Below are 72,089 nucleotides of genomic sequence, written 5' to 3'. Positions count from 1 at the left end.
AAAAAACTCCAAAATGTCCCTTTACATCTATTGTGACGTCAAGCATTACCAGCTGTCATTTGCACAATGACGAAGAGAAGTGGCCGTCAACATCTGAGTTTGGTAATCAAAACGTAGTGCTCTAATGATTAAGGCAAAATATGAAGAGTTTGTTCGCAAAAACCGATAAGTCCATTTTTGATGATTTTGAAGTAGGGTCTCTGTCATAAAGTACAAAATAATGCCTTTTAAATGATATATTGGTCACTACATTTTTATAAAGGTACATTTTTGAAGTTATGGTCAAAAGAAGCAAAAATTTTCTTATTATTCTCTTTATTTTTCTTGACCTTTAATCGCAAATGTCTCCATTTGGCAAATATGGACTTATCGGTTTTTGCGAACAAACTCTTCATATGCATTAAGCCTAAGCTATTTTCTTATCGAGCAAATAAAATTGTAAGTAACAAAAAACAAAAAACAAAAACAAAAACAAGTAATCGAATGGTAAGGAATAATGGAATAGGAAAACAACAAATGAAAATGTATGGACAAGCTGGATCGAGTAGGACTACCGCTACAACTGCATACTGACCCCCGCAGCCCCCCCCCCCCAAAAAAAAAAGAATCAGTCAGAGTTTGTGTGGTCATGAGCACGCCTTTATTTATTCGAAACTGACTGACTCTGACAGGGCGAAGGGACTGGGGAAAGAGTCTACGAGAGGCATCGGAATTGAAAAGAAGAAATTTATCGAATGATTTCGCCCGCCTAATCTTCCAGCAAAGTTCGCCCTTTGCCACATTGTGACGACGACGTATAGGAAAAAAAAAACAAAACAAAACAACAAAACATCATCTGCTCCTTTTAATATGTCTAGCTACATACACGGCCACAAATTCACAATCGAGTAAAAGATCTCAAAATGATATTATAACTGTTAGTTTTGTTAGTCTTTAAAGACGTAATTCATATCTCGTGGACTCTCGCGTTCACTTTCAAGTCACGCTATACTATTTACGGCACCATCTGCAAAGATTAAATTACAGGGAGATGTATTTTCAGAAATATTTAACGCCTCATGTCCTGAGACTTGGGAGGGGGGGGGGGGTTAAAAAACAGACCGGAGTACATTCACATCTGCCGTAGATGAAGTGGTAGGCGTACTGTCTTCAGCGCGACTCTCCGTTTGTTATTGTGTGCGTGGTTTAGTGTAGGGATGATTGGTAGTGTTATACCAATCGGCTGGTATACTTCAAAATGGATGGAGGCAGGAAAATGATATGATAGATTTAAGAGTGACATACTCTCGAAATTTCAATCATGTTATGGTGGACCCCGTTAAGTTAAAGTGTTTCAATGTCATGGATTTGTAATGGACAAATTGGTGTCGCTTTAAACGCGTTTTTTTTTTATATCACACATCTCCTCACGCGTGTGTGTGTGTCTCTCTCTCTTTCTCTCTCTCTCATTCTATCTCTGTGTATCAAATCAACTGTCTTTTTCCCTGTTCTACCCATGTCAGGTTATTCCAGCTATCCCCATTGATCTATCTCCGTGTCTTCATCTACTTATTTCACAGTTAATTGATATGGACACACTCGCAGTATTTTACCCACACAATCTCATTAAAACGAGTTTCAACATTCTGCCTCGACGCCAATTTTGCATTCCGTCCATTTCTCTTAATTGCAGGACCAGTGTAAAATGGTGGTGGCTTGATCGGAATGAAAGAAAAATAAAAGGAAACTCGTACTGTAACGCGCAGTAATGTCATATGACACTTACCTTTGATAGACTCAATTATGTTTGCAATGTCCTCCATGCTTAAGGCTTGGCCGTTTCTCTTCCCAAAGAGGCCGATGTTGTAGGGGCCGGGGCGGGGAGAACGGATCCTCCACCTGCCTCTGTTTTCTTCCGAGCTGCGCTTGCCGAACATCCCCGTGCCGTACCAGGCGTGGGGGCCGGCGTCCCGTTTGTCGTCCAGCCTGTACATGTCGTCGGCGGTCTCGGGCGTTTTCTTCACCGGCCGATATTTATCGAGTCCCAATTCGCCGTACAACCTGCTCAGTCGACGCAGACCGCGGAGCCGATCGTTCTTGGTGCCTCGCTTCTCGACATCGTCGGGATCTTCCTCGTCGACTTCGGGTTCGTTGTAGAACCCGTCCTGGTGGGGGCTTTGTTGGGCGGGCTTGTTTATACCCTGACCCCACGGCTCGGGGTCGTATTTCTGTCCGAAGTTTTCGCCCGTCAGAGGCGAAAATTCTTTGGCGCTTACCATTAACACAACACAAAGGTAGACCAGCGCAACGCTACAAGCAATCTTTAGGCGGTGGAGCGCCATGTTGGTACCAAATTAGCTGGACACTACCGTTCTGCTGGCGACTTAGCTGCAATCACGCTGGGTTCACAAGACTTCGACTTAATGGGTGATTGGTGGGATGCAATGTCGTTTTATTACAAGAGCAGGATGTCACAGACTATACTTGAAATCTCCAATTTATATATGATTTTTTTTTCTCTCTTCCCAACCCGAACAGGAAGCTACCTTCGATGAAACAAAAGCCCGGTGGACGGAATATCGTCAAGCCGTCAAATCGTCATTGAGGAAGAAAAAAAAATATAATTCACGTAAGCGCTAAACAAAATTGATAGTTGGTCGCTATAGTAACGGAAGATAGAATAGAATACACTCTCGGCGCGGTTGTGATCAATATGTGTGGATGTGGGAGTTTTCTCACATTCGTAACTTGCTGGAGGAGAGACGGAGAGAGAAGTTTCAGTAGGCCGAAATTGACACTCTTGCGCACGTTGGGAGTTTTTATTACATCACCGGGAAACACACGTTATTGCGTCACAGTCGCATCGGCTAGAATTCCGCGATGTGATTGGCTGCTTTCTTCTTTGGTCTGGCCAGTCATAGACCAGAGTATGCGCAGGCGTCTCGAGCTGCATCATAACGTTTTATTCCATTTTTACTCACAAGAGGAGGGGTTGAAATGCAACCGGGGCAGGGATTCCGCTAAGTATACCTGAGCTGTCAATATGCTTTTTCTTTGTCTTTATTTTTGTGAAGAAAAAGACCATCATAGTCTCACATATCATTTCCTTTTACGCAATACTAAAGGCAAATTTAGAGTCAGACCTTCAGATATTAATAGAGCAGGTATCAGGTCACTGAAAAGTTTTTAAACTAACAATAGATTCGCTCTTTTTTCGTCTTTGATCGTGGAGAGAAAGTGAGGAACTTGAAGGAAAGACGGCAGATACGAGAGGTTAAAGAGTCATGGCACTAGTTTGACTGAGACATTTACATCTCATTTGCATCTCATTTACATTAAATGACGACATCTCCAATAATAACAAAATGTACCGGAATAAGTATGTCCGATAGAATGTCAGCAGAGGCGCCTATATATAATAAAAAGCAGTGATAGACTTGCCATAAAAAAAGAACCTCCGAACTTATACAAGATTCCACATGCCAACGCCGTGATCAAGCTCTCTCTTTCTTTGAAGTTAATTTATACCATTTGATCAAAGTATGACCACGTAGAAATTCCAAAAGAGTAAGGATGAATACCCTCTACAATTTCATCACATTTAAAGTTCGTGTGTCCCTTTTACAATCCTGAAAATTAGATTTCTCTTGTTAGCTGGTATATTTATAGAGGCAAGTAATTCATGCCTTTCCTCAAAATATTTAAGCTTAACCCGTTGAGGAATTGATTAAAGAACAAAATTCCCCAACATCATTCTAGAAATGTTACGGGTAAACACCTCAGTGTTTTTGTTATGTTTCGTTTTATTTCGTTTTGTTTTTAAGATACGAAAAGCTTACACCATTTCAGTCGAAAATATATTTCCTTTAGCTTTTATACCGAGAATGAGGATTGGAATTGTTTACGGTGTTCGAAAAAAAAAAAAAATCACTGAAAGTCTACAGCATTGCTTCTTCCTCCATCATAAAAAAACATTAACCATGCACACTTTCCTGATGTTTGCAGAAGGAATATATTAAGTTTCAAACCCAAATCTCAAAAATATTCTCTATTATCATGCTAAATACAGTAATCTCTCTTCATTCGTACTTTTCTTATTTCTTCCCCCTAATCTCAGGTACATACTTTCCTTGCCTAAGCCTGTAATCATTGCAATAATATCCTATGCATATTTTCCCGTTAACATTACGCAATTATTTTTTTTTTTTATAAAAAAGTGGAATTAACACCAGTTTCGTCGAAAAGACTTCGCACCTAGCGGGAATCATTGCTTTGCATGCATTGCCTATTGCAGATTATGTCAGGTAGTCATGGGAGACACATTTGTGCTGTAAGTAGCACCATATGTTAATCTGGTATGATTAACATTTGGCTGTTTTGATAACCGACTGAAAAATTTGTTTTGTTTTCTTTTGCCTTATCGGAAGCCCCTCTGCTTGCCCACCATTTGCAAAATCAACTTTGGTAGAATTTTCTTCACAAGAATATTAACACAAATACAAGTAATTATGAATTTACTCTTTATCATTGCTGTGCCACTATACGGAAATAACTCAGGCTTTTATTTGAATATGATTGTGCTTGAATATTGTTTCGGCCAGTTCTGATTATTTCCAGTCTCCATAACATATAGATGCTAACAACTTCGCATTTCTTTTGAAACGTACAATTCTGACAACCTTTAGCTTTTCGTTTGTTTCGTGAATACTGCATCTTTCACTTGATTCTCGTTGGTGTTGATATTTATGTCCTCTACCCACGACAAAAGAGTTCATCTCGCCTACATTACTGCATACACCAGTTCTAATTTTCTGCCTAGTGCCAAACGTGTCAGGATCATCGCTTAGAATGACGTCATCAGTGTTCACTGCACACGTGACCAAAGATAACGAGAGAAGTTAAGTTTACCTTGAGCTACCATCATTTTGCGTTCAGAAAAACACGGTACTCACTCTATTCTCTGTTCGATTTTATTTTTCATATAATGTGTTATGCCTTAGTTGATTGTCTCAAATTAATAAGCTCGCCATTTAATCCGTTGAGGACGTGAACCGGCTGATTTTGCTACAACACGTATTTCCCATAGGCACCCGCCCAAGTATACTCGAGACTCGTCCTCAACGGGTTAATCGTTAGAATCGTTAAAACATTTCATACACTGCAAAAAGTCCGATGTTAAATATGAAACACCGAGCTGGTGTTAAATTCCTGGTGCTCATTCACGGTGTTAGATTAACACCTCCGGGTGTCATTTCAAAATATAAAATTGTTTTTTTTAATAGTTTCTTAGTTACTGAATTTTCTTGTTAATTCTGAACTTCAACAAGACAATGAAGAATTTTCCGATGAAGTACTTGATTTTTGAAAAAAAAAATGTGTAAATACATTTACACCACAGTAACACCAGTTGGTGTGGTCTCCTATTGAAGCTGGACGGGTGTTATACCATTGAAATTAACACCACCAATATCAAATCAACATCATGCGGTGTCATTAATGAAGTAACTCTAGCGCAGTGTCAAAAATATAACCAGCCACAGTGTCAAATTAACACCACGAAGTGCCAGGTGAACACTTGTTAACACCGTCGCAATACATTTTCTACATCTGTGGGTGTGGTCCTCTATTGAAGCTTGATTGGTGTTAGATTTAACACCCATGGTGTTAAATCTAACACCGATGTTTTTACAGTGTATTAGTAGGGTCTACTATATAGGATTATGCACATTCTCCGCTTGTTAAAGATCGTCTGCGATGCAAGGTTTAACCTTTATGTGCCATTGACTTACGGCAGTGTGTACGTGTACAACACTATGGGGTTTTCTGAGTCAATCGACACCCAAACCTTACAAAGGGTTACGAACGCTATAAGACTACACGTCTCAATAAACAAAAAAATAATAATAATTGATTTGACGAAATCGAGCATGGATAGGCTCCTTCTGATTCGAAGTAATCGCCGAATTTTACAAAATTCCGGGAAATCATAAAGCAGAAATAATCAAGTAGTTTTACTGAACACTTGCAAGCAAATTCAAGAAATTTCAAGAAAACCGCAACTCCACAAGCTAGAGAGAGAAAGGAAAAGAAGGATGAGGAGGAGGAGGAGGAGGAGGAGGAGGAGAAGAAGGAGGAGAAGAAGAAGAAGAAGAAGGAGAAGAGCAAGAGCAAGAAAGCCTGTCAAGCAGGCAGCTAGTTGCAAAGTAACACTTTCATAGATTTTAGAGATTAATATTCGACTCATAAATAATTTCTGATTTCATCTTCGGTTCGGTGCCTAGGAAGATAATAACTCCCATTGTAAATGTGATGGCAGACTTTGTTTATGTATCTATTGTGTTCATCTTACCTCACTCATAATTCTCCCTCCTTTTTTTTTCACTTTAGTTTTTATTTTCTTTAATATCTCTGTTTTTTTTCGTGTATGACAAGAGGCCTGCAGTGTCATATCGATGATGCAAATTCAAAAGCGACTTTCTATGAATATTGTTCTGTCACGTTTCCTTGAATTCTTTTGCAAAATATTTTGTAGCTGATGTCGAAGACATAATACTATAGTTATATTTAGGACCCATATATCATAGATGACAAGGTCTCAGTTGATATATTTATGATAACCATTGATATTTCCACTGATCAGCTGCTGATATTAGATAGTATTACGTAATTACTCGGATTCTGCCCTAGCGTTTTCGTAGGTTGGTATAAGGGAAACGTAGGGCGGCTGCATGGTATGTTTATTTCTACGATTATTACAATTTACACGTTTTGTTTTTGTCCTTTGTTTATTTGTTGTTGTTTTTTACCACGTGCTCACGTGACAACAGGTGATGATTAAGGATCTATGAGTTTCAAGGGAATACCTTTACTCGCTTTCAACACTTGACGTAAGCAGATGGGTTAGTAGAGTACTTCCCAGAAGCTCTGCTATATGCGGACTTCTTGGGAAAGAAGTCGTGTCATAACCCGAACATGATATCTGCTAAGATCATCTTTCATTGTTGAGTTTTTTTTTTCTTTTAATAATTGGATTAACGGCAAAGTAAGTTGCGTCATGTCCTCGGTTGTTCCCCCGACAAGATGTAGTTACGTTTTAGTTGGGGATACCCTGTGTTGGTGATCCATTATGAATATCTATTTTAGACATAATGGAATGACCAGATATATCATGGAAACGTCTATCTACCGTGTTTATATTCAAAGAGCTTGCAACCAAAAGTTCTCTATTTGTACAGTATTTCTACGTTGACTTTATTTCGGGACGTCTTTGAATATAGCAGCACTTGGATCTTCAGCATTATTGTAACGAGAACATTGAGCATATTCGTAACTAGTTTAATACAATATTATTTAAATTCATGAAATTCTTCCGTCGAGATGCTTTCATTGTAACTGATTGACAAATTGCCCTGCATCGACGTAAATAAGCACTGAATTAATCAGTGTTTTAGTACTAAGTAGCCATGATAAAAAATAATGGGCGTACATACTCGAGCGGGATTCAAAATCACGACCTCCTGATCAGGAGGTCGTGGGTTCGAATCCCGCTCGAGTATGTACGCTCATGATTTTTTTATCATGGCTACTACTAAAACACTGATCAATTCAGTGCTTATTTACGTCGATGCAGGGCAATTTGTCAATCAGTTGCAATAGTTTAATACCATAGTTTACATATGGCGGTAAGGGTATACAGAGTTCTGGAGGGTTTGAAATGCTCTTCAAGGCTTAACCCCCCCCCCCCCCCACATCACTTAACACCCCACACCCGGAAACACAATTTCATGACCTGAATGTATAACACTGTACATGCTTTATATTTTCAACTCCACACGTCATTATTCATTCCAATGTTGGTGGATATAGTTGGTGTATACATTTTTGTCATAAAGTTTGCCAGTTTAGTAGCATTGCCGCTTTGTTCTTTTCACTTAAGTTACCATTTGCATTACGCGCGGTTTCCATGCAAAGTTATTATTTTTTTTTTTAATATGCGGCAAAACTAATCATTTGAGTTTTTTTTTTTCTTTTTACCACGGCATTGGCCACACATGTACCACGGACATTTTTATAGGCTGCACCTGTGTTCTTTCAATATCAAATTATTTTATATCACTTGACATTTACTTCCATAAAGATTAATGTTCCTTAGATGAAAATGTTCTCTCACGGAAGATGATAGCAGGATGATATTATTTACTTTTGTTAATTTATCTCTATCCATTAAAAGTGGATCACAGGAACTTAGTTAAATTTGTCAAATCGCTGTTTTAAATGTGTTTTGAATTTTGAATCACCTCTATGAAAGGATGTGTTGTGTCTTATTTTGGATATTTTTGCGTTCCTTTGTTGGACAAATGGATTCAAATCTAAATCAGATCGAACTATTGCTTAATGTCACACTGTTGCCCCTGCAGTGTATCATGCAGTGCCGTAAAAAGTATGCGGTATAGTTAATGATGTGTTGAGCTCGCAAATCAGTACATTTATCTCTGGTATCTGATTGCTTTCAAGGGACACGTGATATTCTTCTCAAAGGACGTTTTTCCTGGTCTGAACCTACTCATGGATGGAAAGAGAGAGAGAGAAAGAGGTGGGGGGGGGGGGAGGGAGACGGGGGAGATAGAAATGGAGAAAGGGCGGGGTGGGGTGCGGGAGCGGAAAGAATTCAGATCAGTGTATCACATGCATCCCATAATCCCGGGGGACGAAGCGCCAAGCTTCTCCACTGAACTAGTTAACCCACCATAATTATCTTAGAGGCCGTGACACATTTTTGTGGTCTCGTGCTGAATGTACTTCATCATTGCCATCTCCATTATTCATTGACAGAGTTATAAGAGATATTGTATTTTACTCCCTTTTACCTGATTGATTGTAAATAACGCATAATATTATACGTTTGCAGTATATATAAGTATATATATGTTATATTACAAACCCCTTTTTAGAGTACTTAATCGATGGATTTATATGTTTTTATTATTCATCGGGCAACATGCATTAGAAAATTACAGTTCATAGTTCTCTGTGAAATTGGCAACGTTTTAAAATTCCTTTGTGATTTTGTACAGACCCGATGATTTTATTCAGGTCTGTCTAATCTTGTTAATATGTAAGATCCGTAGCGAAATACGGAGTTGCCAATTTAAAGAATACAAAATGACGACTTCTGCGGAAAGCTTACACCAAGTCTTTATGGGTTAAGCAAGATGTAAATGTAATTCGAGATTGCAGATAAGAAGATATTTACGTAGATAAGGGAATCGCCAGGCGCCTATACTGAATTCACTTGGTGCTTATCATGAGAGTGCTATATCCTCATTATTCTTACCTGGAAAGCCATGAAAATACAACTGAGACGGGGAAAAATAAATACACAAAAGAGCTGGGAAGGGTACCTGGACGTCAAGAGCATGTGAAATTTGACACGTATTAAAGTCGCCTGACACCTTCCGGAAAGTCAAGGACGACGTGCCAGATCGGGAAGGTGTGCTGATGTATAAAGTTTTGACGCAAGTTATTGTGACCTCACAGCTCACCGGTCATTGAAAGTCAAAAGATAGCGGGAAACTTTGTAATAAAGATGACGTGACTTCCTCTACAGGCGGAAGTTCCACGCATAATTCTAGAGAGAGAGAGAGAGAGAGAGAGAGAGAGAGAGAGAGAGGGGGGGGGGGAAGTTGATGCACGAATTATTTAATGTAGAAAGTAAATAAACAATCACAGACATGTAGAACCCACACACACATGACGAAGATCACAGAGTATAAGCTTCCTAAAATAACTCTTTACTAATAACAATCATAATGTTCTTGATATCGAAGGTTTATATAATTTTCTATTAGAACTGTGACTAATTGGGTAGAAGAATTTACACGAATCTAAGATATTCCGTTGCTGGTCTGACTGTGTCATTTAGATTTATCAAGAGAAACTCTGTCAATGAAAATGATATTGTTTGACGATCTCGTACGTGTTATCGTATAATGATTATGTACATTAAAAATTGCAGAAAGCATAGATAAGCTGACAAAAATTTTGGTGTGGTAGCGTTGCATAACACAATATAGTTTGCATGTTGTTTTTTTATGAAGACAAAACAGGATATAAGAGGGGGGGGGGGAGGAGAAGTTGGCAGGAAACAAATTAATGGTAAAACAATAATTCGATTATTAATCATAAATTGAATAATAACCAGAACAATGATTAAAGCGAGGGGAGAGCTGCACGGGCGATACGGAAAAGGAAGAAAAATGAAGGAATTGAAATTGGAAGAAGGATAAACGACTATAAGATAAAGTAAAACGAAGAAATGATCGACGGGAATAGAGAGGATATTCCATCTCATTTCCTTGTTTCTTTTGTTCCTGATTTATCCTGAGAGAAGAGCGTCCTGGTAAGAATGTGATATAGGGTAAAGCGCTAAGCAAATATATGTCAAGAAAGTGAAGGAGGGGAAAATTGAGATGGAAAGAGAAGGAATCAAGGAGAATGGGATTATCGAAAAAAAACACACACCAGTTTAGTGAGCTGAGGGGAGGAAGTGAGATGGGGGAGGGGGGGGGGAGGTGGTGGAGAAAGCGAAACTGGAAGAGAACGGATACATCACGTTGGAGGAATTAGGGACTGGGGAGAAGAGGGCAGGAGGAAATAGGAGGAATGGGATCATGTCAGCGAGTCATCTTTGACCTCAGAGGAGGTGAGGGAAAAAAAAGAAGAAGAAGAAAAAAAAAACAAAAAAAAAAAAAAAAAACGAGCGAACGATGCCGTCCGGGCCAAGATTTACATCTCATCACGAATTTGGAGCGGATGATACTCCGGCCCGAGTTCAGTAAGCTCGTGCGCGATAAGGCGGAAAATTGCACCATTGGAAACCATATGATGTCATGGTAACCAAGAAGGGAAGCGAGCAACCTCCCAGTCTGTTCATTTTCCCTTTACCGCTTATCTCTCTAGTTAACATCTCTATTCCTCTCTCTCTCTCTCTTTATCTCTCTCCTTTTCTCTTTATCTCTGTCTCCCCCGTCTGTCTCTGTCTCTGTCTGTCTCTCTCTCTCTCCTTCTCTGTCTACGAATAGGGGGACCAGAAAATGAATTACGATTGCTTTATGCTTTAGGCATCAAAGACCGGAAGTGTACAAGTTATGACATAATATCATCTCTGTCAACTTTAATACACGAATGGATCGCAGTTAAAAGCGACAACAATCAAAGTATATAAAAAGGAAGCTTCAACGAGGTATTACCGGGTAAAATTGATAAAGGAAAAGCCTTGAATACACATTTTCCTCCGAATGACATCTTAGTGAATTTCATTCATATCATTTTGATTTCGTAAATCTCCTTAGTTGTATTCTAAGAAAAACATCATTATGTTTATAAATGGTTTAAATGTTCTGTTTTGTGTATTATTAGGAATCTTGTGGCACTTATAGTCTAATACGCATGTCAGCAGGAGAGTGATGTACTTAGTTGCACATCTTTATCTTGTTCATTTTTTTTTTTCATTTTGTAAAAATATTTTCAGACATGTCGTTCCTTTGTTTGCTATTCATGAAGTGTGAACAAGCTGAAATTGTGCTTCATTGTGCAGTTGTGTACCATATTTATTTCGATATAAATGGGGGAATTAGATTTCAGACGGACTTGATTCTCAAATTATTGTTCCCTTTAATTATTGTTACTCAGGCTTTTGGTCTCTTACTTTCATCAGGATCTATCGGTAGAACATACAACAATATTGTGAAGGGCATGATTATACAGGCGCAATTTCATAATTCATAATTCTCTCAAAGATTTGGACGATTGTATGAGTAATAACTCTTCTGAAATATTAACATTGCACAAATCGATATGATACTACAGCACGGAAATATGATCTGGCGTTATCTCGTGAACAGAAATATGTCATGTATTATACAAAAATAAATTCAAATTCCTGTAACAAACTTCCACGTAACAGTGACCATACTTTGTAATAATACTGCAACTAGAATAATAAATAGACAACGTATCTCGCTGTTTGATGCTATACAGGTCAACACATAGTGTATTCGAATGATGACGAATAAACATAGTGATTGGACCATTAGTCAATTAACTTTTGATTTATGTCTAGTTTCGCATCAGGGATATTTTGTAGGTAGGAAAATGGTTGAGTAAAGTTCCCTGGGGCACAAATTCGTTGGGTTCTGGGCATGTACAATATAGCTTGATGATTAAAGGAGTATTTGAAAGCAACGTCCGTCTTAAATAGATTATAATTTCTTCCACATCCGCCCTTCAACATGAGGCAGCACGCACGTTTATGTCGGGCCGATTTCTCGCATACACACACACACACACACACACACACACATAATATATATATATATATATATATATATATATATATATATATATATATATATATATATATATATATATACATACATGTATATATTATAATCACATATATATATATTAAAAAATATATACCTCTACATCGTGGGATTATGACGGAATCAGCAAAACAGATTGTTTCTTCAGAGTATAGGATAATCTTGGCATAAAGATCAGGCCATTCACACATATACACACACACACACACCACGACCACCACCACCACACTTTTTACCATTTCACAGCTGTTACATGCATGAGTATCGATCCGTATAATATCTGATGATATATCATAAAGAATGATGTAGTAATAAGGTAAAAAGAAAAAAACTACATAGGTATTTACCTCATCATTTGTTTATCTATCTTTATATTCGTATACATTTTCATAACAGACATTCACAAAATATCTGTTCAGGAACGGCCTAACGAAAGGAGCTCATACCACCTATAAAATTCTGTAAGATAAGTGTTGCAGTGAAAAAAAAAAAAGATAATGAAATGAACAAAATGGGTAAAAATCAAAAAGTGGGAAAACAGCCCGGCCATTTCCAGTACGAGATTCCTCTCTGTTCTTTTACGTTATCCGTTCTATCTTGCGTCATTTTCAGGGATCACGGCAAACATGGCACCCTTGTGTGAAAAGCATTCCACCCAGTAATAATAATGTTGGCACCCTTACGGCACACATTCCACGAGAATAACTTACGCTTGGGATGATATTCGCCGTTGAGAATCATATTTGCATTATATTTCTCTATCACATGATCTATCTATCTATCTACCTATCTATCTATCTATCTATCTATATATTTATCTATCATCTATCTATCTAATATCAATATATTTATCTATCTACCTATCTATCTATCTATCTATCTATCTATCTATCTATCTATTTATCTATCTATCTAATATCTATCTATCTATCTATCTATCTATCTATCTATCTATCTATCTATCTATCTATCTAATATCTATCTATCTATCTATCTATCTATTTATTTATCTATCTATCTATTATCTATCTATCTATCTATCTATCTATCTATCTATCTATCTATATATCTATCTATCTATCTATCTATCTAATATCTGTCTCCCATTCTCTTTCTATATCTCTTTTCATTTTGTTTTCTCTGTCCACGTCATCCAAGCCCACAATCTAAGTTGCCAAATGACGAATGATCCTATCATGTATACTGTACTTTTCTGTCTCTCTCACACTCCAGTAAAATCCGTCGTCTTACATGGTAAAACGATTCAGGCGACTGTAGATTTGCACATTTCACAAGTTCACCCTTCTCGGAGAATACTTGAAGACAAGTTCGGTAGTGAGTAAAGAAGAGAGCACGGGTACTCTATTTTGAAATATTGACGTTGGAATCGCGGCGTTCTGTATTGCTTCCTCGAGTGCTGTATGCCTTGCGTGGGCCCTTTGTTCTACGGGAGGGTCTGGCAGCTGTTCTCACAGCGAGTCGACTTGAAAACTCTATAGTATTCGCCAGGTGTGATACCCTCAATACATTAAGGCACGCACCAAAACTGAAATAGAAAAATGAAAAGGCTCTTCGGGTTGTTGTTTTTTTCCCCTCAATCCCTCAAATTCCACTTTCTCTCGCTTTTCACCGCTCGGCTCCAAAAGCGAGCCGCTCGCATCAAAACACTCGCGCGTTTTGACCAGTTCCTTTCATCCATTCTGTCCTCACATCCGATACCAATTTCGGCATTTTTTCGCATGATTTCGTCAAATTTGAGTGAAATCCTGCCATCGCAGAGGGTCGAGGAAAATATCTTTTCCTTTCTCCCTCCCTCTGTCTTCTCTTTATTTTTCTCTCTCTCTCTTTCTCTCTCTCCCTCTCTTTCTGACTTCCCTTGACTTTGAACGTAATTAGGGAGTGTAGCAACCATATCTTTTCCGATCTGACACACGAGCAGATGTGTGTATTTCACTCGAGCACAATGAATTGATGTTTCAAGTTTATCACAGAATCCATGAGCGAATAATTTGCGCTCAATATCACAAGATAACCAAGCATTAGTATCTACCCGATAGATAAATCCTTCGTAATGCACATTGATTATTGATCGAGTCGCTCTGGTCTACCGCTGTGAAAGGAGGTAAACACCGCTAAACAAGAAAGAATAAGTATCAAAAGGAAAAAGGCGGCAAGATGACAGAAGACAGCATACCAAACAGAGAGGAAAAACGGATTGATTATAGATACCCCTAAGTCATGACAATGATTAGCTTATATCTACTCGAGTAAATCGTATGGAGATACGGCTATGGATATCCACCATCTGATTGTTGAATGAAGTGAAATAGAAAAAAAATATGACAGCGATAAAATGACACCACAAAACCCGTATAGATTTCTCACTCGAGGAATACAATAATAGATATCTGTAATTGACGTTGCTGAATGCGCTTTGTATGTATGTGCTTTGAATGTGTTTTATGAAGGCAGCGGCATTATTATCATATCCAAATTTGACAGGAGATTTTCTTGTCGATAATCAAATTAATCGCTTGTCTATCACACACAAGATTGAGATAAAAAGTCGGACATCACAGCTTGAACTTTAAATTCAAGATGAGGGTGTACAAAAACGTTTGTAGATCTCAAACAATAAAAGGTACGTTTCTAATCGTATTGTAACGTACTGTGTCTCCCTTACTAGACGTCCGACCTGAATACAACTTCTTCTGCAGTCATTTTGACTAGGTTAAACATAACCTTTAATTCTTGAACAACTTAGATATTGTAAAATCGTCACCAGAACACTTTGTAAACATGGTAAAGTAGACGTTACCATTACTGTAATATCCATATCCGGGGATGGGATATAGGCCCATGGATCGGATACTAGGTAAACGATAACATGGAAACCTTGAAATCCCTGAGGCTGTTATGCTTGGTGAGCTGATTTCATATTTGTCATAGCACACAATCTTATGCTGTGAAACGTTCCCCACTATGCACTTTAGATACTTCATAGATTATCACTGCGCTATGCTAAGAACTACAGTGAAAGTTTCTCCTCTCACTCTTGTGGCTGTGCATGCAGCTGTACTTGATGTGGTGCTGTAATCAGTTAGACACTCTAATAGTAAATTTTCTGAAATCAGTTCGCCTCCCCCCCCCCAAAAAAAAGAATATATATATATATATATATATATATATATATATATATATATAATTTTATAGATAAACATGTTGAGATTTCACGTATTGGCTCCACGAAGAAATGAGAAAAACAAACTGGTAATGCATTCTTCACCAAAAAAGCACGAGTTATTCAACTCAAATTTTTGGCGTCCAACGCCTTCTTCAGGAGTCTTGTGTATATTGTGACGTTTGTATTCAACCTCCAGTATTCTCGTTAGCATCATTTCGACAAGTCAAAAATCATCATTTTAACTTTATATTGTATACTCATTGAAAAAATAAACAGAGAGCAGTAATTATAAAGGAGCACTCCGAGAGAGCAGACCGGAAATGCAAAGAGGCAGTCTTCAACACAAACATAGAAATGTAAGCAAAACTACACAATACGTTGGGTGAAACTCTTGTCGTTCATTATTGAAATATTTGGACATTAAGCATATTTTGTGTCCTTCGTGACCCCTGTGACTTTTGATCCCATGACCCCAAGTAAAGTTGCTTTTCTTCATTGGTACGCACTTTGCCTGTTTGGCGAAAATCTGATCATCCGTTCTTGAGATATTGGGAGATTAAGCTTATGTTATGTCCTTTCTGGCCTCTTTTGACCTTGACCTTTGACCCATGAACCCCGAATTGAATTGCTTCTTTCTTCATTATGAACACTCAGTGTAAGTTTGTTTTGAAAATCTGATCATTCATTGTTGAGTTCTTGGGAGATCAAGTTTGTTTTATTTCGATCCTATCTAACTCCTATGACCTTTCACTTCTGTCCTCATAACCCCCCATGATTTTGTGTCTTTCTTTCTTTATTATAAACATTTCGAGTTTTCTGGGGATCGGATTATCCTTGTTGTATACTGGGAACTTAAGCTTTTTTCGTGTCATCTATGACCCTTATGACTTTGACCTCATGACCCTAAAATTGAATTATTTTTTCTTCATAATGAACACAGCCTGCAAGCATGGTGAAAAGCCTTTAGTTTCGTTCTTGAGTTATTGGAAAAAGAAACTTATTTTTTCATGTCGTATATAGGCCTAACCCTAATGATCTTTGGCCTTTGCCCTCGTAACACGATACACATCCTCAAGGTTTTGTGAAAATCCGATTAATACATCCTTGCGTTTTAGGGAGATCAAGTTTATTTTATTTGTCCTTGATGACCCTTGTGACCTTTGACCTCATGACCACTAAACGTAATCGTGTCTTTCTTATGCACACACCCTGCGTACTTTTGTTGTTGTTGAAAATTTGTTCAATTGTTCTCGAGTTATTTTGTACACAAAACAGACAGACAGACTGACCTACAAACACACAAACAGACAGACAGATAAACAGACAGTCGACCATACGGAACCGAAAACATAACATCCGTCGGCCGTATATTTCACGTACCAGCGGAGGTAATGATAATTAAGTTTTAGATAAGATAGCGAATTTCCCCGGGGCCATGGTGATATCTGACCCAAGTTGCAAGTTATAAAGATTATTAATTTCTTTGGTGTGTATGATTTTAAGACTTCCGAATTCATCGTATAAATGACTGCTTTTAGCACATTAACCAAATGTGTGTAGAGTATACAGCAAAGTGGACAATTTGAAGAAGGCTGCCACAAACATTATGCAAGGGAAGAAGTGCGTGTAGATGCAGAGATTAATGTAGCGAACATTCGTCAGTCGGTTCCTCGCGGGAAAAGACGAGAACCAACGCCTGCCCCCGGGCGCCATATACACTACGCCATAGACACGCCCTCGGGAGCAGCGGGGTAGATGAGGTGTATGTGTGTGTGTGTGTGTTATGATATATGTGTGTATGTGTCTGAGCGCTAGTCTTTCAAGCGAGCGACAACGTGACAGAGGTTAGTGACTGGAGGCTTAAGGGGCGAAGGGGGTCTGATATGCAACACAATTTAACTATAGTACAGCTTTCTCCACTGACTGGACAGTAATGTCATTAACATGACACAGCACAGGGACACACATATAAATCACAATATGGACAGCTCACAGGATATACAAATATAAACACACACGAATACACACACACCGACACACACGCAAACACACACCATGATAAACACAACATAACATACATACCAGCACACCATCAAACAAACCGTTTAGTTACAAACGTGCGTACACAAGGCGTCATCCTTATCCCGGAAGGATAACAGAGTACAATGTATATGAAGGAGAAAAAAAAAACCCCAAACATCAGACACAATTACATCAACGCACGCATACAGTATGCTAACATACTGAGGCTTGAAAAGGAAGAAAAATATAGACACCTCGGCAAAGTACTTTCCATAATCACACTTAGTGATTATTGTGTGGGTGTTTGGTGCGTACATCTCTTGTGTAGGCCTAATGATAAACGCGCCTTTCAACGGAATGACTAATGGGTGCACGCCGGGCCCGGGGGTGGGTAAGTTAGTTACCAGTACAGTGTATCAGTCATACCCTTTCGCGCCCTTTGACAAAATGTGATCTGAATTTTATACACCGGATCACATACACAAAGAGACATCCAGGCACACAGGCTAACATCCTAAGACACAAGTCTGAGTGAAATCATAACCAGCACAGATAGGCCTTAATGTATTAAAATGGGAAAAAAAAAAACAACAGAAAAAAAAAACCCCAAAAACCAAAAAAAAAAAAAAAAAAAAAAAAAAAATCGGTTAAAACCAAGCTATACTTCTGTGCTACACTTCGCCTTAGGGCCTACCTGTATTATGAGTTTCCCCGGTCAATTTCGTAAAAATATCATTCATTTTCATTTTATGTGCATTCAAATTAGTATGTTTGAAGCGGTGCAGTGACTTTGGTCAAACGATCTCACGTCTAATGCCTTCAAATTCGTTTTTAGGCATCCAAATTAGTGATAACATGTTCAAAGTCGAATGTGAGCATTTGATTTCGTGTCTGGGCACGGAATTCCAAGTTTCTGCATTCAAATTCGTGCAATGTGCTCGATAAGCACTTAAAAGCACTTTTAATTTCGTATTTAAGCAAGTGATTTTCACAAGAAAGTTATATTGAGCATTCAATTTCGTTATCACGTATACTTATTGATAGGCAAGAGTGATTTATGTCCAGCTGGTCATTGAAAAGACCCCAGCTTTTTATATTACCTTTCATTATCATGATCAGCATTTGTTCATAGAACATCCAGATTGTTTTCTTTTGCTTAACATGCTAATGATAATTATGTAATTAAGCTTTAATATAAAATCCTCGTTTCGTCATGTCATCTCATGGCTGTCTAATTATCTTTATTTTACATCTTTATTTTCACTGAGATCATCATAATGTGTTTACTACAATCGTCATTTTGACATCTTGATCTTAATTATGATCATCAAACAGCTTTCTGATCTTTGCATCGTCATGTGTGATCCATATATAGACATTTTTAACATTCAATTTATAAAACGCAGTGCAAGTAATGTACTACTTAATGGACATTGTACAGGTGTAATATGAATGCTTCTTTTGTGAACTTGTTTGCCAATGTCCGAAAATGGATACTCGGAAAGAATGGGCGACATGTGGAAACGAAGTTCAATAATCATTGCCGAGTGGGCAATAACATTGCGAAATCGGTTGTCATATTAGTCGATTTGAATAAAGAATAACGATTTTGAAGGACCGTATTTTGATGCCTGAGAAAAATTGACGAAAATGAATGCATCGAGTAAGAAATTAAATGACAAAACAATGAAATTGGCCGACAAAACCTATACCTTATGTGCGTATGCTGTGTTTGTGATGATGTCGTGACTGCACGTGGTGTATGTGCGATTATGTACAATCTTTTTAACAGAGTGACAAAGTAACGGTTGCCTTTATGGCAACTGAAGGAGGTATAGGGGAAAGCAAACTGGCGAATAGTCATACACTAGCATAACTTCTTCTTTCTTTCTTTTTTTTCGACCCGTGCCCAATTAAATAATTGAAACATTTTCACCGTAATATTCTCGTGAGCAGAAAGATATACGACAGAATGAAACACACAAAAGCACACACACACACACACACACACACACACACACACACACACACACACACACACACATACACACACACTAGTGAGCAAATACTAAACAGTCGAGCAAACACTCGGAAAAAAAAAATGTTGTTAATAAATATGACATCGGCGGAACACGATATCTACCTGTACGACACCAAGCGAAACACATTCATAGCAAGATACTGTGAGCACACTTTAATTTGTATAATCATTTGATGAAGACGTGGCATACCGTGTACATAGTATTGATTACACAGAAGACAATAATATGAGCTGACCAAGACAGATGCTAACAATTTACATGGCAGCAAAAACACACATGTAATCATTTGCTTTCCTTTGTCAGAGAACACAGAGCAAATATATCAAGGCCCTTGTATACATCAGCGTGCAATATAAAGGATAAGAACTTTTGGATTAGGGCTTCCGTTTATTATTATAACCACAAAAGCTTGCCAAATGGTGAATAGAAATTACATATCGCACTTGCAAAAGCAGTGTACTACAAAAATGCAGAGAATAATGACAGATATGATGTAGGGCCTACTTATTTGACCTTATGATGTTCATACTCATGCCACAAACTCGTTGGCAAAACACAATAAGCGCTGGAATTATCATCATGATGATTTTAATGATTTTAATGTTTGTTTGTTTGTTTGTTTGTTTTTCAGTCGCAACATAAGAGCATGACTACAATACAGACTGCAGCATTGTAATCCCAATTCCTACAGGATTCTTGGATCCTCGTAGACTACTGTACATAACAGGATCACGCAAGTTCCCGCGCGCAATGAGACCAACCCAGCAATTCCGGTATGAGCAGACGATACGAGAATAAACGTGTACACTTCGTCGGCTTAACACTTATGCGCATCTACCCGCCGGCACTGCGTCAAACTCCTATTTAGCAGCAGATAAAGCTAGTTGTATGCACACTGCTGGAGAAATTAATGAAGGGGGGAGGGGGCTAAAAGTGTGCTGCGGATAGGAAGACGTACGGAATGGACATTGATAAAGAGTATCATCGTTATCACAACGCAGAAAATGGAAGCGGAAAGAATTCCTCTTAGGTTATGAATTACGAAACAGGTGGCTCATAACATTTTTGATCACGAAACATTATCATCTGTACTCTTCATAACAAGATGGATGTGTACTTTTCGATTCACGCGTTTCGAGTTAATGGCAGTCTGCATTAGTAAGCATCATCGGCTGAGCGTTGTGAATAAGGGACGAAATAGAATCATAATGATTACAGTGAAAACTATTCGTATACAGATGCGTCTAACAATAATACCCATATGGTACTGATCCATCTTGTGTGAATGATTTTGTGCGTTAGACAGATTTCGTGCGTTTGACGTCATAAAGTTATTGGAGGCGTTTCACACAAAATGGGTACAGGTGTACGCTTTAGTTGCTGCGTTTTTACTTTTTAAAGAAATTCAAACTATCCTATATGCTTAATCGTAAGATATGATCGTTGAGAACACATGCATAAATATTTCTTCGCGATGGAGGTACCTTTTTTTGCGCTCGATTGTTTTTGTCCTCTTGCAAATATCCAATTTGAATGTGACAAATGAGCAAATAAAACGACTCGTTTATTATGTGGTATCAACTGGCATATAGAAACAACTGGAAATTTCCCTATAATTCTTTTTTTTTCTTCTAAAAAGTGGCGCATGCTCGGTTAAAAGGGAATTACGGATCATCCTATAGAGAGAAATAAACAATGAATTTGTCATAGGTGTACAGAAGTAAATGCCTTAATATTCTAAAGGTCGACTGACTAGGTTAATTATCATTTTTGGTGTTTCTTTTTCCGCCGTCACTAGCCGATTGCGATGTGATAGGCCTTACGTCATTGACTACTTAGTTAGTATACTATTCTGGTCTAATTTCTCCAGGGTATAGGTATTCCAGTGTTGCTATAGATTAATCATGTTCCAGAGGGCCCTGTTACTACTATTACCCCAGCATTGCCATGTCTGTCTATTTATACACTTAGTGTCAAGAGGGACACTGTGGGCAAACATACTGCCAAAAGATGAACGCATCGGATAGGGCTCCAAACCCATGACCTTCCGCGTTAAAAGAGTCCTATCCACAGCACTACGGAATCACGCAGTAGACTGATCGCTCGACATGCGACTTCGATATATAGTTCTGCACCAAAGGCTGGTCACTACAACCAGGAATAATGATGGACGTAGCAACATTGTGTGCAAAGTAAATTTTAGGTGTTTGAAAATAATATTTTTAAATAGGAACAGGCGACATGACTTTACGTCCTTTGAGGGAGAACAAAGATAAATTTGCATACATCCGCAATCCGGTCAAATCATCCTCAGCCGTGAGTTTCTCGTCACAATGCAATAGGATGCACAAGGCATTTCTTTATTTATTTATTTTTTATTGATTTTATGCATTTTGTTCTTTGAAGTCCGTTTCTTAGCTCAATTTTGCCTACAGAGGGCGTTTCATGTAGATGTGTAGAACGCGGAAAAGTGATTAATCAACAACGATCTCTAAAGCATTTTTTTTAAACAATCTTGCGCGATTGGATAGTTCCAACTAGCGAGTTTGCGATTACCATGATTAACTGCGCACTACTGAATAATGATATACTAAGCAATCTACATACATTGTAGTCACAATAAAACATGCTGCTTCAAAGAACTTGCTTAGATTGATAATGAACGCATAAACATTGCTACCACAAAGGAAAAGTTACATCGTTGGGTTTTCTTCTTTTTTTCCCCACAATACATGCTGCTGCTGTTTAACTGAATATGATGCAGACGTTATTGCCACTCAGCGAACTGAGGTTTTGCACATGTTTCCCCGAAATTTGAATACGTCTTTACCGTACACCAGCCGTTTTTTGATTGCACGCTCGAATCAGGAAAAGCCGTTATTACAGTCATGTAGTCCACTCAGGTGTGACGACGTGACACCAGTAGTCAGGGTTTTGGTATACACTTGATTACAACACCCGTGTTTTATACGCCATAAAGAAATGTTTTGGATACACACAAAGGAGTGGGTGGACTGCGAATGTGCAGTTGTGCATTGTTACGTGCGGACATGATACATTTGCACCGACAACTTTTGTTCTTAGAACACAGGAAACAGAGTTCATGACTTCATACACGATTATCATTTGCAATGAATACTTACAATGCATCGTTATTCTAAACCGCATGCATAATATTGGTTATTTCAACATATATTGACGACTATCTGAGACAATTTCTGCCACTAAAATACTCCTGGGCTTCGGACGGTACAAAAGGAAAAGAAAAGAAAACAAAGAAACAAAATCAAAACAAACAAGACAAGACAAAGGAGAGGAGGGAACAGATGAGGCGGTGGTGGTGGAACAACAGAATGAAAAACAAAATGGAAAAAGAAAAGAAGAATGAGAAGGGGAAATAGTAAAAATTAGGAAAAGACACCTTCTACCTTCTGTTGTGACGCCTGCTTCCGCACACTGGAACCCTACGATGCTACAACTCAAATTGCATCTTATACACCAAGTAAAATGAATTCTAGAGATGTATTTCTCCCATGAATCTACTCTCTATAATGTTTTTATTTCAGATTTTGTCAATGTTATTGACAGTATAACTATTTCCCAATATTTCCACCATCTTCCTCTTCCTCCTATTGGGAGATGGAGACCCAAGCCTTCGCTTGACATAAAGGGGACTGAGAACCGGAAGTTTCCGTCACAACAGCGCTATTATACTGCCCCCAGCGGCTACAGCAGCACCGCACAGCTATCAAAACCGCGATACCGCGATGAACTTTTTATCGATTCAGCGTTCGTCCTTGTCGTTGCACACATGATCAGCATAATGAGGACTCCAATTCAATGATGTCATTTAATCAGTTTCAACTGATTTACCGCCAAAGATACTGGCACAGGCTTCAGTAACACCCGATTTTACACAAACAGCAGCTTTCATGAGGAGTCATGCATTAAATTTTGATTTGATTTTTTCCCTCCTCAAATTTCACCTTTGCTTTAAAGCAAGTATGTAGGAAGACATAAACATACTTTTAGGCACCTCATAAAACATGATCGGTTAGTAACAAGTATCCAAGCTTGCGATGCAATATACAATAAAAAAAAAAAAATATACATCTTTACTCACTCACTTTAGTAAAAAGAAACAATAAAATCCATTTAATGATGGAATCCTTTCACTGATTGAAAACTGCAAAACAAGATTTTGGCGCTTAGCAATTTTGGCATTCGTTGGATTATAAGAATACACTTAGAAATAGAGTTGGGTCAGAGGCTCATTATTATTGGCACATATCTGTAATTCTCTTGATTATAGATTATAAACATACACAGTTCACTCACATCCTAACTATAATCTTTATCTTTCTCCAAATTATTTCATTATCTTTTTCAACCATGAAATGCAGAAAATAGCAAGCTTCACAGAATAAAAATATAGCATAATTGTATTTGAGTAGTCAAGGACACAAACATCTGAATATCTGCAATAACACATTAACTTCTTTCACATAAAGAGTCAAAAACATGGCTGGAAAAAGTGAAGAGTTTTGTTTTGCAAAAACCGATAAGTCCATTTTTGAAGATTTTGAAGTACTGTCTCTGTCATAAAGTACAAAATAATACCTTTTAAATGATATATTGGTCACTACAAACAAAGGTATATTTTTGAAGTTATGGTCAAAAGAAGCAAAAATTTTCTTATTATTCTCTTTATTTTTCTTGACTTTTAATCGTAAATATCTCCATTTGACAAATATGGACTTATCGGTTTTTGCAAACAAATTCTTCAAGTCTTCCAGATGTGCCAACTGACTGTTTCCTTAGGTGGATTGAAGAGCTGACAAAATAACAACTTATCATGAAGATGATGCTGCTGATAAAAGTGATGATGATGATGATGATAATGATAATAACAATAGCAATAGTAATAACAACAACAACAACAACAACAATAATAATAATAATAGTAATAATAATAATAATAATAATAATAATAATAACAATAATAATAATAATAATACAATAATAAAAATAATCAATAATAATGGTAATAACAATGTTAATATTGATACTCATAGAAATGATACTACTGGTTAGACAATCAGACACAAATTAAAGTTAGCTTTCCCTTCACACCTTAAAGGATTAAAGGATTGCAAATCATACTGTACATCTCACTTTTAAACATCGATATTCATTATTTGATAGTTCTCTCTGCTAATGGTAATTGGAACAGGCAAAGGCAGAATGTCTATGTACAACTCAGTTTCTTTGCACTCTGCTCTAAAAGAACAGGGAGTTATAACAGGAAGGGAGAAGTAAGGGAAAACCATTGCAGATCTGCAACTCAATGCTGTATTCACATTAATTATGAATATCACTTTTTTTTTTCACTCAGTTCTGTATTTACAAGTTAATGTGTAGAAGCCTGGAATAAACATCCTCTTAATGTACATAGATATGGACCTACAAAATTCGCCTTTGTAGGATTTATGTTCACAGGCTTTTTATCTCTTCTCCCCCCCCCCCCACCCCCATCCCCACCCCATTTGATCTTGGAATGATATAATACCATTATTCCCTTCAAAGTGAGGTATACATTGATCTGATACAGTATTTCTGCAACACTGCAGCTAAATATGCTGGGAAGATCACAATTCATTGCAAAGGCACACTGTTTGTGCATAATACCTAAATCTACATGCAAATCATTTATTTGAAATCAAGTTCCATTAACTTCATTCCTCGCAGAATAGAGTCAAATAATTTCTTCGAAAGTTTTTGAAACCGCTGAGATATCATTTCCCTGCTTTGCACACGTCGATTCTATCACACATTTGTACGAGCTCAGACATCACACATTTGTGCGCACAATGTTTAGAGAATACAAGTACTTCTCTAAATCTACCATTCTCACAAGACACGATGGCAATAATGATTTGTTTCACAAGTGATAGCAACAGCCATTCACACTTCTAATCTAGCCTGCAATCATTTTGCATGCTCTTTCTTTACGTAATCATCAGCAAATTTGAAGAGCCTCGCTCCCATGTAACTAGAACACAGTTTCAAAGCAGGAATAACTTGCCAGGAAAGTTTCGAAACATATTTTGTTCTCTAAAACATGTTCAACCAAACTCACTATCTAGCCTGTGGCTGAAAGTCTTCTCTACTAAAAAGTAAGGTACAAGTTTATCGCCCACAGGAAGCCACCTTAACCTTCACAAGTCTTTGTGAAAGCTGTACTTTGTGCAGCATTTTCAGTTTGAAGTTTTATATTTCTGACCAATATATACTCTTTATATATTTACCTCTGCACAAGTTGAATATAATTCTTTGCAGAAGGCATGATCAGGTATTTGTATAACAGTAAAAATATCATAGATTACTCTTGAAAAGAAAAAAAATAAGTATCAAATTTTGGCAATGGGCAGATGATTAAAAAAAAGGCATAAAACTTCAGAAAAAAAAATGATAAGCCTTTGTGATGAAAGACAATGCAGACCTCAGTCCCACATATAGACTATTCAGCTGTTTCCTTCATGAGACCAGCCTTCACTAGAGCAGAACGCACGTCGTCGTAGGCTGTTGGGTCTTCTACGGTAGGAGGAATCTGTGAGATGGGAAGGTGCCAGAGAGACATCGTGGTGGAAACATGGAAGCTTGGAGCATAGTAACTCTTAAGTCAGAAAGATCCAACCAAAAGCAGCACAGAAATGTTGCTCATAAATACTATAAGAAGAACTGATACTTGGTCATCAAAGATACCAAATACCTACATATCTAATTATCTAATCTATCATCTAATCGATCTAATTTCACATTTCTTGTAGATTCACCATCTACAGCTCTAGCACAGTGATAGGTACACGTATGAACTTGAAAATAAGCACTTTTCACCCGTCGAGGAAGGGCCAATTTTGCTACAACATGCATTTCCCATAGACCCTTGCCCAAGTATACCCGGGACTCGTCCTTAACGGGTTCACAACAACCACAAAAATATATACACTTCATAATAAACAACAATCATGAGCATTATAAGTCATACCATACCAATAAACAACAATCATGAGCATTATAAGTCATACCATACCAATATTAATTTTCATCCTGTGTCTTTTCAAGGCATTCCATAAAAACTGCTGAGTTTCAATAAAGTAATACAATTTGTGACCCGCTACAACAAAAGGATCCTAAAAAAGTCGCTGACGGGTGAGCCGAGAAAATCGAGTTTGAAGTCAGATCACCAAAATCTGTCAAAACGTTCGGATTTCTTTTTTTAACATAATTTTGTAGTCTAATGTATCTTCTATCATCTGCCGAAATTTCGAAGCTAAATGATCAAAGGAAAGGCCTGAAAATAGCATTTTTCTGGGCCATGCTTGGCTCGCCCGTCAGCGATGTTAGGATCCTTTTGTCGTAGCGGGTCACATTTGTATGTGCCTTAACAATGTGGGGTAGAGAGTAACTGCCCATAGATTAGAATACCACAATATACAGAACGTAATGATGATCAAAGAAAGTTTCGCATTCCTACCTTAAATGTTCCATTGTTCACCATTTTGCTGAGCACGCCTCGCGTGATCTTTCCCGACCGCGTCCGCGGCAGCTTGTCGACGATGACGGCTTTCTTGAAAAATGCCACGGGGCCGACGTTGTTGCGGACGACGGCAATCACCTCCTTAATGATCTCTTCCTCGGACTTGGTGACGTCTGCAATGATAGAATGCAGATGGGCGGAAGTTCATAAAATTGCTTGGAATGTATGAATGTACAAGACATACATGTACATTGTATGTGTATGACATGTGTATGAACTAGGTATATTATGACATTGTGACCTGCCACAAAAGGATCCGAAAGCCTGGGGAGGACAATTTTCTGAAAATGGCATGACATTATTCCCTTACTCTTTTACTTTAATTTTATCATAGCACAACTCATAAAAGTACAGGCTTGTATTTGGTTGCGGAGATATCGATGATTTTATTAGCGCATGTCAAGTGGTTGAGGAAATTAGAATATCAAGAAAAATGCCTTCAAAGTTTTTCTTCTGACGCTATCATGATCAAGGGGAGGCGAGACAGTTTCCACCGCTTCACAATAGAAGGCATGCTCCTAGCGACCTCCGCAATGTTCATTCAAGCTTAGCGCCAGTAGTCTACGCATGACCAATCAGTAATCAGGATGCCACACACTGACCAATAAGATCACTCCCTCGTTACTAGGGGCAGAGTCTAGCTGCAGCACTTAATTAAAATCTTCGGACACGTTTCTGTTACGTTGAAAGTCGGAAAATCATGGCCCAGAAAAACCCTGATTTCTTGCCTTTCTTTGATCATTTAGCTTCGAAATTTCGGCAGATGATAGACAAAACATTAGACTACAAAATTATGCCAAAATCAGAAATCCGATTGTTTTGACCAATTTTGATGATGTGACTTCAAAATTGATTTTCTCGGCTCAGCCGTCAGCGACTTAAGGATCCTTTTATTGTAGCGGGTCACATATGCATTCTTCGTATGATATGACTGTATTCTAACAGACCTATATAGATTCACAGAAAAAACACAATAATACATTACTGTAAAACAAGAAATCCACTGCAAAAATTTTGCGACAGCCAAGGTTCGCGAAATTATATGTATTGCAAGTGAAAGTTCTTGTCTACAGCTGTACACTTCACATTGCTAGCCAGCCAGTACTGTGGCAATTCGCAAAAATTTCTTGCCACAATAAAAAAAAAAAAAAAAAAGATGTTGGCTCCAATTCATGAACATTTCATGCCACAGATTTTTCTGGCTTTACAGTATCATGTTTGTGTGTATGTACAAATTGTATCTACAACTGTACGAATACCTCTCAGGTATGTGTATGTGTGAATGTATGCATATGTTTGTTGATGTCATTACTCTTCTATGTATGCGCATATTTGTATGATAAGGGATATTATGTATGTATGCATGTACGTACAACTTGTGTGTACTGTACAAATGTATAAACTAATGTGTGTGTATGTGTACTTTTGTAGCTACATGTATGTATGTACGATTATCTAATTACGTTTCTGCTTGTTCAGTTGGTTGGTTGATCAACTGAAGCATTCAACAGAATTACTGTATACTGGCAGGCAGGTCCTATCCAATTCACATCAGCTTCACACAAAATTTCATGTGATAACAACGATAATACAGGTCAATGAGAGAACAGATCAAAACTATTTTGGGATGAAAAATCCACTTTAAATTGCATGTGAGGTGCAAAAATCAAATTCCCGACGTGACTTACTCTTCTTGAGGACACAAAGGCCGACCGGAATTTGACCCTTGAGGGTGTCATTAACCGGAATCGTTGCACACTCGACCACGTCACCCTGTTCAACGATGGCCTAAAATATATGAACACACACGGGGGAAAGATTGGTCACAGTCAATGATGTATGCATGTATATGTACACATACAGGGCACTCTCATTACAAGAAACTTCTTTGGATCAGGGAAATCACTGTTACAGTGAAACTTTTGCTTAATGATGGCCTCGGAGGCACTTCATGAAGCATTTTGTCAGACATTTCTGACAAACTGTTATAAGCTACAGAAATCCTTGCATCTGACTGGCCGAGAACAAATTTGTCCGACAAAGTTGTCGGACAAAACGCTTCATGAAATGCCCCCCAGAAGTATGTGGACACTCTTATAACTAGGGGAAAGATGGTCACAGTCATTTAACTCTTTATGTGCCACATTCGCACACCCAACTCAGTCAACGGAGTGCCAAGTTCGCATATTTTGCTCAAACGAACAAACTGATCAATAAATCGCCAAATGCCATATGATATTACAATAAAAGCTTCACTCACGACTATGTTATTCTCACATACAGCTTGCATTGTGTAGTGAATGACTATCAAGCGATGTTCCCTATTGAATTTTTGTGTAAATTTCTGTGTTTTGGTCATTGTTTTGTGTGCAAAAGTCATGCCTGTACAACAACACAGCGACAACTCATTCGAAAGAAAAAGAATCCCAAATTTGTCATGAAATTTAGATAATAGCAGAGCTTGGGAATTTCTCTTCAACTTTGTTGATTGCGCATGACATTGTTGAGCAAAACAAAAATCTATACAAAGTTACAAGGAGATGAAAAGCAGAATGTTTTCTCAAAGCAAGCAGTCTCAAAATAATATTGCACACAGGGAGATAGACCATGGCACATAAAGAGTTGACAATGCAGATGCACACATACAACTTTGTACTGTGGACTCTCACAATAACAAACTTCTTGAGATTACGGATATAATTCTATTGTTTTATTAAAACTTGTTTATGTCAAGCATGGGGGATAAGAGTGAAATACCAATGTGAATTCAGACCAGTATGACAATTCTATCAGCAGTTGAATTGATAGCCTGGAACCATAGAGACATAACGAGAAAATAGTATAATCCCTAACTGCAAGAAGAGAAGTTTCTGGTTTCTTAAGTTTGAGACGTTAAACATTGTACAGCACACTTGTGAAATGAAGGCAATATTAATTCAGCAAGTTGTTTATCTTCTGAAAACAAGTTGACTCATGAAATTAGTGAATATAAGAACATCTCTAATATAGTAAAAGAAGGATAGAGGAGTAAGAAAATTTTAAATCTGGCTGAAAATCATGGAAAACAAAAACAAACTGTCAAACATGTACAAATACAATATTTCAATGTGCATCATTTGGTATAATTCTTTGCGGTAACTAAAAGCTAAGCTCGTTAACACAATGAAAGTTCATGGTACATGTGTCAGTGAACACATATCTAAAGGGTTAAATGCAAAGACCTATTAAGATTTTGAAAAATGATCATCACCTCTTCGATGGCACTGGCCGCGATGCGATGTCCAGCAACACTTATGACGTCATCCACCCGTGCCTGGATACAGATGTAGCCATCCTCCGTCTGAATACCTGCATCCATGGTGTCGTAGTAACCCTGGCAACAGAATTGGGTGGAGCTCATCTAGATTCTTCTCTGAAATTTTTGTTTGTTTCTTGTCCTGTATTCTGCATGCATACATCTTCTGGACATTACTTTGATAAATTATGAGTACATTGTATGTTCATACTGTGATTAAATGTTTCCAAGAGCTTTGATAAAATTCATATGTGACCCTGCACCACAAAACGAACACAAAGTCGCCAAACATGCATTTTTACTTAAGGGCAAATTCTGAAAGAGGAGACTCTAAGCTTTAAAATGATGTATAACTCAATTTAAATGGACTCTCCTAACCTATATAGATATTGGAAAGAGAGCACACAGTCTGGAAAAGTTTGAACTGAGAAAAGAGGCTTGGAAGTACAGGGTCTATTCAAGCGATAAATCTTTACTAAGCCATGCTACCTGTGCCACAATTGGGACAAAAAACCATGTTGTAAACCACTGTAGCAACAACAATGAAGAGATTATCAGATTAAGCTGAAATCGAGCATCCCCTATCAATACATTCTGTCCAATATAAATGTCAACTTTCAAAGCAGTACCATCATGCTTTCAAAAGTTATTAGAGTTAAAAGTGAAGAGTGTGCAAAGGATTTTCAAGAAATGAAAAGGGGTCTCCACGAAAAACCTGATCACACTACTCCACCCAAAAAGGGTTTATAAAAAAACAGCTGAAAAACCACTTTCCCATTCAATTTTATATGATCCCAAACTCAAGAATAATGTAGAAGAAGAATAGCTCTTTCAGAAAATGTAGAAAACTAAATATTGACTTGGTTGACCAGTTTCACCTTTGAGTCCTCACGTAAAATCAAGGGGTGTGACTTTTTGTTTGTTTTGTGATGCACGGTCAAATATGGAAATATATAGGTAATTATATTTCACCCCATCGCTCATGTTATGTAGTTCAAAATTCTGGGTATGTACTTTCCCCTTTTACCCACGGACGCACACACATACAAACACACAAGGGTGACAATGCAATCTTTACTAGCCTACTTCTCATCATTAACTGAAAACCTTTCAGTAAAAAGAGGCCCTGAAATGCCAGGAAGAGTAATATCAAATTGTTAAAATGAATTATTGTTAAGATAGAAACATTTATATCAATACTGTTTACAATCTATGAAATTCAAAAACAACACTAAATATTCCCATTTATTCTATTATCTTTCACAGCAAAGGAAATTGCATTTTCCTTCCTAAAACACAGACAGGCACTTAATTTTCAGTCAATTCTATTTTCTAACGCTATAAATACATCTCACAATGTTCATTTTTATCCTATATTTGAAATGAACTTTTCTGTTTTGTATCAATAAGCTTTAATAGAAATATTTGTTTAAAGTCTTATGAATGCTATTTACCATTATTATAATCAAGTATCATTATTATCAACAGACATACAGACACACACATAAACATAAAGATGCAGAAACCCAAGCCCAAAGCACACCCTGCTCCTCTGGTGACTTACAGGAAACTTCTTGAAGTAGGTGTCCACAAATCTCTCGTGGCTACCCCACAGGGTGTTGAAGGAGGCGGGTGGCAGGGGAAGCCTGCCGGGAAAACAGGCATCGCCATGGTTACCAAAAGTTCATCTCAATCCAGGTCATTGACCTTTTCCTGCATGCTGTGTGCAGAAATTGGCACATCCACTGATGTGCTTTCTTCATTAACTGCCGCTGATGATTGGAAACGAACTGTGGGTGATTAATCATTACATAATCCCTGACCCTCTTTTGTTTCAGCATTAGTTTCCTGTTGGACTGAGGCATCACTTTGATTATCAAATAAAATAGTGTGGGTTAGTTACAATTAGGTCAAGTTTTCTTTTTAGTGATTCTCTTTCTCTTTTTTTTTTTTTTTTTTTACTAGGTATGGATAACCAAAAGCGAAAAAAAAAAAAACTTGGGAAAGTTATGGCTAAATGCTATAAAGGTACATAAAGGGTTACAGAAGTGCTGAAAAGCAAATGTATCAAAGTTTTCTTTCACCAAAGTGAATTTCATCCCACATTCAAGTTAACTACAACATACAGATTACAGTGATAAAAAAGTACAGAAGTATAGAAAGAGAAAACAATGGAATAAGTGGAATACAGTAGAAAGAATAGTAGAAATTTCATTAAATCCATGTTCATTGTACATTAGAAAATAGGAAAACTTGTGCTCACAACCCACTGATATTATTCAATACAGAATAACCTGCATATCCATAAAAACAAACACTGCAAAATTTAAGAAACATGAAAGACAAAATTTATGTCTGGTATGATGTACAATTTATTATTCAACTATATTTTGAGATTTGAGTATTTGCAAACCGTGATTCACCTAGAAGACTTCTAATACGAAATTGCTTTTACATACAGTGATATTATGATACTGGAACTATTTCAATGTCACTAAAAGAACACAAAGCAAAGTTAAAATAGCTATGAAACAGTAGACTAAACATAAACATCTTGTTATCTTACTGATGCATAATTGCACGCTTTAGATCTGGGAGCGAACGCTGTGAGACGACGAAGCCTCCCAGGTTGGACAATGGAAACCAGGGCTGTCTTGCGCATGTGCACAACACCACTTTTTTGCCTGATGGTGTCATCTGTAGCATTTGCATCGCCGATCTAAAGCTTGTTAACACTGCACAGAGGGCTTGATGTAGCTGCAGTCTTGTTATTAAAGGGAAGGTAAACCCAAAAAGCAATGTGGATTGAGTGAAAGCAGCAACATTAGTAGAACACATCAGTGAAAGTTTGAGGAAAATCGGACAATCGATGCAAAAGTTATGAATTTTTAAAGTTTTGGTGTTGGAACCGCTGGACGAGGAGACTACTAGAGGTTATGACGTATGAGTGGACAACAATACCAAGAAAATATAAAGAAAATTCTACAAAAATCCATTTTTCATGAAAATTACAAATTCTATCAACTTGATATTGACATATGTTAGGGGTAACAATTATTCCCCCTGCTTTCTGAAAGAGGTTGGTCCATTGCTCTTTCATAATTCTAGAAAAGTGAACTTTTGCATCGATTGTCCGATTTTCTTCAAACTTTCACTGATGTGTTCTACTAATGTTGCTGTTTTCACTCAATCCACATTGCTCTTGGGGTTTATCTTCCCTTTAACCCATTGAAGTATACTTGGGCAGGAGTCTATGGGGAATTTAGCAAAATCAGCTCATCCTCAATGGGTAAAAAATGTCTTAAAACATGAGACCAAATACAAGATTATGCAAAATGAGAACTTACTTGACACAGATGTTCCCAAGTTCTCCAGGGGGCAAAACTTCTCCATCATCACTCAGGATTTTGACTGAAAAAAATATGAGGGAAAGACTGATAAAATTTAGAGAATGTTGCAAAATTTGCTTCATTACTATGGGGCCTTACACTGTTCATTTTCAACTAATACTGTAGCATTTAGCAGTTTGTTTCACACACATGAAACTATTTTTTCATCCATTCAAATCCCCATCAAATAAAAAGGTTTATATGTAACTGCAAGAGTTCCCGTCTTTCTTACTCGTTTTCTCTCTCTCTCTTTCACTCTTTTTCTCTCTTTCCATCACCTTTTTATTTTCTCTCCCATTCTCTCTCTTTCGTTTTCTTTTTTTTTTTCCTCTCTCTCTCTTTCCCACCAACCTCCCTCTACTCTTTTCCTTCTCTCTCAGCACTGGACAACATAAAAAGCATCACTTTCTTTCATACAAATGTTGTTGACATACATTACAAGCTTTCTCTTGGGTGCAGGCCAAAGACCAAAAGTACAATTTATATTTCCAACACAAATTTCCAACCTTAGACAAAACATCTTTGATACCATAGTGAGAATTGAGAAGCCAGGATCAAGCATGTTCAATGTTTGTAACATTTTTATTTGTGTGTGTGTGTGTGTGTGTGTCTGTTTTTAGTTTTATTATGTGTTTCTATCTGAGTATTGCTGTAGGAAGAATACTAGAAGACTAATTCAACCCAAAAAACTGAATTCATCTCTGCCTGAGTACTGGCCTCAGAGTACACTGCACTTGATAAATATTAGGACTCCAGATTCAGACAGTTTACCAGGAAATGCCAAATGTGGTATATTTTCAAATCAATTTCATCTCTAATTCTTTGTATTTCTTGCATTCCCCCTCTCCCTTGCTTATCTCTCTCTTACAAAGCAAGAATAGCCTGATATTTCAGATTTCTAACAAATCTAGACATCTTATTGGAAAATCCTTTTACCTTTTTTCTCCCATGATTCTCTCTGCCATTTTTTGTTTCTCCCTTTTCATTTCCTGTAAAAAGATGCGTGTCACAGCTCATTCAGACAAACAGGCTAACATCATACATCAAATTGCTTCATAAACTTTCCTGCTTTTGCTATTATTTTCCCTTCTCAGAACCCCTTCTACCTCCACCTCCCCCAGCCAACCCCCCTCCCCCACCCCCCCCACCCACACACACACACGCACACACACACTTATAGAATTCCACACACAGGAAAAAAGGCATCCATAAATCAATACATGCATTACAGTACAAGTGTAAATCAGTGTCCATACAGCAGACAGATTCCATGTTTATTATACGAAGGAACACGCCCACTAGGGCTGTCACTTTTGATATATGAGACGGCCATTTCTCACCAAACTCATTGACTGGGGCTCTACAAGGCTGTGGAATTTGGACTGAAATGTTATAGAGTGTATACTGCAATTGGCAAAGAGACATATATCTGAAAACACACTTACAACACACACCCATACACACACACACACAATGTAAACAGATAGCAAAGTTTACACACCTGGCACAGAAAATCATCCATGGAGCCAAGAGTTAATAGCTGGCAAGGGCTAGGATTGTGGGGATGTACAATACGAACACAAGAAGTTGGGCATAAAAATATTTTGCTAGTCATACACTATTACTGGTCACATGATGACTTCAATTTAGAATCTTTTTCAAAGTGCCATAAGCCTAGTATATGTATGCTCACTTGGGGCAATGTAAAATCAAGGTCAGGCATTCAAGTATAATGACTGGGCACTCGCCTACAAGTACTAAAAGTATATATGGTCTGTTTCCACATACAATGTACGTACAGTCTGGCATAATGGGAGAGGGAGGTCTCTACTGCCCTGACTTGCAAGCACAAGACACCATCTTATGCCTAACCCACCGGGTATTAGATATTAGGAAACTCTTTAACCCTAACCTGGGCTATTTTGAAATGGTAAAACCCAGAGGATGGGCTCTTATTTGCACCCCTATTCCCCCCTCACCTCCCATCTCAGCTGTTGATCGCACGATTGTAGCGAAAATCGGCAAGCACATTGCACATTACATACACACTGTAATCTCCAAGAATGAATCATTAAGTTTTCCAAAAACAGGGATTTTCTCAAAATCATGCTAATTATGCCATAATTTACGCATAATATTTTTTGTGCATCAAATTTTAAGCTCCAAATCCCTAAATAAAGGGGAGTCAATATGAATCAGTTGTTGTGTAAAGTGTTAGTTTGTTTCATTTCTTTTTTTTTTTTCTGTGTCTTCCTACTGTAAAGTTGAATTATTATTTTTTTTTTTTTTTTTTGTCGTCAAGTGTGATGTAAACCAAATACGGTTTAGTCTCCGGACTTTTATTTGGTGCTTTTATAATAAAATTGAAATTGAATTGAATTGAACTGAATTGAATTGAACTGAATTGAATTGAATAAAATGGACTAATTTTGTCTAAATATTCTGATTGGTACATTGTACATGTTCATGCCTGGAAACTAATTGTCAGTGAAAAGAGATTACATAATCTCCTAATCCCGTAATCCCCTAATCCACATCTAGTCACCATGGCTTCCCTGTTACAATGAGGCACAGTATTTCATCTGAGTGAGTTTGCAATAATACAATATATCTACAACCAGGTCAAGTTTGAATGGATTTCTGAATGCTGATGAAAGGGGTTGGCAAGTTGAGCTTGGTGCCTTGGCACTGAAAAGGTGATAAAATGTATGGTGGTATGATTTACCAACATGACAGGACTAACTCATCATTTTGTTTTATCAAGGTCCAGAGTACATTGTGGCTCTGCCATAAGCAGCAAACACTGATTATCCCACTGGCACTAAAGAATCAGCCTACAATTCAAATCCATGAGAAATCATTATCTCTATGTCATAAATTGTATGCCACTTTTTACAGGTAGGCTCCAAGCACCAGAAAACAAGACCGGTTTAGCTTTGAATGTCTTTATAACCCGTTGAGGATGGTCTGATTTTGCTATAACACGCATTTCCCATAGACGAAGACCCCTGCTCGAGTATACTCGGGATTCGTCTCCCACGGGTCAAAAGAAAGTGAAGTCAGCAAAGTCATTCATAACATCCTCAGCATGGTAACAACGTTCATATCACAAAATACCAATACAAAAGATTTCTCCTTCCATCGCAAACCACCACCAACATCACACGAGTGAACAACAGCTGACATAATTAATGCACCTGTCACCTCATATAATTACATGTACCTCTCCCCTCCATCACTACCCCCTTCTCTCCACTAATCCCCCCCCCCCCACCCCACCATCTTCTGTATACACCATTTATTTAGCAGGTCTAATTTTTTTTGCGAATCAGGATATCCCGACAATTTTGCAAGTGGTTGAATTTGTGATTGTGGAGTAGTGTAGTGAATGGATAAATGCATGCACATTACGTTCACATCGGGACAAGAGTTAATATTTTCATGTGTATTTGAATTCTCGAATACAAACGTAGCATCCAACTCGCAAAATTCGCAAGATAAAACCTCACGAAACATTTGCCATATACAGCACATAATAGTTTGACTTACCATCCCATCCTGGTACTGGCTTGCCTGTGAGCCCGTGTCTCGGGTACAAGTCCTCCCCAAGACCAACGGCAGTGTTGGTCATCGGCCACCCAGTCTCTGTTAAAAATAAGAATAAAAAAGACCCCCAAAAAGGGACAGAAACAAGTTCAATGAAAAGGGGGAGAAAAATCTGTTACAGAAAAACAAGCAAATCCACATGCACACATGTGCATACACAAGGCTGCAATGAACAATATTCATGGGGGCCATTGTGCCTAAAAGAAAAAAAAAATATAAGTTTTCATACAAAGACGAAATTGTGACTGTTCTAGAGCGTTGAATTACAATAAGAATTAACACTGTAGGAAGATGTCAACAAAAAAAAAGGCAAAATAATTTTAAATATACTGAAGAGGAAAAGTAGACAAATTGGGTGGAAAAAAAAAGAGGAGAAGTGAATGAGGAAGGAAAAGGAGTTGAAAACAAACCCCAAAGAATACTATCATCTCTTTTACAACAAACATACAACATACAGGTTGTAGCAAAAGACCCGTAAACAGAATAGTCATAGAAATAGTCGGAAAAAAAAGAAGAAATATTCAGTTTGTGGTCCCAAACTAAATACAAAGCTGTTGCCTGGAGCATAGGATCTTAATCATAGTTGAGATCAAATGAAAATGATTGATAACCAAGGCATTCACTCTCAGTAAACACAAGCAGTGAACCTTCAGTCCTGCATGTAAAGGATGTTTACGGTAAAAAAAAAAAAATAAATAAATAAAGCAAGACAGCGCTACACTTGCATTTTGATTTTCTTCCTGGAGGAAAAGGCAGAGAGTTATAAAGACATTAAAGCAGCCATAATTTTAGGTGCACTTTGACCTCTGGAAAAGCTAGAGCTTGTAGAATCATAACAAAACCATGACTATGTGTACTGGAACTGTGCATACGTACCACTGGGGGTGCTGGAAATGCCTTTTATTTTACATCATAGTAGATGTGCCATTTCTACTTGACACACATATGACACATTGTACTCAATTCCGTGTACGGTTTGATAGGGTCCACAGAGCCTTCATAATGCTTTGTGTGCCAGAGAGCAAACCCCCTTTGTGCCAAAATTATTCTAAAATCACAACGCATTAGCATGTCCAGAAAATTAGTTGTTTTTTTTTTTTTTTTCGAAATCCTGCATCTTTTCATTGATGTGTGCATGCCAGAAATGCAGTGGTACAGCAAATTTGTGTAGAAAGCTGCAAATTTTGCTGTAATAAAATGTTGATATTGCAATTTATCAATCAGTTTGTGTGTGGTTGTGTATTTGAGTAAAACATGAAGACTTGGCAAGCCCATGATTGAGGTGGGTGTGCAAACATGGCCCACAAAGATTTAACATGCTACTGTATAGGGGTGGCTCATTATTATTTTTCCCTAACAACACAGTTAGTATTTTGTATCCTTTAATACTATAAATGCAGGAAATATTGTCTCCACAGTGGGATATTGCTAAATTTGCTTCTTGAAAAGGATAATACTTTTTTCTCATCCAATCAAGGAGGGTGTCAGTAATGAAACACACAAATCAATATTTATTGTCTTCAAAGTCATGATTGGCAATATACTGGTGAAATATTTGACAGTTGTAATAAATAGAGTACAGACAAGTTTGACTTCTTGCCATTTCTTTTGATCCTGCTACTTTTGGGAACACACTGTGTCATACAGTAAACTCAAGGCAACAGAAAGTAGAGAAGCATTTTAAGTAACATTCACTCTTTTTGTCGTTATGCATAGGGGAAAAACAAAATACAAACTTAAATGCAAGCCCTGGGGTTTCTTTGAATACCTTTTGTCTAGAAGTATGCAAGAAACTTGCACACGATACACATGTTAGGTTCACTGTAAAGTGAGAAATGCAAGATAATCCCTTTCTTCTGCCAACAAGGAGATGCCTCAACAAAATCTCGCGCTCGCTGAGCACAATCCTGTGGACATATCTCTACCCTGCTCTGTTCCCTTTGTGAAGAATAAACACACACAAAAGACCCCATGCCCTCCCCCCCCCCAAAAAAAAAAAAAAAGAACAGAAAAAGAACTTAAAGCAGTTGCTACTGTCTAGAAGTGGTGATTCTTACAGCAGATATAATGCCCAATGCAAGCAAAAGGATACTGGTAATCTTTTGTATCTTTTGTCATGACAAACTGGTTGACTTCCCTCCAAACACATGTCTGCTGCTCCCCCCTTTACGATTGGGTGAATGTGATGAAGCAACACATTTTCACAGCCAAAGGTTACAGTACCTAGTGTAGGGCACAATGTACAGTACCTACTCAATTGGCACTCATCCAAGAACATTTTCTTTTGTATTTTGATGCGTCTGTATTTTACAATCAGGCTTGGGATGTAAAATTGCATATTAAGCCTTGGAATGGCTTTACATAAAGATTGCATGGTGGCACCGAAATCTGAATTCTGCATCACATGTCTGTAAAGGCTAAGCTTTGACTGTTTCATTTGCCATGGTGTAAACCCCTGTTCTCTCTGTGAAAGTCAATCATCATCTCATAGAAGCGTTTACTGTCGATTCTTGCTCCAAAATATGCACATAAGCACAAGAAATGTGTGAAATAACACTGTAATAACATGTTTTCAGTTGGGTAATGAACAAAGTGTGAATTACGCAAAAAAGGTTTGCCAGAAGTCCAAAATTTCAGAGCTTGACCAATCATGGTTCCTACATATATATATATATATATATATATATATATATATATATATATATATATATATATATATATACATATATATATATATATATATATATTTTTTTTTTTTTTTATTAACTTTTGATAAATGACAATCAGGCTACAGCAAAATCCATTGATCTTCCATGTTTTGAATCACATCCTGGCAGATCACATCCTTGCAAGTCACATCAGCCACATATTAAGTTTCTGCTTATACCCTGATATATGGCAAGCAAACTCAAAAAGGTGCAAGATGAATATGAGCCCTTCTAAGAACTATGCTTTGACTTTTAGTCTCTGTGAACAATTTTAATTACAATTGAAATAGATAATAACGTCGGCATTAATACAGTCAAAAGTAAAATGTAAATACTTTGTCTAGTTCAATTTTACTTAAAGAGTATTTTTTAAGCACAACTAAATCAGTGTCTTGTGCTTCTTGAGTGATTAAAATGATAGCAAGTAAATGCAGCAAAGTAGTTCAGAATGAAATGGATATGTCTTTATACTAATTTGCTTCAGGTATGGAAATCTGATACTAGTAATGAAAATGGGGAAAAAAAGAAAGAAAACCGACAATTACCAATCCAAATAATAATTTCTTTCACTGAAGCTACAGTACTCCGAATGGCCACAGTTTTCTTGTGGATCTGGTATGTTTATAGTGTGCAGTCACAGGCTTGGGCTGAATACAAAGAAAACAATTGTACATGAAAAATAATAAATTCTAAGTATGACGAAAAAAAGTCCTAAATCCTATCAAAACATACAGTTCATTATTATAGGGGATGAGGCATGACGTCACTGGAATCATTGGTAGTATTGTAAAATAAAAGAATCATTATTAAACCTAAATCAGGCAGGGCTTTCAACCTCAACCCTTACATGTATTCACACTAAAACTTGATATAAGTATGATCAAAAGAAAGAAGCTGCTAGTATTTGATGTCAAGTTTATTGCTAATACTATCACATAAAAGACTCAAATAAAGATCAAAGATACATTAATGAGAAACTGGGAGCAGTGTGCGCACAATAAAAAATCTCCCACATTTATGACCTCCTTGAACCCAATTGATAAGGACTGAAAAGGCAGGAAGACTACATTCAAATGTTTACGAGGTTCAAGGGTAAGTACATTTCAGATCTCGAGTCAACAGGTACCACTGGGCTGCAGTACCTCGCTGGCAGTAAATGTGTATGTCAGCACATGGTGACACCAGTTTCCCATACAGCTCAGAAGCGAATTACATTTTATCACACACACACACACACACACACACACACACACACACACACACACACACACAGACTCCCAGGTAGAGGGAAAATGTGATAAAATAGCTGTGGTGACATTACACAAAACTAAACATACATGTAGTTTTGTGAGAAAAGAGAAACTTCACAAATGCATGCAGGGTGTTTTGCAGGAAATTTTGCTGGTAAACAAACCTCTTGAGAAATTTGTGGTCAGTGCCCAAACTATGCAAAGCAAAATACCAGTCAGTGAAACTACTCGTAGGCATAGTTTTGAATAGTTTAAATGTGTTACAATCTCAAAGAAAAAAACAAATAACATTATACAAACTGTATTATATCCCTGTAATGACTTCTTGTCCTCTGATTGGTCGAGAGCACTGAAAACGACAAAACATATTTCTACCATACAAATCCTTCTCCCGTTTGCTTCTTACTGTTCTCCCTAGGGAAATAGTACAAAAACTATATCATGCTGCCATGGAGATACATTATTTGCTAAGCTCACGTGCACCACTCCTGTCACAAGCACATAACCTGCATGAGACATCACGTCACAGTACAGTTTTCCACCTCTCTAGGCCAAAATACTGATATTATTATCTTGTTAAGACATAAAGAATTAGGAAGACATGGCAACTCAGCCTTGCAAGCCAATAATTTCAATCTGTAATCGCTCATTAGCTGAGGTATGAATCAAAAAGTATCAGGTCATCACATCGCCCAATGCACACGAGTCCAGGGACAGATCGATTTAATACTGAATAACAATTTATGCAAAGCAAAAATATTTTCATTTGGGAGGTACATCGTAGACAGCAGACATACATGTAACACCAAAATCATACAAAGTTTTGAAAGGTACGTAGCAAGCGATAAAGGTGTGGGGATAGGAAATAACAGACAAAACAGTGAAATTATGCAAAGTTTTGCAAGGTATCAAGCGGTAGAAGTGCTGGGATAGGAGACGCTTCCTGCAGACACAACAGTGAAATCATACCTAGACTTGGAAGGTACATGTACATGTACCACTTGGTAGAGGTGTTGGGATATTGCCAAGCTACGTGGTGGCACAGCGTCCTTACGGTGGTTTGTTGGCACGGTGCCATTATTATCATTATTTCTTTTTTTCCGCTAGCACTTTAGAGACATTAATAAATGTAATAATGTGCTAAAGTATTGTGAATTATTATTATTATTATATTTGTTTAAATGTACAAGATACTCGCATGTTTGACTCTCTAGTGATAGATAAGAGTGTAGTAAAATCCCATTGAAAACCTGACACCCCTCATCTCCCCCACCCCATTCCCACCACTTTATAAACATTGCTTATGATCTCTGCCTACATTAAAGTTTACAGGATGCAAAAGGCTGCCAGTGATTGCCAGTTTCATAAGAACTACAAAAGGTATCAATGTCTTTGGAGCCATCATTTCTTCTTCTTATTTTTGTCTGAGTTTCCAACGAACCATGACTCCACTAACATTCCATTAGTTCTGTTAATCTACACCGTATGCCTTCTGATCACCGAACTTTACTACCATCGAGACAAAGTCACAATCAATCAGCAGAGCTCTGTTTGATATTAGGACTCGTGTATTATACAATTCACACTGATAGCCAATGGGCTAATCTAGTAATTTTGTTGGTAGAAGTGACAGGCAGACTTAATAGGCAGTGCTGAATCATTTTGTGGGAGCAGTGTCTGGGCTAGGCTTTCTCCAAGTCATGAATACTAATCTCAGTCTCAGTCATTTTGCAGTACAGTGGCTTTATAGTGGATAAGACTCTTGAACTTCAATCACAGGTTCCGAGTTAAAATCCTCTCAAATGCCTGCATGCTCAGACAAGATGCTGTTAACGCCCGTGTCCCTCTCAACTCAAGTGTATAAATGGGTACCTGGCAATGCAAGGGTCATTATAATCACAGGGTCTTCTGGTGGAACACAGGCAACACTGAAGAGGCTACCCTGGATAAATAGACCATATCATTATTATGTCTCAGATCTTGAAAGGCACCTGTGTCGACCCACTATGTTTTGGCTTTCTTCGCCTTTGACTCTGGGTACTAGCAGCATGAGGTCCTTTGGAAAATGCCAGGTTACAATTTTGTATTTTCAGCCAAAGTCTACCCGGGATTGATACTACTTGTCCAACGTGTATAATACTAGGAAGAGCTGCAGAAATAATTTTGTGCAATAAACCTTTGCTCATTATTACCTGTCTGCCACCAGTGGTCTAGGATGGGCACGTTGAAAACGTCACGACACCATAGAAGGGTTTCTCGATCAAAGATCTCACCAGCCACAAACAGGTATTTCAATCTACAAAACATAAATAGACAGACACAAAGAAAAGCAAGCACAGAGGGGGGATCAAAATAAAGACGAATATCAGAATACAAACAAAACAATAACATCACATTTTTTACAGGACAGGCTTTTTTTTTTTTTTTGGGGGGGGGGGGGGGGGGACAAAGGACTGGCAAAATTACCACAGCGGACTGGCAACATTGCCACAACACTTGACCATGTATGTATACACATTTTGCATAAAAGGATACTACATGGCAAGGGCTCTATTTATGCTACATTGTATGTGACAAACATACATTTGTACTGCTCATAAACTTGTTCATTTTTTTTTTTTTTTTTCATTGGAGCATTTCTTCTTGACTCCATAAAAGGATCACATTTGTGCACTTTCTAATACCTGGTTGACATTCTACATGTATGTAAACGACACATCACTGCGTGCAATCAATATACAGCGTAATGTAGAGTGATATTCTGGCCCCTGCATGCACCCATTTGTAGCCATGGCACATGAGTGCAAGATGATATAGCCATTGTATTTTATACCTACTCTACGCATATGCATGTGGCCTATATGTCCCTATTACTGATAAAATTATTTTATATCCGACAATTTAGAAGCAATGAACACTGGACACTGAACACTGCCTATCATGAAAAAGAAAAGTAAAAACAAGTGGAAGTAGCAGAAGTAGTTTATTCTACACTAAACAAATTTTATAATTGCAATTATTTCTTTTTTGGGCTTTTCTTTTTCACAGTAATGATAGTCATGCTTTTAAATATTTCCTCCGCCTGTGCTTATGAAGCAAACACAGATAAGCACAGATCATCCTTTAGCCTGCCAGTCCCCTCCTAATAATGTGCATGTACTTGATATGCCTGTTTCAATATTTTGTGATTGTATGCAGACAGGAAAGTTGATCTCCAAAAGAAAAAAAAAAATGATAAAGCATGCCGGGTTATTCCGCGTCTATACTATGTCAACACAATTCCTTATCAAAACACTGGTACATAGGACGCTCTGCCACACAGTTTAACGCAGGGTCACGGAAAAGCAGGGTCATAAACATTAAATACTTTTGTCTCTTTTGAAGTAACATAATCTTTATGTAGGCAAACATTCCCTGCTATCACTGAAGCTCAGAACCCAAACATGGCTTCAAGGGACGATCAAGCAAAATCAATTAGAAAAAAAAAGAAATCTGCTTTGCTTGTATGGAAAAGGAGATCATAACTTGTATTTCTAAGCAAGGTGACAGACTTTTCACAGACAACCTCAACACTCACAATTATTCTATTTTCCTTTCTCTCAAAAGCGAGTTGATAAACTAGTACACCTGTGCTGCTTTCCCAGCTATGGTACCCAGCACCTCACTTTTTTTGTTGTAAATTCTCTACATATATTATCAATTGCTTCAATTCTAAATATTATGCATCACATTGCTGCATAAAGAAGCAAGTTAAAGTGCACCTTGTCAATTTCTGCTGAAATATTTCCTCATATCTAATAATGCAAAACAGTGGAGCTTTAATGGCTCTATCTCAATCAAACAAAATTATCCTCTTCACTCTACTCCTACTCTATATACACAGCAATAAAATGAAGGATGCAATAATTCATGCACATATGGTCACACTTTGAACATCTGAATTATAACTAACATAAAGAAATTATGTTTACAAGCACTTATCAATGTTTATATTATATGCACTAATAAATGCAACAATCTTGGCAAGCTTTTATCAGTGGAATACCTTTCTGACCTTGAATTGTAAAACTGCCACTTCACATACAATCACAAAAGTTTGGCAGTAATATCTAGAAATGCTCATTTCAACCTATTGGCAGGAAAACATTGTGAGAGTGTGTGCATGTGTGTCTGTCTGCGTAGTGTACACAGGTACGTAGGTGGGGGGATTTTTTATGGATGTAGATTTGCAGCCAGATGCTACACGTATAATCAGGAAATTATATGACGATATTCTAGCCATGGTACAAATGAAATATTCTTGGCAAGGCTGTTACACCAAACTTTTCTGCTGAGGGTGATTTGTGGAAGGCATTCACATTAACATTTTGAAATGAATGGTCTACTGTTCTCAAATACTATATTATGCCATCATGTAATGTCTTGTTTGATTCAGGTTATTTTTCTTCAACAAGTATTAGCTTTGAAGTCCTCATAGTGATCAGTCGTTTGTGTACTGAGAATTATAAGTTCTGAGAGATTTACATTCTGTATAGTTTTGGTTGAGACCTAACTTCAGGTTTTTAACATTTTTTGGTGAGATAATGAGAAACCTCTTATGAAATATGAAAGAGCATGTAATTCCAAGGGGGAATCAATGTTTATTTGTGACCCTGCACCTCAAAACAAACAAAAAGTCCCCAGACATGAATTTTTAGTTAAGACCATATTCTGAAAGAGTAGACTTTAAGCTTTAAAATGATGTATAACTCAAATCAAATGGACACTAATACCTATCTAAACATTGAAAAGAAAGCACAATCTCAGGAAAAGTGTGAACTGAGAAAAGAGGCTCTGAAGTACAGTGTCTATTCAAGCGCTTAATCTTTACCAAACCGTGCTGGCTGTGCGATGAATGGGACAAAAAACAGGAAGTAAACCACCAGAGTAACAACAATGAAGGGATTATCAGATTAAGCTGAAATTAAGCATGCCTCATTGACACATTCTGTCCATAATCAATGCCAACTTTCAAAGCAGTAGCACTATCCTTTCAAAAGTTATTAGAGTTGAAAGTGAAGAGTGTGGACAAGGTTTTTCACAAATGAAAAAAGGGATTCTAAAGACACACCTAATCACACTGTTCTACCAAAAATGTTCGAGATAAACTGCTAAAAAAACACACTTTCCTGCCCGTTTTATGATACCAAATTTTAGCATAATGTAAAAGAAGACCCGCTCTTTCAGAAAATATGAAAAAGTCAAGTTCGGCAAGGTTGACCCATTTCACTTATTTTCAGTCCTCACGCAAAATCAGTGTGTGCGACTTTATGTTCGTTTTGAGGTGCACGGTCACATTTGATGAAAGTTGGTTTTGAAATGGCCGAGATATCCAAAACAGAGCAATCCTAAAAAAAGGTGGGACCCACCTTCTATTAGGATCGCTTTGTTTTACTTTGTTTTTGGATGTCTCAGCCATTCCAAAATCGATTTTCATCTAATAAACTTTGAATTCCCCCAAGAATGGTATGCTCTGTATTACATGTATTCCATAAGTGGTTTGTTGGTATCTCGCAAAAAGTTAAAAGCCCAATTCTCATCTCCACCAATGCTGTACCATCCATGTAATTTGGTGAATGAACAGCTACATACGTATCTTTTGCTTCTCAAAAAAGTTGCCAGAAGAAGCAAAACAAAAACATCACTTCCACAGACTCATGGAATGTGAAGAGTGAAAAGAAAAAAGATGCCGCTTGACAAATCTTCACTACAAGCAGGGCGAATGCACCAAATGCACGTCCAAAATATGCTGGACCCACCTATCGAGAGAATATTTCTTGGCCATCTCACCGCTGGGGTCATCCTTGATGATGGCTCGCAGGGCGGTGGGGGAAGTGAACATGGCGGAGACACCATGCTGGTTGACGACTCGGAAGAAAGAGCCAGCGTCTGGAGTTCCCACTGGTTTGCCCTGTAGCGTTCAAAGTAAGGAGCAAACAAGAATGTACGCTCATGTACCATCATAAAATATTAAGAATAACAGAGAAGATGGACAAAAAACAAACAAAAAAGCACAGAAACAGATAATTTGGACAGAAGTTCTTTGTGCATCAAACTTTATGAAGTCCACACTGTTGTTCACCCCACACATTTTGTATTACTGGATACATTTTTTTTTTAATTATTTAATTATCTATTTCTTAAACAAAATACGCTCAGTTTTTCCAAGCCTATGACTCTTTTATCCCAATTAATAAACTATGTCCAACATTGAATTCACATTCCAATCCTTAGGTTTTATGAAGTCATAGAAAGTCTAACAATGTGTTTGAAGTGTTGAAAATTAAAATGAAACAAACAGTAAAGGTGGAAGTTTCTGTAGGATTAAGACCACCTTGTGTAAAAATGCCCAATGACATGATGATACTACTACTATTACTACTTCCACTAATAATAATAATAATAATAATAATAATAATAATAATGATAATAGTAATAATAATAATAATAATAATAATAATAATAATAATGATAATAATAACAATAATAATAATAATAATAATAATAATAATAATAATAATAATAATAATAATAATTATTATTATTATTATTATTATTATTATTATTATTATTATTATTATTATCATCATCATCATCATTATACCTACAACCATATTAATTTGCATTTTAATAGCTAACAATAATTTCAAACATTCTGTCTCATCACAGTAAAAATCTAGCATAAGTACCAGACACACATTCTGATGGGAATGATTGCACCTCATAGTTTATGGCGTATAAGTTGTTAAGTCTTTATGTTACATTTTTAAAATAATTTGTCTATGTTTGGTGTTGTTGCATCGTGCATCATCTGGGTCCAAACCAGACGGGAGCACAACCCTACCTCATAGATGATGGTAGGATTTCTATGGAGGAGAGGGGCGTAGCAGATATAGGAGTGGCCAACGATCCAGCCCAGATCGGAGGCGGTCCACCAGACCTCACCCGGTTCCAAGCCATAGAGGTGCTTCATGGTCCAGTAGAGGGCCACTATGTAACCCCCGGTGGGTCGCACCGGCCCCTGGAGGTCAATTGGAAAAAATATTATAAGCCCTTCTCTCGCCAGAGGTGAAAATATCATGGGTAATAGCAATGGAAGCAAGACAGAGTACGTAATTCTTAAGCCCTGTTTTAACAGACTTTATCGCGGCAATGTCACGACATTGTACGGAGAACAAAATGCCTCGCCTCATGCAATAAAACAGCAGATTACATATCAAGCAAAGAGCAAAAGTTATCGCAAGAAACAAAGTCTGAGCAACATCCGTTTGAACAGGCAGGGTGAAAAAAGATTACCCGGATGCTGCCGCAGTAACTCTAGTTTGAAAGGTTCTGTTAAAAATGGGCTTCAGAGGGTTACATCCAGGGCTTGATTGTTTAGTTATCTTGCTTGTTTCTTTCTTGTTTTATTTGTCTTTCCATTATTGGTGTTCAGCTTTCACCAAGTCCATTGACATTTCATTCACACTCACAATTCCAAATCTTTATCCATGGCTTGCTTAATACCACAGACAGTAGGAATGGTTCTTCCACCTCCCTGGTTTAATATCAATGGTGGTATACTACATTGTACATGAATGTATCAATGTTTCACCGTATCTACCATCAAATTAACTAATATTTACCCCACTTTTAATGCTTTCTAGAAAAATCTCAGTTGACGTCATATGGTGAGTGTATTTTCCTTGCTTACCATTCAAAATATATGAAGTGAGTGCAGTATGTGTTGATAGGAAATTATCAATCACTTTGTGGGTTTTCATTTCATTTTTTCTATTACTTTGTGTGTCATCTATGCAGTCCCTTTCAAATGTGCATATTACAAATAATTTTACACAGCAAGATTTAGATTACTAGGGATTATCAGCATGTAAAACAAATGAAACATTTTATCTTAAAGAATCCACCAAATGGTGAGTTTTGACTGTGAAATTACAGGAGTCAAAATCAAAATGCTTTTTATAACAAAGTCTGGAAGCATTTTTTAACCCGTTGAGGATGGGGTGATTTGGCTACAACACGCCTTTCCCATAAACATTAACCGAGTACACTCGGGACTTGTCCTCAATTGGTTACAGGAACTTCAAATGTACAAAAATGTATACCAGAGGAAGACAACAAAAGGTTATTGAATATACCTGGTATTTAAAGTAACTTTTGATAGAAGGGCATGTAGATTACAAAAGTGTCACAACTATTCATTGATTGCCATGGACAATGGTTTCAAGCAAGCTCACCTGGCCCAAGTCTTTATGCAGGCACCTAATTCTGACCCACCCTATAAACAAAAGACTGTGACATCATCACTTTGCTACATTATTACCTCCACCAAAGGAGGAGGTTATGTTTTCATTACCGTTTGTTTATTTGTCCAAGTGCAAAATAACTCAAAAAGTAGAGAACAGATTTGGATGAAACTTGCAGGAAAGGTTGAAAACGACACAAGGAACAGATGATTAAGCTTTGGTTGTGATCTGGGAATTTTATGAAGGATTTTCGATATTTTGGCAAGTAGGGTCAATGAACTTGGGAGTTCAAGCTGCGCATTTTTGAGGTTTTTATACGCGCACTAAAGTGCGTGCTCTAGTTTCTTCTAGGGCGCCGCATGCCACGCAGCTGGAAGTTGACGTAACAAAAGGCTTCTATGAATTGGGAAATCGGGCGATTTTCAGCATGCAGATGTATGGGTATGTGGAAATCACTGATCTCTATGGAAGAACAAGATTATTGGTGGAAACAGCCGTTTGGCAGAGGTCTGCGATCTCAGAGTGCTTCTCTAGCAATGACAATGACTGGATACCTTGGGCAGCCCTGTAGTTCCTGATGTGTGGAGAATGTACATTGGATCCATGGCATTGACTGGAACGCAGTCGTGACCTTTGGCCGATGACATCAGGTCCATCCAACAATGATCTCGGCCGGCAGTGAAGTTTTGCGTTTCAAACTAGAAGGCCAGTGGTACAAACAGCATCGAAGGTGATGTGAACGTCTTATTGTTTTGTCTACTGTTGTGTTGTCCTGTGCTAGTAGGTCTATTTACACATTTTGTAATGTCTTCCCATAACATTTGGTAGCTAGTGGTGTTCATGACACAATATTTTCCCAGTTTACTGAAATCAAATCCCCAAGTGTTGTAACTCCACTCTGTGGGAAATGCCCAAATTCATCGGACCACTTTCTGGAACAAACATTGTGCTCACACTATCAACACAAAACATTTACTGTAACTTTCAACGCCTTAAGTGTGCCCTAGCACGACAATTTTTGTTTTAGTTTGTTTTGGGATATCCCAGCCATCTAAAAAGCCAATTTTCATCAAATAAACTTTTGATTCCTTTTACAGTTGTATGTTCTTTAACTCTTTATGTGCCACGTTCACACGTCCGACTCAGTCGACGGCGTGCCAAATTCGCATACAGTTGAACCTCTCGTATCCAGACAAGTCGGGACCGGGGCTCATCCGGATAAGGGATTTGGCCGGATACGGGAGACTCAATGCTTTATACATGTACATATACATACACATGTACTGATGTAGCCCATTGTAGTACCACATGTAGTAATGTGTATACTGCAACCTTTTCATTGTTACATTTGGGGATGTTTCGGGATGTTGAAATGTCTGAAGGTAAGCAATTTGGAAGGAAATTTGATGCAATGTATGTTAATCATATTGGAAGTAATATGTAATTCATGTGTGTTTGGGTAGGAGTTCTCAAGGAGTTGGGAATCCCCCTTTCTTCCCGTAATTATTAAAAAAAATCACGACGAGATTGCGTCCGGATAATAGAGAGATCCGGATAAAGGGAGGCCGGATAATAGAGGTTCAACTGTATTCTGCTCAACAAACAAAGCCGCCAAAACCGATCGATAAATCACTAATCACTGCTAATCCTGGGGCACAATGAAGCGTTTCTCTTGCTTTTGTTCCTCTTATATTCGGCTTGCATTCTATGTGGTGATTGACTATCAAGCGGTGTTCCCAACTTGATTTGCTCGTACATTCTAAGTTTTTGTCACGTTTTGTGTGCAAAATTCATGCCTTTACAGTAATGTAGCAACTGGTCATTCAAACGAAAAATTTAAAATAGATTCGTCATACAATTTATATCAAAACAAAGCTTGGCATTCCTCTTTAACTTTGCCTACTATTATGCCCATCTTAACAGAAATTTGTAGAAGTCATACAAATTGGAAAAACAGAATTCTTTCTCAAAGCATGACTACCTTCCTGTCTCAGAATAACATGGCACACAGGGGGTTTCCACCATGGCACATAAGGAGTTAATATTTCATACATGTGGTTTCTAATCATCTCCCAAAAAGTTAAAATCTGAATCCTTATCTTGACCAAAACTACACCATCTCTTTAAACATAAAAAAGTCCTAGCACTAGAATGCTTAAGGTACGTTATGTTAAATGTGATGGCAGTTCAACGGCACACAATTTTTACAAAACTAAGTAGAAGCTGTATAAAAACAAAACAAAACAAAACAAAACAAACCGTGACTTTCAGCTGGACTTGAATCTTGACCTTCACATTGCACTGTCTGAATATTTGCTGATTACACGGCTTAGTTTCTCACAGCAAATACAGCTTTGTCTTAGAATTGATTCTGTCTGGTCACAATTTTTAGTATTAGCAGTTGTCAGCATCAATTCTGAGTCTATGTCCAGACTGTTTTTATGTCTGTTAGCTAAGGGATATTGAACTCAATAAAGCCGAGTGTGAGGATAGACATGTGCCCAGACTACTCACGCCTGGCCTGTTGTAAATGATGCAGGACGCTGGCTTGTTCTTGCTCATGCTGACCGCCTCATCCAACAGACCCTTGTAGTCCACTGTCCGGCCGGGCTCAATACCCACTGATGCTGAGACGATTACTTTGGGCTGAAGAAACACACATAACACACACAAAGAGGAATATACATGCAGTTGACAAGTGAGAATAGGATGACATTTCGCATTAAATGACATCTGTGATGGCATTTGTACAAGGCAAGCTTCCAGTGCCAATTGGTACTCAAAGCAGAGAAAAGGTGAATGTGTAAAAGCATAGATGAGCAAACACAGAAGCTAGTAATATGGGACTACAAAGTATCTCAGCATCATCAACTGTACAGTATGGGACACTCCCATAATAACAAAGTCCTTAAAGGTAGGGAATCCCATTTGCACGCCTTAAATGAAGAGTTGTATAAATACAGTGGTATGTTGAAGAGAGTATCATTTTAGAAACTCCCATAAAGTATTGAAAGTGGAAGGTAACATTTAGTTCATTTTTTTGACCGTTAGATTTTGAATTGAATTGTTTTCGGGGCTCACCGTAAATTCCAGTACATTACTAGGCTACCTTTGCAGACCCATGTACTGCATGTGTGTCCATCATGTATATTTTGTGAAGAAAGTTCATCAACACTTACAAACATTTCTACAATCTTGCCACACACTCTATATGTTATTACATCAGCTCTTGTACTTTTAGATTTGTGTTTATAGATCACAAATACAGAAGAATGCAACAAAAAGGCTTAAGTGTGGCTGACACACAGAACTACTGAGTAGTTGAGTTTTGTGCATTATTCAAATTTTAGATAACTGTTGACTTCCAAATTTCTAAGCAGTGGCCTAAGCAAGTCCCCTGAGGTTCATATTTGTGACCCTGCACCTCAAAACAAACAAAAAGTCGCCAGACATGAATTTTTCGTTAAGACCATATTCTGAAAGAGCAGACTTTAAGCTTTAAAATGATGTATAACTCAAATCAAATGGACTCTCCTAACCTATCTAAATATTGGAAAGAAAGCACAAACTCAGGAAAAGTGTGAACTGAGAAAAGAGGCTCTGAAGTACAGTGTCTATTCAAGCGCTTAATCTTTACCAAACCGTACTGGCTGTGCGATGAATGGGACAAAAAACAGGAAGTAAACCACCAGAGTAACAACAATGAAGGGATTATCGGATTAAACTGAAATTAAGCATGCCTCATTAACACATTCTGTCCATAATTAATGCCAACTTTCAAAGCAGTAGCACAATACTTTCAAAAGTTATTAGAGTTGAAAGTGAAGAGTGTGGACAAGGTTTTTCAAAAATGAAAAAGGGATTCTAAAGACACACCTAATCACACTACTCTATCAAAAATGTTCGAGATAAACTGCTAAAAAACACACTTTTCTGCCCGTTTTATGATCCCAAATTTTAGCATAATGTAAAAGAAGACCTGCTCTTTTAGAAAATATGAAAAAGTCAAGTTCGGCTAGGTTGACCCATTTCACTTATTTTCAGTCCTCATGCAAAAATCAGTGTGTGCGACTTTATGTTCGTTTTGAGGTGCACTGTCACATTTAATGTTTTGCTGCATTTTGGGAGGTCTGTAAAAGGTATCCCCTACCTTAAAGGCCAGCATTTTTTTCTTTTTTCCTATCAAAACTTTGTTACAGCTGAACAGTAAAGGAGGCAAAAAGATTTGGATAATAATTTTAGAAACTAAATCTTTACTTTGTTGTAAACGAGAATTTCGTTATAACCATGATCGATATAATGGGAGTGCACTGTATCTTGGCGTCTATGATAATGGAAGACAATATCCAACTCAACATCAGTATTTGAAACTGGTCCATCTTTTCATCATCAATAACAGCAAAATGTCCACTAATGCAAGGGTTTTATTTCAATGTTTGAGTAAACTGTCATCGTAGCCTGATGAAGTACTAGCATTACTGAACATAAACCTTTTTGGGTAAATACTACATTCTCCAGACTCTATTCTTTCAATGATTGTGTAGTCTTACCTAACATACTGAAACCCATCCAAAATACACTGACAAAACAAGCCTCCAGACAGAGACACTGCAAAGAAAAGATTGATACTGACGAAAAGTAAGCAATTAAATCTGTTCCCGAACGGACCTGTGTGTGATCAATTCTGATGGACAGCTCCTTGGAGGCGAACCCACCGAAGACCAGAACGTGGACGGCACCGATGCGGGCGCAGGCCAGCATGGCGATGACGGCCTGGGGAATCATGGGCATGTAGATGAGGACTCGGTCACCGTACCGCACCCCTTGCTCCACCAGACAGGATGCAAACTTGGAGACCTGGACAGAGTTGACCATAATACCGTGATTATGATAACAATAATGATGATCCCACTATGATGGTGATGATGATGATAAGGAGGAAGATAAGGTAATAATTGTGATGTTGATACAACTACTACTACCACTACTAACACTACCACTACTACTACTACTACTACTACTACTACTACTACTACTACTACTACTACTAACACTACTACCACTACTAACACTACTACTACTACTACTACTACTACTACTACTACTACTACTACTACTACTACTACTACTACCACTACTACTACTACGACTACTACTACTACTACTACTACTACTACTACTACTACTACTACCACTACTAACACTACTACTACTACTACTACTACTACACTCACAGTCTACTCCTACTACAATTGTACTTCTACTCAGGCTGCTGATAACAATAACAATCACAATGAAGTGAAAGAAGAAATCAACAAGACAAAAAACACGCAAGTAACAGAAGGAAAAACCACAGACCTCCATAGTTGGGCAAGACAGACAGTAGCCAATCTTTAAGATTTTTACTGGACAAAACACGAACTGTACACAGACACGAGGTACAGTGTACAGTGTAGTCTTTCACCCATGATGTACATTGTACACTACTAGCATTAGAAGCAAAATACACTTCAGCCTTAAATTCACACAGATTTCCTCAGAAATTATTTGTGATTGTGTTGTTGTTTTGAGGCTTTACATCTTCTATGTTGAATGTCTCATAAAGCATTCCATATTATCATTTAATATTCATTTTGAAATGGTATATTAGTATACAGCAAAATCCTAGTACTCCCTTCTTTCTTTGTTGATTTTTATCTTATAGAAACAGCCATAACTCCACTGATGTATTATCATCTGTTGCAACGAAAAGTCACCTCATTTCACTTTAATAGATCCCATGATATTTGCCATTAAAGCATGTGAAAGCTGGTGAGCAGTTTCTGCTCAGAGCACAAAATGATGTCACCAACTGCGTACACTTCTCCCATAGGCTCTTCATCAAATAATTCCCACTATCCAACTCACATTGCCCTTCAGGAGAGAAAGATACATGCAGGGCTGCACAATATCCCACTATTTCTACTGGTCCGACCTGTCTGTCAGACCAGTAGGTACCCAGTTTTTCCATTTTTTATAGGTCTATTTCTGAAAAAGTTACTGGTGCGACAGTGATTTTTACGGGAAAGGGACCGTTGTACCAGTGCCAGTGTGCAGCGCTGGATATATAATGGTAATAATTGTTGTAGTTAGGCATTGTCTTGGACCACCACCACTGTTAAGATAGGAATGTAAAAGTAGCTGTATATCCAGAAAAGAAATAGTGAATGGTTTTGTCCATGATGTGTTTGTTTTGTTTATTCATTTAATAGTTTTTTCTTTAAAAAATCAAACAAGATTTGACATTCATTGTACGATGTGACTCTCTACTCAATGAGACAAAGCCGAGTTGAATGCCACATATGATGCAATATTTGGTACCCTGGGGTACCAAATGAAAATTCGCCATTTTGTTGAATCAAATTTTTTTTTTTTCAGCGCTATACCCTGGCTTACCAAAAAATGTGTCAAAATATTTTTTAGTATTATTATGCACAAAAATGTTTTCTTATTTGTGATTATGCAACAATTAATGCATGCAAGTGTACTTCGAAAAACACCTATGGTGCTAGTTCATTGCTACGACTTTGCCGTATCCGAATTCGGGATCGGCGTATCTGAATTCGGATACGCATTATAAAATAATGGGCATGAGATGGCGCTGTACAACGCGGTACCCCGGGTTACAACGGTACCCCTGTGTACAGCGTGGCGAATCATATCATCTTAAGGGGATCTTATAGTTTCGGTTGAGACCTTAATTCAGGTCTCTTCCAGTTTTTGGTGAGATATTGAGAAACCTCTTATGAAATATGAAAGAGCATGTACTTCCAAGAGGGATTTAACATTTATTGGGTAGAAACTGGTTTTGAAATGGCTGAAATATCCAACAGAGAGCAATCCTAATAAAAGGCGGGACCCTCCTTTTAATAGGACCGTTTTGTTTTACTTTGTTTTGTGGATGTCTCAGGAATTCCAAAACCGATTTTCATCTAACAAAATTTGAATTCCTCTTGGAATGGCATGCTCTGTATTATTTCCTAAGTGGTTTCTTGGTATCCTGCAGAATGTTAAAAGCCCAATCCTCATCTCCACCAATACAATACCATCCCTTTAACCCCCTTGTGTGAAATCGTGTACCATCGCACTTCTGACCACCAGAACATCAATCGAAAATCAGTCACCTCCTGCTGGAGCTCTCTGTACGTCAGATGAGTGATGGAACCTGTCACTGGGCTGTCATGAATAACTGCATTCTGGTCGCCATGGCCACTGTCGACATGACGATCTACTGCATTGTAACACATGTTGATTTCTCCTCCAACAAACCTGTTAAACAGAGGTCAAGGGTCATGTGTCAGCTTGATAAAAGAAACCATTAGCAGTACTACTACTCCCGGTACTAAGTTTACCGCGGTACTAAAACTACTACCTGTACTACTACCTGCATGTGTGCATCACGATATATTGCTCAGAGGGACTGCATTATCATTATTATTATCATTATTTCTGGCACTACTACTATCACTATCATTATCATTATGATTATCATTGTTAAAATTATTAATAATATCATTATCATTTATCATTATTATTATCATTATTATTATCATCATCATGCATTTCTTCGATGTGATAGCACTGTAAATGTGACCCTGCACCTCAAAACAAACAAAAAGTCGCCAGACATTAATTTTTAGTTAAGACCATATTCTGAAAGAGCAGACTTTAAGCTTTAAAATGATGTATAACTCAAATCAAATGGACTCTCCGAACCTACCTAAATATTGGAAAGAAAGCACAAACTCAGAAAAAGTGTGAACTGAGAAAAGAGGCTCTGAAGTACAGTGTCTATTCAAGCGCTTAATCTTTACCAAACTGTGCTGGCTGTGCGATGAATGGGACAAAAAACAGGAAGTAAACCACCAGAGTAACAACAATGAAGGGATTATCAGATTAAATCGAAATTAAGCATGCCCCATTAACACATTCTGTCCATAATTAATGCCAACTTTCAGAGCAGTAGCACTATCCTTTCAAAAGTTATTAGAGTTGAAAGTGAAGAGTGTGGACAAGGTTTTTCAGAAATGAAAAAGGGATTCTTAAGACACACCTAATCACACTATTCTACCAAAAATGTTTGAGATAAACTACTCAAAAAAACACACTTTCCTGCCCGTTTTATGATACCAAATTTTAGCATAATGTAAAAGAAGACCCGCTCTTTCAGAAAATATGAAAAAGTCAAGTTCGGCTAGGTTGACCCATTTGACTTATTTTCAGTCCTCACGCAAAATCAGTGTGTGCGACTTTATGTTCGTTTTGAGGTGCACGGTCACAAATTAGCTGATTTAAATCTACGGAATACATTGCACTTTCTATAGGCCTGTCGGTACTAAGACAATGTGCTTTACTTTCTCCCTTAGCTGCAATTGTAAAGTTATAAGTTAATATAACATTGACATCAGCCTGACCAGTTGGTTGATGCACCAAGTCCAAGACAAGCATACACAAATTAATTGTTTAAACTGTCCAAACGTGAAGGGTAATTGTGCTTTCTATTGAAAATTGATCTTGTGTGAATATTTAAGTTTCTTTCAATACACCAATAGCTGAAACATATTAGAATACTATGCCATATGATCAAATAGTATCGTTTTGGGGTCATACACTGTATTACTATTAACAAAATGTCTTCTGCCCCTAAAAATCCAGAATTATACCCAAAATGCATTTGATATATGGTAATCATGTAGAAATGCACAACACGATTACCTGATATATTACCCCTTTGTAACATTTATTCTATTTTCACATATTTTTATGAAATTTGGGAAATTTGAACAATTTAATGCACTGAAATCATTTTTGACACAGGATTTGATGGCAGTCAAATTCTGAATTCTGAAATTTTTTGTACAATTAACTGATTTCAATTTTCTTTTTCACATGGGGAATGCAATTTTAATTCTTGAGATTTGTCCAGTGGTTCTAGGGTTAACGTTAGATATCCATTCTCTATCTATAATAATAATAATGATAATAATAACAATAATAAATGAATAAATAAATAAATAAATAAATGGTGAAAAATGTGTTGGGACTAAGCGGTCTACATTCACATTTTGGCACACGTGACAGTCTGCTAGTGACCTGCATCTTTTAATATCAGCATTGCACTGCAGCATGCAAGTGTGCAGGCTAGTAAAACTGAGGTTCTTTTTTTTTTTTTTTTACTTCATCATTCTAACTTAACCTGGTACAGTGGTAGTCAACGTCCAGATTTTTTTTTTTAACGTCAGACTTCTAAAACCACAAGATAAATAACGTTAACAGTTAGACCCTAAACTGAACAAAATAAAGATTTCTCCACGACCACCACGCAAGTTAACATCTCAAAAAATACAATAATGCCGCTGAATATCATCAAATATTATGTTCTTAGTGAGAGTTATTCAACTATCAATAAACTTCGGCTAATTTTACCATTGCGAGGCTGGAGGGTTGCTGAAATCTAGAACACGGTCCCATTTCTTGAACCATACGACTCGCTCGGCTTGCTCCGCCCAGAACTCTTCGGGACGTGATATGCTCTCTTCGAATACCTGTGGATACCGGGAGTTGCTGCTCGGCTGCGGCCGCTCGGGAATAGACGAAAAATTCAGCCTTGACAACAGAGCTGGAGTTAGTTTGACAGGGTTCCGTAAACTGGTGACTTTCTCGTGGAGTAACGGGCCTCGGAGAGCAGCAAAGCGCCGTAGTTTAGACGATAATCGTATGACAGACATGATTATTTGCAAGTACATGTAAGTTCAGGAGCAAATTCTCATACTTCTGTATACAGTATTACAGGTGTGTGGTTTCGCAGACCTTGAGCCCGTGTCGTAGCTAGCTAGCCGCGCCGTAACCGTGCCTTCACTTTGTAAGAGCCGACTACTACTAGTACGAGTAGCTGACGTAGTAGTAATGAACGGCCCATGCAGTGTTCCCTACCTCATACAGAGCTGCTACAAACATTCGGCATGTACAAAGCATGCAGCACATTCGTGATTCAGTTTCCTGCATTCCCAGGGTACCGCGGCGTGAATGTGCTAGGACGATGCTCGTCTATGTTGTTGTTGTTGGGTTGTTTTTGTTGTTGTTGTTTTTTTCGACCGCGCCAGAGGGCCACTAGCTGTAGCACATGACTTTGAGAGAGAATTATTATGATGCTCAGTGGAAAGAAAGAAAGAAACGGTCAGTGAAGAATCACAGAGTACAGAATTTCCAATACTGCAAACAAATTCAAGTCGCCACACGAGGGGGGCGGATACCATGAGAGGGAGTCGAGAGAGAGAGAAGAAGAAGAGAGAGAGGGGGAGGGAGACAGAGAGGGGGGGGGGGGGAGATAGGACCTACAGCAAAAGTAAACAACCCCTCCCAGGCCCAAGGGGGGGGGGGGCACATTGTGTCCCCCTATAACTTTTTTTATTATTTGATGTATCATTGTCATAATTATTTGGCACATGGGTAGAGTACTCATACTCATACTCTTCATGACCGTACATTTGAATTTTCTCAAGGTCACCCATGGAGGGCGATATTTACCACAATATAAAGAAATATATAAAGAAATACATAGGAAATATGCTAAAAACATGATTTTTCTGTATAATTTCTTTATCCCCGTTACATATATGTCTTAATATAGACCAGTCTTTATTACCAGTCTTATTATTTGTTATGGTTGAAATTTCTCAGGGTCACCACATGGGGGCGCTTTTCATATCAACATAAATAATACATGATGAGACCTGAGATGAATAATGTTTGGGACAGGTACATGTATAGTTATGACATTTCATATTTGCATAATAGTGGATTTTGAGATATTGCAAATTGATGATATGATAATAAACTAATGATATTAGAGGCATAACTTTAATAGGTGATGATGACGTCGAAGGAATCAAAATAACACCAAATAGAAGGGCAATCTTTAGAAAATATTATTGTTTTCAATTTCTCTATTATATCTATTGTTTTATGCCTTTGTCACATAAAAACAAAGGAAATAATATGAAAAACTTTCAAGGACCATAATTACGTCAAATTTTGCTCCTTCAACAAATTTCAGCCAAGAAACACCCATTTCATACACTGTAATGCTGTTATTAAAAATGGGAACAGGAAAAAATGCAAAATCTTATTGACATGGTTGTCAGTTTATGGTTGCCATGGCAACCAGCAGCATCAAATATACTAAGTAGCTAAATTACAATTATATCAAAATGTTTGCAATAAGATTTTAGGAAAAGTCACCAAATTTGGTTGAAATCGGATTAAGGGCGAAGGAGTGGCAAATGAAAATCTGGTAGGGGTCACAATGTGCCCCACCCCCCCCCCCCCCTTGGGCTTTATAGGGTTATGACGCAATGAGGCCAGCATACAAGTCAAAGGCACGGCGCTTAAACTGACATTGAGGTGAATGATGGGACTTTGTGATTATACAAACGTCCAAAAGGTTTGCAGCAGGTACCCTGTAAAATTGTGAAAGGTTTTGAATTGTTTTTTTTTTCTAAAAAAAAAAAAAAATTAACGTCCATTTGAAACATTTCAGATACGTCGAAAACCAGATTCCACAAAACGACGCTCTGAAAACGTTTTGACGAAACTTTCAAATGAGGAACTTAAATGGAATGTTCCACGAACGTTCAGAAAACGTCCAGTTGTTAAAAGCTGGGCACGGCCTTATACCCTGACCATCGCTTATGTGCAAAGAATGTATAATCTATGCCCGATATATTTTCTTTAGATTACTCGAATCCGTCCTCGATAAAAAATAGATAAATAAGTAAATGAATAAAAAAAATCGTTCAAACTGCTAATGATTGCTTGTAAACAGACACTATACCTCGACTATAACAAAAGGCACTGAAATTAATGCACTTTCCCGGGCCATTCTCCGATAAAGCGTGCAAAACTGCGATTTTCGTGTTGCCAGCATGTTTATACAGTTGAAATCGATGTTCTGTCCGTCAGAAATCAAGTTGTTTGCTTAAATTCATTTGAGAGGTCGGACCTGTAAAATAAATACCAATAAAGCTATTGGGACGTGCGGGATAATATTAGAAATACGATCCGAAGTTTGATGTAACCCTAAAAACCCCATGTCGCCAGGACAGGAAGTGTTCATATAACAAGTTGTTACTTGTTAACATATCATTCAGATCAAATCTTTTGTACCTCATTACATTGCCCCTCGAGTGCCTGAATGAAAAATAATATTGCATAACAATATGATGTTTTGATATTTTTCTAAGAGATAATTTATATCATGTCGCCAAATCGCAGTCAGATACGTTACCCTTTTTTTAGACTCTTGAGAGAAGATCAAAGAAATGCCGCATGGCAGTGTAATTTCATTTGTTAAACAAAGTCAACCTAACGCATACATGGAACCATGATTTATTCATTGAATCTCTTGTTACAAAATAAATATACTGATCCGAAGCCGCGGAAGCCTCATGTTACGATAAGCTGACATCAGATACGTCACTTAAACTTTGATTCATTTAGAAAAAAAGTATGCTGTAGAAGCTCAGATACTTTTGAATACTTAAGGCAATGATTAATCACACAACAACATTTTTTGAGAAAATGAATATTTTAGTAGATAATAGTATGAGAACGGTAACGGCACGTCAGATACGTTACCATCAAAAGTGTCAGATACGTTACCAACAAAATAAAAGGTTATCCGCGCCGCGCCGCGGATTTAACCGGTTTACAACGGGCTCTCTTGTTATGACTTGCTAAAAGGATAGTTCTAAAAGGAATTAGGAGTTTATTTGAAGAAAATCGGTTTTGAAGTGGCCGATATGTCCAATATAAAGTAAAAGAATAAGTTTCAAACAAAATGTGGTGGCTCATCTCCTTTTATTTGGACATCTTTCTTGTACTTTATTTTGGACATCTCAGTCACTTCGGGGCCGTTTTCATGAAGTAAATACTTAATTTTCTTCAAAGAGTTATATGCTGTAAAGTATTTCGTGTGAGTGGATTTTGATTATCTTGCAAAAGGTTAAAACCTATACTCATCTAAAGCAGAAATGTACTATCACTTATTGTGGCATTTACAAAAAGTGCCGTCAGACATGTTACAAATTCATTTTCTTTCTGCTTTGTTGCGTTTGTGTGTGTGCCTGTGTGCGTGTTATGTTCCACAATAACATAGAAAGACTTTAGAGGCTGAGTTTTGGTACCCACCTTTTTTTTTTCAACTTCACAGCAAACGCAACTACATGAACGATCTACCTTTCATTATTACCTTTCATCATAATGTTGCATCTTATTTACATAAAATGGGGTTAGTATTATGGTTATGGGACCGCCTATTATTAGGAGTGCTTTGTTTTACTTTTTTTTTTTTATATCTCAGCCACTTCAAAACCGATTTTCATCAAATAAACTTTGAATCCCTCTAAAACATTTCAGAAAGTGTTTTCTAATAAGGGCCTATCTCTACAAAAGTTAAAAGCTGCATCCTTACACCTCAACCAATGGGCTCTACAGTAACAGTAACGAACATCCCTTTCAGAATGCACAAATGTTTCAACTTAACAAAAGATTGCGATCAACCTTTTTTCTGTTATGCTTGGTACAAGTATGTATACAAAATGAAGTGACTCAGCGGTTGCGTCGCAGACCGTCCGGTCGCAGTGCCCTCAAGCTCTGCGCGCTCATTAGTTGAGGTAGCGCCATCTTGTGCCAAAGTTCTCGATCCACTCAGGGGTTGTTGCAAGAAAGCTGCAATTGATTACAACTAGACTACTAGTATCTTTCAACACCCCCTTAGATGCGTAAACATAGGCCTACTTGTGATGAGCTGTTCACTTCGGCATTTCCCTTAATGTGTACGGATTATCCCCTTTTATAGTTGGTTCATAAGGATTATGAAGATCAACAAATAGCGTAAACTGTTGCATTTACTTTTCTCTTCCATGACATAGGAGATATTCCATGTTTGTATAATAGGGGCCACTACAACTTGCGTATAGACAAGGTGACCACTATGGTTCGCCATACTTAACCCATTGACAATTAGCACTTGGGGAAGCGTTCGTTTCATCGTTTCTCTGCGAATATATTTACACACATTTTCTATATTATAATTAGTAATATTGACAAGTACCGGGCTTTAGCAAACACTAAACCCCTCCATTATTTAAGGACTTGCAAACGTTAATTTTTCGAGACAGAGTTTCATTCAAACTCTTTCTTGCTGCCAAGGGTATATTATAATATATATGCAGCCTGGCAAGCTCCGTTTATGTATGTATTGTCATTCTGTGACGTCCCAGATTCAATGCTTAGTCAGAACATCATGGTGTGATGCTCATGAGTCTGGTAATTTAAGTACCACCGTGCCTGTTTCAACAATGATGGAAGGTTATGACATTTTAAAGTTTTGGGGTCGAAACCGCTGAATGAGGAGACTACTTGACTTTACAACATCATGGCTTAAATATTCAATTCTGAGTGATACATGCCATTAAAATCAAAACAACAACAACAATCATGTGTGGACAACAATATAAAAGAAAACAAATCAACATGCTTTCACTTTTCTAGCATAATGAAAGAGCACTTGACTCACCGCTTTCGGAAAGGAGGGGGAATATACCTAAACATACAGTATCAGGTCGATGGAATGTGTATTTCTTTTTTTTTTCATGAAAAATAATTTTTGTTGAATCCCCTTGATATTTTCTTTATATTGTTGTCCGTACATGACGTCATAACTTCTAGTAGTTTCCTCATCCAGTGGTTCCAACACCAAAACTTTAAAAACTCATATTGTTTGCATCGATTGTCCGATTTTCCTCAAACTTTCACTAAATGTGTTCTAAATGTTGCTGCTTCCACTCAATCCGCATTTCTCATTCGGGGTTTTGGTTTCCTTCAAATCCGAAAAACTTCTTGTCCTCGGGAAAACGAAAACGGTTCTCGGCCAAAATAGCTTCCGGTCCCGATGTTAGGCACGGTTGAGCAGCCAGCCAATCAGCGATCTGCTCGCTACGGCTCCGTCCTATATTAATAAACAGAAAAGCAAAACTGCTTAAGGCCGTGTCACACCTTTCCGGGCGAGCCTTGTGTGCGACTTGTGAAAGAACAATTTTTACTACTCGGAGGTCCCCGCAGATGACCCGCACATGACATAGCACGTATCTCACCCGTAGTCGCCCGGAGGTGCGCACGCAAATCTTTTTATCCGCAACCATGTTTAGACCCTGTCACACCTTTCCGGGCATGCTACGCGGGCTTGTTGTGTGTGGGGATTTTCCAGCATACCAGACAATTTCTGAGGGCGGACAAGGATTTGGGCGAGGCTAGAGCATGTGTCTTACTTGCTGGACGCGTTCTACTTAAATTCTACTTACGGGTATACTAAGAGAGAAAGTAATTTGCTGGCACAGAAACCTTCACTTGAATTGAATTTATTTCTCACATCTCACGACAACAAGCAAACTCAATTCATATCACTGGACAAAACAATATCATATTTAACACCCAACGTTTTGCAGAGCATCTCCCAGATCGAATCCCACTGTGAAAAGTTCATTGTTTACAATGCGTACCAGTAGTGTTCCAGCTGAGTTAGTGCACTTAATAGCAGAAGCAGCCAGTCGGACAACTCACAAATAATCCCATCATTCGCAAACACCTTCCGAGTCCAACATTTTATTCGTCTCTGATTTGAAACGGTTACCCTCAAGATGTAAGTATACCTTCGCATCTGTTGTTTCTTTGTTTCAAGTTACAAAGCCGATCGTTTGCACTGTACATACCAACTTGGCAGAGAAGTGAATGTTTGTACTAGCTTTATTAACCTCTCGCGAACGGTGCTCGAACTTCCGTGTAGAGCTCTGAACGACAAGCGTTTTTATAATAGCTTTTACGTAGGCCCCATCTTATTATTTCTGTTATTTCCTTGTGGCAGCCTCATACCATGGTTGCATTTTGTATTCCTACTTGTTGTAAGACTGTCAATCGTTTTGAAATTTCATCGAGAAAGTTGAAATATGAAAATAAATTTGAACTGAACTAAACTGACAATCGGCTGTAAAGCCTGCTAACTTGCCACTTCCCGCTTTCCTCGTTAGCTACTCGTACTCGATCATAATAGTATGCCATCAACGTCAGAACAGTCGAACTAAGTCCCCTTTCTTCAGTCATATCAATTTATTCCTTTGTTTGTTTTCTAACTGTCATATGACAATTTTTAAGTTTTATGATCTTCCCGCATGTAGTGATCATGTTGGTAGGGATGACAATGATTTTGACTTTTAAACTTTAAACAAAATTACAAAAGAGTAATGAATGAAAATGAATGAAATAATGAAAAGGCTGTTACTTTCATTGTAGGGATAATGGGAAATGTGTATCTTGCGTGGAACAATATCAGTACTGTTGTACTACAAAGATGATTTAAACTGAAAAATAAAATCTACCTCCAGATACACTTCTTTACTTTGTATACATTTTATTATGTAATTAAATCATATTTCTGTGCATAATTTGTGAGGTTAAAAAATGATAGAAACAAATGTTATAAATAGGGAGGTATACCGACAGGTCTTCCCTGCCGTAAATGACTACAATAGTAGTTCCGTGTCTGTTATGGTAGTTTGAAATGATTTGTAGCACAAATGAAAGGCTGTAAGATGTTCTATGAATTATTAGCATAATATTTTGTTTTTAAAAAGTTTGAATATGATATATTCTCGGTAGAATTTGTGATAATTATATTCAATATTTTCTCTATACGTTCTACTTTTTTTTTTCAATGTTAATAGAAACATAAGAGTCATAGATTGACTTTTGCTCAGTGAGAATCCTAATTGACTGACAGATTCTATGCCAAGTCTTTCATTTTTCAGTAAAGGAGAGTTCTGTGAAGTAAATGTACAACTTCCTTCGGGAATTTGCAAGTTAGTAACTCTCCTTTCTCCAGGGCATGCACAGATTGTATATGAAATAGAAGGTTACTAAAGCAATTCAAGTCCCAAAAATTGCATTCCATAGGTTTAAAGCTTTATCTTTGTTACAGTCCAGCTACCACTATTTATAAAGTTTCATGAAGTAGAGTACAATATAATTTTCTTTTAGTGAGCCTTTGATTTGTTGTAGACTATCCAGAAGAATATAGTTAACATGATTCTTGAATTGGTAACACAATTTAGATGAAAGCTCTTGTTTCTATCTCATATTACTTTTTGTTTTGTTTTTTATTTCATATTTATCTTTAATAAACAGATTGAATGAATTTAATTAGTTCCTTGTGATTTTTTTTTTTTTTTTTTTTTACAGTATAACAAGTGCGTGCACATTCTGAGGTACTGATGAATAGATATGCAACACATTTCCCCTAAACCTTGATGGGTTATCATGCCTTCACAGCAGTAGTTCATTTAAGGCTTAAACAAATCAACAGGCCTAGATGAGGAACTCTTGAATGACAACTCCTTATTTCTTTACTATTCGTATACAAGGTCTAATGAATTCCCTTACGCCAATTTGTTTGGAGCAAGGATGAAGACATGTAAGTACAAGCAGTTATCCCAGGGGTACGGCGATCAGGAGTGCGACCTCGGCAAGGAGGAGAGTGCCGTACTGGCAAGGGAGCATGTGGCTACAGACACCAATGATAATATTGTTACCCTTGGCAACCAGCAGCCAAATGGAACAATCACAACAAAGGTAATTACTAATGACCTGATGACTATTCTTGTGAGCATTGAAAGTATTAAAGGTTTTTGATAATAGTTGCAGTATTGCTTCTTGAAACTATAGGATCTGCCTAGGTCTAATGCTGCAAAATCAATGCTTGCCCCAAACTGTGATATGATAAATTTTATTTGTAAAGACAATGATGAAAATAAGAACAGGAGCGACAAAATCCTGTTTGTTTGTTTGATTTGTTTTGTATGTTGTCGTTGTTATGGCATTTTTACCATTTTTACTGTTAGAAATTTCAGTGGGGGTTATGAGGAATCCCCCAAAATTAACCGGATATACAACCTTCGTAAACTTCAATGTGCCTAAACGGGGAGAGTCACTATGCTGCCACCTGATTGCTATGGGAAAGGCCCTAGACTGCTAGAGTGCTCTCCTTGTAGTGTCCATTTAGTCTGTAGAAACACCAATATTTCCTAGTGAGAACTTGCTCTGTACATTTATTTCAATTTGGAGGGGTTTTCTGTTCTATATTCAGTTGGAGGAGAGGTTCCAGTATTAATGTACTAGTGGATTTGATGCTTTTCTAGAAATTCAGGAATATATGCCACTTAAACAAAGTGTGCACAATGTTGTAGGTGAGTAAAAAGTATATAACATTATTTCTTCTTTATATCTCAAATAATGCTAAGATGCATATCTTGCTATAATCATCATAAATGATAGTGCTCACAAAAATTCTGAATGGCTGTATGCAAATGTTTCTATTTTTCTTACATTTCCAAATTAGGAAGAAGATTTGTTGTTTCTTTAAATTGTAGAAGTTTTGACAAAGTTTGTATATTTCGGAAATATTGATAAAAATGAATAGAAGTCAAATCTTAAAGTTTTGTGAGACTTTTGGTTTTTTTTTTCAGCATATACCGGTAAGTAGTTTTTTAAAGACTATCAGCATTTTGGTGCATCTTCGTTTAAAAAAAAAGACATTGGGGTATGTAGAGTTTAATCATTCTTATGTGTGTGTGTGTGTGTGTGTGTGTTTTTTTACGCCATACTGAAGGACCAACTAAAACGTGATTAAAATATTTTAATTTTATGAATATATCTTGTAAAGGTAAAATCGCATAAGCTGGCAGTTGGAAAACATGGTAGTTTATATCATTTTCTTTTCATCAAAAGTAAAGGGAGTGGAGACAAATTAGGTTACCGATCACAATGAAAGCCTGACAAATCACACACTTCAACAACATTCATTTCCAATATTTGCCTTGTACAACCGTCGTGGCTTTTGCCAAATTTTATCATTTTGAGGGTATGTAATTTCTCAAGTCAATTTGAAAACAATAATGCTATCCTTGCACATTTTTCTGGACTCTAAGCTTTCTAAAGTCGTGAATGTTGTCCCAATTTGTCCGTGAGAATCTCCCCCTCCCCCCCCCCCCCCAAAAAAAAAAAAAAAAAATGGTCAGAAATCAGGCTTTGTGCAAGCAATGTTTTGAGACAGTCCATCCTAGGCTGTTAAGTTTAGAAGTAGTTTTACATTTAGGAGACTAGGTATTTAGATATTTACACACAGGTATGAAGCATACTTTATTAGATGCTTTAACTCTCTATGTGCCACCTTCGCACGTCCGACTCAGTCGACGGCGTGCCAACTTCGCAAATTCCGCTCAAACGCGCAGAGCCGCCCAAACCGATCGATAAATCGCCAAATGCCATAGTACAATGAAAGCGTTCTCGCGATTCTGCTCCTCTCGTCTATAGCTTGCATTTTATGTGGTGATTGACTAACAAGCAGTGTTTCATTCTGGATTTGCTTGCAAATTCCAAGGTTCTGTCACTGCTTTGTGTGCAAAGCCATACATTTACAGTAATGTAGCTACATGGCATTTGAAAGAAAAATTATAGAATTTATATCAATGCAAAGCTTGGCATTTTCTCTAACACCTTTGCTCACTTCGTCTACAATTTGACATAAATCTAAGAAAAGTTATAAAGAATTAAAAAACAAAATGTTTTCTCAACGCATGTCTACGTTGGTGTCTCAGAATAATGTGGCACAGGGGGGTTCCACCATGGCACATAAAGAGTTAAAAAAAAAAACATGATTTTTTTTTTTCTTCAAAAATTGAATTATAAAACTTTTAAATGTTAACGGATGTTAGAGACATCAAGCTTTTTTTATTCTGAATTAAATATCAAATTTCTTTGTTACATTTGTCAGTAAATCTATCAGAATTAGATCGTGACCACCATAAATAAAATGGTATCGGTACCAAAGAACAGATGCAAACTTTAACACACACACATTTTCAGCTATATTATGTCCCATTCAAACCATGCATTGTATACTGTTGACAACACTTAGTACACATTTCCCATACATAGCTTCTCTATAGAACTCTATGCAGAGTTATATAATTATTTGTATGTATCTTAGATATTCCACGTGATAGCAGTGTTTTAAAGGAAATGCTATATTTTATGTAATGGCACAGTTATATAGACTTCTTTCCAAAATTTGCAAATTATGTATTATGAATGTTACGGACTGCTGCAAATTTAGGTACTTCTGAAAAGTCTAAGCCCACGTGCAAAGTACAGGATTTTGCACTTTGATTATTATACATTTGTATCTTTGTTTTTTTCAAAAAGTTTTGCAAGCACTTTCATTCAGTTCTGTAAAAAAAAAACAAGCCTTGTACGCAGTTACACAAAGAATATTAGCACCCATGACATACCTTGACGTTGCAGTTTATACAAACTGATGAACAAAAGGGGGAGGGGGAAGAAATTGAAAAAGAAGAAACAAATTTCAGATAATTTGGAAGGAGTGTATAAACAGCTATCTGGTGCTCCGCCAAAATCCTTGGTTTGTTTATCTGTCTGTTGATTTGTTTGTTTGTCTGTCTGTCTGGGAAAAGCTTTAAACACAAATTCAAACTTGGCTTATAATGATGATGACGATAATTAATTATGGATCTTTCATGGTGCAGAATGCCGATGTTTCTCCTGCGGACATTTCGGAGCCTGAGGCCAGACAGGAAAATGTCCCCCACGAGGTTAAGGTCAGGGTCAAGGTTGCTTGCACCAACGGAAGTGTCCAATTTCAACAGGGAGCCAAGCAAAAACAAGGCCGCCCACGCCTCAGTCTGCCGAAGGGAGCACTTCCCAGAACCCCCGTTTCTAATATCCTACCCGTTAAACGGACTTGAATTTCGCCAGAAGTTAATAGAAATGAGCTAATAAAAAGGGATTCCTCAGGAATTTCAACCCGAGACCTCCGGATGGCAGCTCGAATGGTGATCTTGACGTCTGAATCATGGAAAACCTCGGAACATACAACGCATAGAAAATGAACGTGCGCCTGTGGCGATCGCGAATTGTAACAACCGTGAGATCCTTAATATTAAGCATACTATGTCTTTACCTTCTGACAGAAAAAAAAAGATACGGCTTGACGACATTGACAGTACATTGCTAAAAAAGAAATAAATGAATATAAAATTAATCGCAGTTGAACCCTGACTTCATAATTATATTCAACCTGTCAATGGCACAAGGGCATGGTATGCCAGGTACTATGAAAATGGCGTAATGGCATGGGGAAATGCAATACAAACAAAAATGGACAGGGTACTTCTCTTGCAGAAAAGAGCGATGCGTTTGATATGCAATACCGCTTATAGATCACACACTGATGTCTTGTTTAAAGAAAACTGTATTCTTAAGATTACTGATTTATATCGTGTTCAGCTGGGTTGTTTTATGTACAATGTCGAAATTAACGCTACCCCTGCTGTATTTAAGGAAATGTTTCGAAAAAATAATGTTATACATAATTACTCAACAAGGTATGCGAATGATTATCATCTTCCTAAAAATAGAACTAGTTTTGGTAACAGAAATTTCATGTGCACTGGTCCTAAGCTTTAGAATTCTTTTGATCGTTCACTAAAACAAGCTCAGAGCTTGAATAGCTTTAAGTATAGGCTCAAAAATTTGTTTCTTGATAAGTATTAATAAACAGTTTTATGGTAATAAAACGTATGTATATTTCAATCAATGTTTCAATGTTTCAATGTTTTCTAGAAGTACTTTCATTAAGTATACTCGGAAGGTTATCTTCTGTTTCATTCATTATTCTAATGGTATATAATATACACTGTAAACACTTTATACATAAATCTGTGCTTTGTAACATAATCATACATGACTTGTTGTATATCCATAGTACGGTTCATATTGTGCCCTTGTAAATAGTGTATGGTGTTTTTTGTTATTTCACTCATCCTTATCTTTGATATTATTTTGTCTATAATCTCTAGGGGGACTACATTTAACAAGCAGTGCTTCTAAGTAGTCCCCTCCACGTTTGTACATGGTGTAATATTTATCTCAGAATATCACGATATTTTGTATATACATGTAATACTCTGTATAGTTTTGATATAATGTCCACTATGTGTTATACCCTGTATATTTCATCATATAATGTCCACTATGTGGAATATGAATAAATTTCATTTCATTTCATTTCGAGTTAGGTGATACGCTTGTGGTCATCAGATGTCGGTCATCCGTGATCGACAAAGAAAAGAATGTGATATAGCACCTCAAAGTTATAATGAAATATTTAGTTGAACTTT

General features: G+C 37.5%; 2 protein-coding genes across 2 annotated transcripts; both read right to left on the bottom strand.

Moving 5' to 3' along the window:
• Window positions 1–980: 980 nt before the first annotated feature.
• LOC140236344 (uncharacterized) lies at window positions 981–2,258 on the bottom strand. Its single transcript, XM_072316300.1, has 2 exons — window positions 1,766–2,258; window positions 981–1,006 (listed from the first exon to the last, which is right to left on the bottom strand). The coding sequence occupies exons 1-2, from the start codon at window positions 2,256–2,258 to the stop codon at window positions 981–983; spliced, it is 519 nt and encodes a 172-aa protein (XP_072172401.1).
• Window positions 2,259–26,076: 23,818 nt separating this feature from the next.
• Window positions 26,077–59,560, bottom strand: LOC140235986 (acyl-CoA synthetase short-chain family member 3, mitochondrial-like). The gene is made up of 15 exons (XM_072315973.1): window positions 59,209–59,560; window positions 56,907–57,051; window positions 54,412–54,600; window positions 52,258–52,389; window positions 50,298–50,441; window positions 48,342–48,518; window positions 47,257–47,408; window positions 43,651–43,754; window positions 37,444–37,539; window positions 33,853–33,916; window positions 32,070–32,151; window positions 30,461–30,583; window positions 28,899–28,998; window positions 27,148–27,323; window positions 26,077–26,220 (listed from the first exon to the last, which is right to left on the bottom strand). The coding sequence occupies exons 1-15, from the start codon at window positions 59,526–59,528 to the stop codon at window positions 26,131–26,133; spliced, it is 2,094 nt and encodes a 697-aa protein (XP_072172074.1). The 5' UTR covers window positions 59,529–59,560; the 3' UTR covers window positions 26,077–26,130.
• Window positions 59,561–72,089: the final 12,529 nt, after the last annotated feature.

This window comes from Diadema setosum, chromosome 12 (assembly GCF_964275005.1).
Source record: "Diadema setosum chromosome 12, eeDiaSeto1, whole genome shotgun sequence".
Classification (NCBI taxonomy): domain Eukaryota; kingdom Metazoa; phylum Echinodermata; class Echinoidea; order Diadematoida; family Diadematidae; genus Diadema; species Diadema setosum.
This window is presented reverse-complemented; position numbering and strand designations above follow the sequence as displayed.

Coding starts and splice junctions, on each gene's coding strand:
- LOC140236344 (XM_072316300.1), bottom strand. CDS start 2,258: ATGGTAAGCGCCAAAGAATTTTCGCCTCTGACGGGCGAAAACTTCGGA. Junction 1,007..1,765: donor CATAATTGAGTCTATCAAAG/GTAAGTGTCATA, acceptor TAATCTTTGCAG/ATGGTGCCGTAAATAGTATA.
- LOC140235986 (XM_072315973.1), bottom strand. CDS start 59,528: ATGTACTTGCAAATAATCATGTCTGTCATACGATTATCGTCTAAACTA. Junction 54,601..56,906: donor ACAGAGAGCTCCAGCAGGAG/GTGACTGATTTT, acceptor AACTCTGTCCAG/GTCTCCAAGTTTGCATCCTG. Junction 26,221..27,147: donor TGAACAATGGAACATTTAAG/GTAGGAATGCGA, acceptor CCCATCTCACAG/ATTCCTCCTACCGTAGAAGA.